General features: G+C 40.9%; 1 protein-coding gene across 1 annotated transcript; it reads left to right on the forward strand.

The window, feature by feature from the left end:
• Nucleotides 1–574: 574 nt before the first annotated feature.
• Nucleotides 575–37,666, forward strand: SUSD1 (sushi domain containing 1; the record flags this gene model as incomplete). The annotated part of the gene is made up of 16 exons (XM_079548146.1): nt 575–668; nt 1,867–1,980; nt 2,585–2,740; nt 3,365–3,517; nt 4,271–4,447; nt 6,037–6,216; nt 8,073–8,252; nt 17,701–17,795; nt 19,320–19,509; nt 20,236–20,330; nt 21,420–21,606; nt 30,701–30,794; nt 31,830–32,085; nt 33,902–33,941; nt 35,833–35,926; nt 37,537–37,666. 16 exons carry the CDS (start codon nt 575–577, stop codon nt 37,664–37,666), a joined length of 2,235 nt encoding a protein of 744 aa, XP_079404272.1.
• Between the last annotated feature and the right edge of the window lie 34,423 nt (nt 37,667–72,089).

Genomic DNA, 72,089 nt, shown 5'->3' on the forward strand with positions numbered 1-72,089 from the left:
AAGCACAGACACATAATTCACATGAATCTGTAGAGCTTAAGGTGCTCTTCTAGCAGTCCTAGGTACTAAGGGACACAAGGCCCTCCATATCCTGTGTGTGATCTCCCAGTGCAGCTTGCAGCAGGGGGAGAGGTTCCCCAGCAGGCACGGGGTGCCGGCAGGATGCATGTCGCGTGAGGGGCGATCTTCCCGCCGTCCTTCCCCGTTTCCCAGTACTCATAAATAATCTCCTCTGCGTGCCGCCCCTGCGCCGCAAGCCGGCCGCTGCATAGCGCGGCAGCCCTTATCAGCGCTGCCACCCGCCCCGGCTGGGGCAGAGGCGGTGTCCTGGGGGAAGGAAGGGGTTGTGCCAGGGAAGGGGGGGGAGGGGGAAGAAGAGGGTTTTGCGGGCAAGGGCTCTTCGTTGGAGGGACGAAAGGGGCTTGGCTAGGGGCAAGCGATAAGGGTCGGGGGCAGGCGCTCGGCACAGTGCGGCGTTCTCGGCCGGGAGCAGCCGCTCTCTCCCTCCGCGCCGCGGGGGGATGCGGAGGCGACGGGGCCGCGCGGCAGCGAGGGGCGTGAAGGCGGCGGGGACATGAGTGCGGGGCGCGGCCGGGCCCTGGGGCCGCCGCCGCTACTGCTGGTGCTGGTGCTGGTGCTGGTGCTACCGCCGGGTGCGGGGCTGGAGGGTGAGTGCGGCCCGGCTCCAGAGAGAGCGGGGGGCTACAGAGGGGAAGGGGAGCACGGCTGGTGGGCAACGGCGGTGGGAGCGCACCATTCTGAGGAGGGTGCTCCCATCTCTGATCGGAAGATAGAGGCGGCCTCAGAGAGCTCGCACCCGTGGCGGCTTCTAAGTTCGGTTTTGTAATCGGTGCTGAAAGAGTTTTGCACAAAAACGTGCAAGAAAGCGGTGGCGTTGGGGTGGGAGCCGTGGTGCTCCCCGCGATTTCCGTTCGCCGTGGGGAAATCTCCGGTGAGCACACCAGAGATTGGGGCACAGGGGCTAGCTGGCGTCGTCAGCTGCCTTCTGCCGTGCGGCATGTATTTGGAAACCGTGTAGAAACACACAGAATTTTGTAACGCGTGCGGTAAGATCTGCATTTTTTAAGTACCACAGCGTCCCTATCAGCCCTGCTCGCTGTAGGAAGGTGAGAAGGTGGCACCGCTGCGGCGGCGTCACGCTGCGCGCTGTGTGTGGCCAGGCTCTGCATTCAGCCGTCCGTTCTGGGACTGGTTGCTCGGAAGGCCCGTGTGTGCCTGAAGGTAGAGAGACTAAGTGGCAAGTAGGAGAGAGAAAGGCACAAAATGCCCCAAAAGCGTGACTGCAAGTGACTAGTTTTGTATGTTATTTTAGTTTATATATCCCTATCAAATGACACTATGTTAGGTTGTGTACAGTCGTTTTTATGAATGCCTTTCATGCCATGTATGTGTTGATAGTGTACGATACCACCAGTCTGACAGAGCCCAGGCACACTGAGGGACGGGGCTAGTGGGCATGGTGGGGTAGGCTGGTAATTGGGCTTAGTGATCTCAGTGGTCTTTTCCAACCCTAATATTCTATGATTCTGTTCCGTGCTTCTGTGAGTAAATAATAGAAACAAAATGAGTAGCTGGCATGGCCGCCATGGAAATACAGCAGGCTTGCTGTCCAGGAAGAGGTGGGTGAAGAAAACTGTTGCAGTTAGTTGTTTAATCCTTTTTTTCTATGGTTTTCCTTCAAGTATGAAAATGAATTAGGAGGATATGGGATTTTATTCTGTGTTCCAGAATCTGGATGGATTTTATTTACAGTTAAATAGTGTTCTAGTTACCCATTGCAGACCAGTTTTATAGCTGTTATTTTTGTTTTTAAAGTAATTTTTTTTTTCTTTTTGTTCTGGTCAGTTTCAAATGTCTGTGCAGCCTGCCATGTTCATGCTACGTGTCACCAAATTGAAGGAAAAAGTGCCTGTATCTGTAACTATGGATTTGTGGGCAATGGAAGAACCCACTGCCAAGGTAGGCTGTGTCAGTAAAATGACAAGAAACTATTTAAAGCCCTAAAATGCCCTTTTTGGATAATCTTACTGAATTCCTCAAAATATGGTAAGGCCTGTGTCATTTTGTGGAGTGGTTTACTTCATATTTTTTATCAGATCTCCAGCAAAAAAATAAAATAAAATAAAAAAGCATTCAGTTTGACTTCAGTATTCCTTTCAACATATGTATTCTTGAACTGAGAGCTAGACTATACAATAAAATCAGCATTCTTCACTGACTTTTTTCCTGTTGTCTCAGGATAGTGGGTAATTAAAACTAAGTTTTGTAAGCCAAAAGCCTATTCTTAATAACAGTGTGAAAAAAGACATAGATTTATTATGTGTCAATGTTTTCTATGAGAAATGTGCCATGGTTTTTATAAGTATGGTTGATAACGCCCTTCTGGTACAATCTCACACAACAAATCAATAGAGGGTGATGTCAAATCCTGTGTCTGAGTGGGTACAAGAGGTTACCACTGGTTAGAGGGAGGTCCTTCACCTCTGGTCTCCACTCCAGGAAGGAGGTGCAGGTGATATTCTAATTTCTAATCTCTCTCTGATGTTTGTAAACTTGCTTTTAGATAAAGACGAGTGCCAGATAGGAGCCAGCAAGATCTGTGGAAATCACACTCTGTGTCACAACACATATGGAAGTTTTTACTGCGTTTGCCTGGATGGATTCCGGGCCTCTAACAACAACAAGACATTTATTCCCAACGATGGCACCAACTGTACAGGTAGGCACAGGAATTTTATTGCAAAAGTCTTTCTTATCCCCATAGAGCTTACTACCTGAAGCTGTATCAGACCACTTTCTGCTGTGTCATGCACTTCTCTGACACATAAACTCTAATAGCTATAAATTAGTTCAATTTTTCATTTTTTACTCTGCTATTATAAATTGTTGCTGCAAAATCCCACTCAAGAAATGAGCACCCCAGAAAAGAACATACATAAATGTAAGAAAATATGATGCTTATCTTTCCCTCTGAAATGTCATATTTTTGTTTAATGTGGGATGTTATTCGGTTCCTTGTTGCGTGTATGAACTTGTTACTAAGGTATCTACTGAAATGGGATTTCTGTGGGATTGCTGTAGCAGGAAATGCATCAGAAACTATTTGTCAGGTGAAATCGATCAGAAATCAACTTAAGTTCAGCTAACCGTGGAATTCTGAGTCTCCTCCCAGATGCTTGGGTGCCAGGCGTGGTAAGGTCTTTTGTTTCCAAGAAGAGCCAACAAAAGATATGTAGAACCTTCCAGGGAAGTATGTGTTTGTTTTAAGCTCGATTCCTATGGTGATTCATTAAAAAAGAAAAATCTGATATGAAGTGCATGTATTTTTTCTCTGAATTTTTAGATATAGATGAATGTGAAGAGCCTGGGCTGTGTGGTTACAATGCAAGGTGCGTCAATACTGAAGGAAGCTATGAATGTTACTGCAATGATGGTTATAAATTAGAAAATGGAGAGCGTTCTTTTCATCCAAATGTGAGCAGCACTTTGTGTAAAGGTGAGAGCCTTTGGATGCTGTTTGTGTAAGCAAACAGCTTATAAATAAAATCAGACCTTTCCTGATGTAGTGTCACCTGCTGCAACCTGTGCTTCTCAGTCAGCAGACGGAAGCTCTCTCCATGGGCTCAATCTGCTGAGTGATGTTTTTTCCCCTTGGGTTCAACTTGTTCCTGTGATGCCTGGATGTTAGTGTCAGCATGGGATGTGATTGCTACAGACTCTCAGCAGCAGATCAGATGTGCAGCACCATAGAAGCTGTAGTAATGCTATAAAGATGATGTAGTTAGTTTCTAAATAGGGAAGAAATATGGCATAACCATTTGCCAGTGTGATCACACTGCTTGCAGAGAAGGGAAGAAGGGGTAAATGGCTGGTGGGAAAGGTCAAGTGAGTAAAACAAGCCTGGAGAGAGGAATGAAAAAGCAATTGTTTACTCGTCTGTTGCACACTATGCCACCTCTCAGATTGAACTGATCTGCTTATATTACTGGGAGGGGGAAGAGAGGAAACAGCCTTTCAATTTGAAACTGTTCCACCTCCTTTCTTCCCTGGGGTGGATTTAATAGATGCAAAGGGCTATAGCAGTGCTACAGGTAGGAGCTGCCTTGGCAACCTTTCCCTGTTGTTGCAAGAACCATTGGTGAAACTCTCAGCCTGGTTTGCCCAGTGTACCCAGATGAAGTGCTCCACTTTGTTTTGTTATGTGCTGTGTTTTTTGTGCTGTGAAAGCTTCTGTCCCAATCTTTTGCAGAAATTAGGTGTGGCTCTCCTCCCGAAATGAAGCATGGCTACATTGTGGGGAACTACAGCCTGGTACCAGGAAGCACGGTTCACTACGAATGTGAAGAAGGGTTTTACAGCAGTGAGGGAAAGTCCTCGTACTGCACTGCAGACAGAGCCTGGGAGCCTGCCACTTTGAGCTGTAAAGGTAGAGTGAGTTTTTGTAGTTCTATATGCTTCTTGAATTCTCTGCTAAGGATTTAAATGGATGGTGAAGTGTGTTGGGTGAAATGTAGTAGACTTAAAAGAAGAAAAAAAAAAAAAAGAGAAAAAAAGGACAGGCTATCGTAGCTGTTTTGGTGTTTGTGAATTTGAATCTACTTCAAAATCAGTATGCCATATGTAGCATGAATAGTAAATTCCTATTTCTGTCAGGATTCTTTATAAAGGTTTTTTGCAAGAGCAGCCTTATTTTTTAGTAATTATATAACAAAATTACATTACTTCTTGTTTTTATAATGACATCTTCAGTACTGGTCTTTACACTTTTAGAGATGCTGCAGTGTGTTCTTATGTCAGTGTCTGTCTAGAAAACCTCTACTTTGCTGTACTGGGAAAGGCCATGGAATTTGAAAAAAAAAAAAAAAAAAAAAAAAATACAAACAGTGACCTCATAAGCAAAGACCCAATTTCTCAGATAGCTTTTGAGACTTCGTCTGAAAGTTGCAAAAGAGACTTCATACCACCCCTTATCTCCAGATAGCCTTCATGATGCTGGGAGCTTTTGTGTTAGCCAACACTTCCAGATCTCTCAAATGTGAAGTTTTCCCTGAACTTCTTTAAGAGCTCAATTTACTTTAGTATTGTTATCAACCATCTTGTTGAAATGCCGCTGCGTACAGGTGTCTAGATTATTAGTAGCAGTTATTCCTGAGTAATAAAATACATGAACATTGAAAATAAAGGAATTTAAGTAATATTTTGGCCTTTTTTCCCCTGAAATAAGAACATGAATTAAAAAATTAAAAGGAAGTGCTTGATGTCATAGAAGCTTTCTGAAAGAAAACTTGTGGAGTGCAGCTCTTCTGAATTATTGATACTTTTTTTCAGTAGTACTTTTCAGTGATGTTTCTGTCACATGATGTTTTGAATTTCTGCAGTCAAACAGGAGATCAGGCTGAAGTTTCTGAGCACCTCCAATAGCTGGAGTAACACACATAAAGCCCATGAGTTGGAATGAAGTATTTCCCCTTTGCACTGCGAGGTCTTTTCCTGGATTTCAAGCAAGATTTCTCCTTTTCTGAATCCGACATGATTCTCTCATTTTTAATTGTCATTATTATTATTATTTTAATTATATATCTGTAAAAGCACCTTTAAATAATTATTAAGCTCTAGCAATTTCCTCGATGGGTTTTCATTATTGCTTACTGAAGACTTTCTCCTGGCCAGATGTAATGTCTTCTCAATCAGCAAAATCAACAAGTTTGTCTTTTATCTTCCTTCCTATGGTAATTTAGGCATTTATTTCATGTGACGATTACACTGGCCATTGGTACTGGCCATTGGTGCTGGCCAGATGAAGGTGAGGCAGACATAACTCGCTTTGTTTGGAAGGTCTGGAGTAGATACAGCTCTGTCAGTTTCAGGAGGATGTCAGTGGGGAACCGAGGGAGAGCTGGACAACTGCAGGAGAAGAGAGTTGATAGTGATGAAACAAACTGACAAATGGAATGCAGCCATCCTGACTTCTGCTGTTGACTAACAGTTGATTTTCCTCTTCCTTTCTATCAATAGGTGTGGATTGTGGAGTTCCACCTTCTATCTTAAATGCACGTCAAGCCTCTCTAAGCGGGACCACGTATGGAAGTGAAGTTACTTACAATTGTGTTCATGGTTACTTTATTGCAAGTGGCAATCAGACTGCAGCGTGCAATGCCAAAGGGCAGTGGGATGGTGCTGATTTGGTGTGCAAAGGTAAATCAAATCTGCCTCCAGGTCAATAAGAGTAGATACTGTTTCAGACAGCTCTATAAAGCAACCATGCAGTCATCAGTTAGAGACAGCTTCATGCGGGGATGTGGTTTACACAGTTTTCTGGAAGACGAAGTGCAATCACAGAACAACAGCCATAGTTAAAGCAGTTTCTTTTTCCTATGTTGCTAATGAAGTTGCAATACATTTTTAAAAATTACTCTTATAATGGAGGAAGGTATCTTCTCAGTATTTTTTGCATGTTAGACTTTGGGATCTCCATGAGATGATAATTCACCCAAAATTGCTGCTAGCTTAGAATCTAACCCACGGTTGAAGCCCCTACTCAGAAATTGAACCATCACTAGCTGTTTGCCTTCCCTTAGAATTCCATGTTCAGATACCTTCCAGTTGCTAGCTGTGATTGCTTAATCTTGCAGTGTTATTTGATCAGAATCATAAATCATTTTGTTATGGTTTGAAGAATGTAGTCTACCAAGTTCCTTGTTAAGAGGAAACATAAGGGTACACTAAAAAATGTGCTTTAACCCCCTGAAATGTGGGTAAGTACAGTCTTTAGTCAGTTTTTTCACTGGCACAATTTTACTCACTCATTTACAACCAATTAATGTCGCGTCAGCTCAATCCAGCAAAGCCAGGTTTTCTCTTCATTGCAATCGTAGTCTCCCTGCTATTAAAATCTTTCTTAATATTCTTGTCCAGGGTTACCAACCTTAACTGAAGGTGTTCCATCTTACACATGTGTGTATTTCTGCATCTCTGCCTTTCAATCTCATTACTGGATGGCTGTGTGCAGATAGCTGTAGTTATGGAGGGGTCCCATTTTTTGCCCCTCATCACATACTGCCCTTATGTAAGTTAAACATATTCTTTGCATGCAAACCAGCTATTCTAAATCTTCCAGTTGTTTTGTAACAGATGCATACGTTCATACATGTTGGCATATTAGAGGTGGATGTATTCCACACTGCAATTCATACAATTAACTGAGTAGAATTTTTGAATCACATAGGATTAAGCAGTTTAAAAGCACTTGTTTTCTGCATTTAAGTTATTGTGAAGGTAAGATCTTTAATTTTTTCACTGCTTGTGTTTCAAAAAGAAAATGCAAAAGTGGGGATTCATGTTTATTAGTCAGAAATGGAATTTTAACCCCAAATAATTGTATTCCATTGATTCGGTGCTCTTTGTTCTTGCAGCTCCCTATTTTAATTATGAAACTCCTGAAAACAGTCGAGTAGATGAATTAATTTTTAAGTTCACCACCATATATTTCCAGTTACCTCTTTAGAAGTCTGAATAATTCATTAATTTTCTCCCCAGTAAATAGTTTCTACTTGTCCTTGATTAAGGGCAGCTTCTGCCTTTCTACACAGTTCAAATTAAGTCCACTGGCAGGGGGCGTAACCCTGTTATTGCTATTAATTTTTTGGACCATCTGTAATTCTTCAGCTCTGTTGTTGCTAGTGATGGGTATGGTGAGAAATAAATAACTTGTGGTGGATAAGAGTTTCTAAAGTTTCTTAAGTGGTTAAGTTCTATAGAGTTTCTTAGTTACTAAAAATTTGCATTGTTCTCCATTTCTAAACAGGATGCTGTTTTATGTTATGATTCGTCTTGAAGAATAAATGTTTCATTCTTCTAGAAACTTCTCAGTCATGAAATTCCAGGTTCTAGAAATCTAACCTGACTAGTAGAAATCACTAGGAAATAATAAAAAAAAAAAGTGAAGTGTTATTTGCTGGGGTGATTCACATCTTTTGCTTAAACTCTTTGACACGCCTTGCCTGTTTCCATTTGTAGGCTTTGTTATCATGTGTTTTTTTTTTCTGTTCCAGAAATAGATTGTGGCAAACCTTTGCTTATTCCACACACAGAAATATTCTGGGACAATTCTACCACTCTACTGAGCAGAGTGTTCTATAAGTGTAAAGAAGGATATTATTTCAATGGAGAGAGGAATTTTTCAGAATGCACGCTGGACCAGAAGTGGGAGAGAATTACATACATATGCAAAAGTAAATATTACTGTAGGAAATTCCTGTGGGGTGTGCTATTTAAATAGTTCCTAATTCCTGTTCCTGAGGTAGGGTTGATGGAAGGCAAGAAATCCCTTTGTAATTTGCCATACATAGAACATGGTAGTACTCTCTGATGGAAGCCAAGAAAGACAATGTTAAACATACAGCAGTTTCTAGTGGAGTTTCATAGTTAGATCTTTATGTAGCTGCCTTGCTTTTTATTTCAAACAGGAAGGGACTAACACAACTAAGGTCCTCAGCATTAAAGACAGGAAACAGTAGAGAAGGTGGGATTTAATACTGCTCTGCTGTGGGCCTGATACTGTCGTTGCAGTGGACATTACAGTAGAGCTGGTGGAATTCAGAGGTCCTTTCTCTTCTTCCCCCCCTAGTACCCGGAATAAATTTGGTTTGGGGTTGTCTTTTCAGCCAGATCTGTTTCTCTGAATTTTAGTTGAAGAGGATTTTCTTTCAAAAGAATGAGTGCTGAGAAAGGAGATTTGTGAGGAAGGTGCTGTCTGTATTACACGGTCTTGGAAACAGGACGTAATGACATTTTAGTAACAGTTAAGAATTAGCAGGTGTTTGGCAGTTGTGCTCCTCAAGTGTTGCTCTCTGTGTGGAAAGCAGGGTCGTGTGGTATCTTTGTGACAGTCCAGCTCTTCTTTCTAAGTAGCAGTGCTGTCTTTTGCAGATGACAATGCTGCTCTAGCTTTATTTCCTCAACATGTTTTCCAGAAGGACTGGAAGTGTGCCTTCGACTGTTGCTACTTCACAGACCAAACCTTTACAAAGCACTGCCACTTGATACCTCTGTTGCCTCACCTGATGTCTTGGGCATTCACTGGGGATGTGAACCATGTGACATCACATAAAATCAGCACACAGAAAAACAGTTCCCTCACTTTTTATAGTGCCCTGGTGGAAAATGGAATGGCTATTGCTTAGAATTCACAGTTTGCATTTGATTTGGACAATTTGCATGGTTCTGGTTTATGGATTGGTTTTGAAGGGAGCACTGTGTGGACTGGGTAGGTTAATCAGGTGGATAAGATTCTGTGATGCCAAGAGGTACTTCCAGCACTGTGAAGCTTTGAAGGGCCCAAATCTGCAGTGCACTCTGAATTTCAGCAGGGGCTTTGTGGGAGCCAGTAGGGTGGACTCCAGCTCTAGCTGTTAGGTTAGACAGCAAAAAAAGGTTGTAGGTATGAACAAGCGGAATGGAAAGCCTTTGTTGTTTTTTTTTTAATAAAATAACTAGCCTAGGCTCATCTGAAACAGAAATTATGAATGAGAAATTAATACAAAGGTTTTCAACCACTGGTAGTATGTTTTTAATATTCATTAGCAGTAATGGGAGATAAAATTTCAATGATTGTGTCTCTCAGATGTGTATGACCTTGAAGGTGTGCTTGATTAATCGGTATTGTCTCATTATAATGAAAGAAAATCATGCAGCATTCCCAAATAAATTCTGTTATAACAATAAGAAAAACATTTCTCTTTTTCTACTTTCTAGAAAACCTCATTAGAAGTAAGGAAAAAGTTAAGGAATTCCCCCAAGCATTTTCCTATTGACCAATAATAATGTCTCAGTCAGCCACTGCGATGGAATGCCCTTTATTTGCATTCCTTTTTGACTGAAATCCTTGGAGTCTGTGTTTGTGAACACTTCATAGTATCTACTTTAAATATTTTTAAAATTGCTTTTAAAAATTAATTTTACTTAGAGATGCTGATTGGAATGAGCCATCAGCAATGAAATCTGGCAGTAGTCAGCTGAAGTACAGTCTTTCTTTTCTAACCCTTGATGTGAACTCAAGAGACTGAAGATCAGAGAACTTATCTGCAGTTAATTACTCACTGTCCAGCATGATGAATATATAAGTCTGGACATCCTGTACAGCTAGTTCTGGAAAAGGTTATTTTTCTTCTGTGGAGCAGGAATCTGTGGTTACATTTATTTTTGTTACAGGAAATTACTTGGCAAATTTGGGATCTTCTACTGAGAGGGAAAATAAGATACTCTTGTGGGAATAATATTTTAGTTTGTTTCAGGGAAGAGATGTAGGAGTAGCATGCTGTAGCATGCAGCAGTGGAATAGAAGGTAGTTTACAACAAGAAGCTTTGTTTTCTGCTTGTCATGAATTTTGGAGAAGAAATTGTCAAGCCTGAGCTGGTTTTGGTAGTAATGTTTATCTCATCTAGACCAATTGTTCTAGGCATGAGCACCAAGTGTTACATATAGTATGTTTGCATTCTTTATTAAATGGAAATTCATAAAATCAGTCCTTTCCACTCTTTTTTTCTTGTTGAGTGGGTTCACTGTAGCTGTGAGGATTGGTTATATCTGAGATGTTTTCTCCTGAATCTGCACTTGCAAAGGGCACAGTGTGCAGTGTGTGTCCCAAGACATTGCCAAGTTTCTAGGGGTAACTTTTATTTGATAAGGATGGGGAGAGGTGTTGGAGCATATTTGAAATGAAAGATTAAATTGAGTTGGTTCTGTCTTTTAGCAAGCTCGGATACAAGTGCTTCTTAATTAAATGTCAGGAAGGACTATGACAGTGATGTAAAAACTTTTCCCCTCCTTGTATGTGTGTGGATATGCTCATACGTACACCCACACATCCAACCTAACTTTTGAGACCTTGCCTCTTGAACACGCAGGGCAAATTAAAAGTAATTGCGGTGAACTGGGTTCATGTGCAGAAGAGAGAGTGTCTGCAGCACTTTTGTATGATAATTGGACAAAGTTTATGATATTTTTGAGGAAAATGGTCCCTTTGCTTATTGAAGCTGTCTTGATTCTGTTTGCAGAGTCCTCTCTTCCCCTTCTTCCTATTTCCTACCCCAAAAAGATATCCCTGTCATGGAGAGTTTTCCCATATTAGCTGATCTTCCTGTAAGAATTTGCCTTTGCTCTGGCTACAGCCACATATAGAATCATAGAATCACCAAATCACCAAGGCTGGGAAAGACCTCCAAGATCACCCAGTCCAACCATCCACTTACCACCAATATTTCTCCACTAAACCATGCCCCTTAGTACCACATCTAAGTGTTTCTTGCACACTTCCATGGACAGTGATTCCACCACATCCATGGGCAGTCCATTCCAGTGACTAACCACTCTTATGGAGAAGAAATTTTTCCTAATATCTAACCTGATCTTCCTCCTAGCTCAACTTGCAGCCGTTCCCTCTTGTTCCATTGCTGTTACCCAGGAGAAAAGGTTGACTCCCGCCTTGTCCATGTCCCTGTGTAGGGCCTTCCTACCCCCAGGCAGATCAACTCTTCCTCCCACCTTGCTGTCATCTGCAAACTGCTCCTCATTATTCTGGACCCAGAAGATTCCTTCTCTATGCTTGTCTTATGCTGTGTGTATCTCTATGTGAGTGTATTCTGAGTGTAACTCTATGCTTAGCGTCTGTTGATGTGGCTGGTGACAATAAGGGATCTAAGAAAGGAAGTCAGTTTACCCAATTTCCTTATTTTTATCCAGTGAAAAGAAAAGTTTGTATTAAATAATAGCTTCTCAGTATTTAAATAAGTTTCCAGTATCCCCATTCACTGTATTTTTAGAAATGCATTTACTAAAGCTTTTTTGGATGTGTTAAATGAAATATTGTCTCTGCAATGGAAGCAGCTGCTGGGCATGGGAAGGAAAAATAAACGAGCATGTAAGAAGAATGGATCTGACCTGTGTGGGAAGGTGGTGCACATTCCTTGCAGAGCATTCCAAAACTCAGGCAGTAGGAAATAGCTGCTGGTAGTCAAAAGGGAAATTTGACCCCTGTTTTCCCCATACTGCCAAGTCTGACAGCATAGATTTTTTTAATGATCGGTTGTGAGAACCTCCCAGAGTAGAGACAGGCTGTACAGGCTGTCAGTGGTTTGTAGGCTTTTGTGCTCAGGGGAAAAGGTGATTCAGTCCTAACGTACTGTGAACCTGGAACTTAAAATGGAGCTTCTCCTCTTTCATACCAGCATGCATTGTATCTGATCCTGATGTTGGTTTCTTTTGTGTCTTAACTTTACACGTACGTGCATACTCTTTTTTACAGTGCTTCCTACTCAATACGTTATGAATTCTCTCTTTGTCTAAAGATTAATTTTATGTTTCAGAACGTTTCGTTCTTCTGTGATGTGGCTCCCAATCTACAAATAGGGATTAGCTGCATATCTTGACTTCTGAAACTTGAATGTTATGAATATGGTTATGTCCCAAAAGTCTATTGCGTGCCAACACTGAAAATCTTATGGGATGGCATATATTTGCTGATTTCTTATAAATGCTTCTTTAGAGTTGTGAAGGCGTAGAAGGAAGAGCAGCTTAATGAAGCAGTCCAGAGAAGGCATGACAGATTTTCCATACCTGTGTATTTTAAACGCTCTCAGTTGCATGGATATTATCTTTATTTTACAGCTGAAAAGATGGTCCTGCCCTGTTTTTCCACATTTAGATTTTACTCCTGATTTCATAGAATTATAGAATCATTTGAGTTGGAGGGGACCCTTAAAGACCATCTGGTCCACCTCTCCTGCAGTGAACAGAGACGGCTACAGCTCCGTCAGGTGCTCAGAGCCCAGTCCAGCCTGACCTTGTTCCACACTTTTTTCCAAGGTTTTTTTTCAATATGGAAGTACTAATTTCCTTTTCTGTGATGTTTTAGTAGCTCACTTTTTCATTTGGAGTTGTTTTTTGTTTGCTTTCACTTTCCCTTTTTCTCCTGTGTTTTATCCTTATTCTCACTGGCTGATTTTCCCTCCAGCTAGATGTCAGTTCTTGCATTTTCAATTGTACAATAAAGAGATGATACAGAAAGACAGCTGGGATGTCTCTCTGTTGGTAGTGTCAGTAATTTCCGCACATCAGCGAATGGTTTAAATATCATTCTCCTCCTAATTTTTATTCCCAGCCATGTGCAAGTAATTCATGCCAGGAGATACAATCTTAATAGAAAAGGTGTCACTCACATCTGTAGGCACTGATTTGAAACACATGGTTCTGTAGGAGTAAGAACCCCATCAAACAATTAAAATAATTATAGTCATCAATGAACAGGACCTGATTGGCCAGAGTTCTTACAAAGGGCTAATTGGATATGTCAAATCCAGATGTGTGGCAATCAGATAATTTCTTTAACTGCCTAGAAAAACACAGGTGGAGTCTGTTTTGGGAGGTGCTGCTCCTTAGATCAAAGCGATGCACAGCCCAGCGGCCTGTAAATAAAGTAGAATATAAATGGACTATAGCTTTTTGCTCAGTAGAACTGTTTAGACTTTTGTTTGAAACCAGCTTTTGATGGCAAACAGTAGTCTACAGAACCTCTTTCACCTGTGGAGTAGATAATGTGAATTTCTAGTCCCAGTCCAGGTAATCCCATCTAATCTCACACTATTGAGTGATACATCTTTCGACTGTAAAAACACTTACAGCTGTATCTCTTTTATGTGTTTGTTAGTCTTGATCAGTACATGAAATACTCTGCATGTGATTGTTTTCTGGTAACATTTTTAGACCAAAGAAGCAGTAAATCATTAGCTATCTGTCTCTTTCTTATATGGCTGTCTCTGGCTACAGTCTTGCTGTTTTTTGTGGATTTTCTTTGTGTAAACTTCATGGCAGAAGGTGAAAACCTGCTAAAATTTGTAATCTTAATTAAACTGGATGCAAGAATGAGCAAACCTCTCAAAAACAACATGCTACCTTTCAAGATAGGTACAGATGCTGAGGGTATCTCTTTCTAGAATAAATTCTGTGTATATCTGCAAAAAGTACCATGGAAGATGAGTTTGCCTGTACACAGTGGAACAGGTGCCTTGAAGCAGATTGAGCAAAAGTCCCTTTTGAAGTGTTGTTTGTCTGAACATGTGTGTAATACATGTTAATAACAGGCAGCATCTGCAGCACCTTTCACAGGTTTCACACAGCTAAAAATGAAAAGTATCTGAAAAAAGGAAAACAACATTCAGAGTGAGTGTGAGAAACAACCTGTGCATCCACATGCCTATATGGATGTCCCTTTAGCTACCTGCAAAAGGCAGAATGCTAGGTTGGAGCTGGTTCTGATTGCATGCTGGTAAATGCCTTTTTTTTTATCAAGCAAGTTCAGGAGTACCTCTCTGGTAAAATGTATCTCAGGCTCACCTCAGTAGCAGTCAAGTGCTTTTTCAGCTGAGGACTAATGGAAGCTATATCTGAAAGACATCATGTGATTTTAATGGCTGTTCAGGCATACATTGTCTGCCTATTATGTTTCGCTCAGATTCTGCAAATAAAGTGGAGCGCTGGGACCTGAACTGATGGAGGTTGAGGACATCAGCACTGGGTTGCAGAAGGTCAGCGTGACAGAGCAGATGTTTACATACTGGCTGTGATTAATATGAAGGTTTTTTTCTGTGCACTCAAGCATAGAGATAAACTCTTCTTCCTAGCAGAGCTTTTTAAAATGGAATAAAGAAGGCACTGACCTTCACTTCTTTTTCTCAGAATCTGTTTCTGTAGTTTTCCTAGCTTGATTTCTCCCTCTGTGCGCTTGCTGCACTGCTGAATCACTCTGTTGCTTGCTTTTTGTGTTCTCCCACTTGTGTTCTGTTGACCAGCATCTGCCTTTCCTGGAAGCTGTCAGCCAGGTATTAGTTGTGTCTTTCAGCCCTATTCCAGGTTTACCTTTCAGTGTCTGACTTACCCAGGGTTTTTTTCCACACTCTTGCCCTGATGCCCAGCCACTTGTGTGCTGTTTTAGGACCCTTTCCTTTGGGATGGGATGGATGTTGTGGAGGTAAACTGGATGCCATTTGAGCAACAGTGGCATCCAATGGCCTAACTGGCCAATCACAAGTTGAAATTTTCAGTGCATGTGAAAAGTATGCCAGCTATACTATGGGCATATGATAAATGCATGGTGGCCTTGTCCTGTGGAAAAGTGCAGAACTCTTGACAGTACTGACAGATGTAGCTACAGAAAAGAAAAAAAAAAAAAAAAGTGCTACTAATGCTGTTTGCTTCCTTCCAAGGAGGCCACTGTACAAGGTAAGTTTCCTTGCCTGAATACCTTGCACTGTAAATTTTTTACTGTCTTGCTGAGTAATTTCAGAGATTGGTTTTTTTTAGTCCCTTCTTGTTTTGAATTTTCATTTGCATATATGTAGAATCGTAGAATCATAGAATTGCTCAGGTTGAAAAAGTCTTAAAGATCAAGTCCAACTGCAACCTTACCATAGTCCCCTAAAACCCTCCACTAAATCAGTGTTTTTCCTCCTGCTATACTCCCTAATGGGTGATCACTGCCACGCAGTTTTCAGTAGAAGTGATTTACTGAATTTAAGTGCTTCATTTAAAAAATGCTTGATTTAAAAAAAAAATAATACAATAACTGGACGTGTTCTTTTATTCTGTGTTAGGGCAGCAGCATTAATACCCTGAAATTTCTAGGCATTGCTGTGAAACAAATAATAGGAATAAACATTTAAATGCAATGAATCACACAGCCAACTGTAAGGAAATTGTTGTGGGGATGGCATGCATGTTTTCTTCTTCTTCTGTTCTGCAGGAGAGGAAATTTTCAACAGCAATTTGGTATTTAACGACAGCCTGGAATGGGGGTATTAAAAAGAGATAGTGGGTAGAAAAACTGATCTAATGAGTGAGGCATCTGTTTGCTAGATACTTGGAGATGTTCTTGGCATTATTTGAAAATAGTTTTATGGCAGCTTTAATTAAAAAAAAATTAAGAAATTAAAGGTTGTACTTAAGCGCTTAAACTGTTACACTTCAGTTATAAATAGCAGCTTCAGTACAGGAAATTGGGGAATTTATCTCTGTTTTCATTTATTTCAGTGACAGATTAATGTCTGTTTGCAATGAAGGACCCCCATGAAATGAAGTGGACGTACAGAGGAGTAGCCTGCCTTTACACCAGGGCATTACACCAACTTCTTCATGAATATTTCTGAAGAATCAACCAAGGCTATCAATAAATCCACTTTGTGCTTTCAGTAGCTAGTAAGGGCTTCTTAGCTTAGAATCAGCATGAGCTTAGATTTGTACAACCTTATTCATATAGTAGATCTGATAAGAAAATACGGCAGTATTTTGCAGTGACGTATTGGAAGGCTTGTGAAGGCAAGGAGAGGATCAAATACCTTCCCTGTCAATGCAAACTGTGTCCAGAAGGAGATGTATTCTTAGCTCTGGGAGGATATTTGATTATCTTGTCATGTGAAGGCAACTGCTCTGTGTCTGATGACAGCAGTGAGAGAACTGACTATAAAAAGAATGGATGAGTAGATCATTCTGGCCATGCTTTTTCTCTGAGACATGAACCAACTCTGAGTTTCCAAATGAACACAGGTGACACAGAGGACTCTACTGTTGGTTGTTACAGCTGTACTCGCTGCATATTTCATTATGTGCACTTTTTTCTTTTAACCTAATGAAAGTCTGAAAAGTTGCTAGTATGGCTGTGTCATTTAATTGTTTATTATAGCTTGTTAAAAAGAAAGCCCAAGCAAACAGTGAACAAAGACATTCATTCAGATAAAGAAACCTTTTCTCCAGAAGCTTTCTTAAAATTCATATTGTTGTATTCAGAGAAGTTGTTTTGTTTTCTAGAGTTTGTTTGTTTTTAAGTTGGCTTATCAGTACCCCTTTTACTTGTGAACAGATCTTTTAAGTCTTTACAGACTTTTTTGTTTGCTGTCTAATGCAATTTCTAATGCATGAGATTCAGTGGTCTACAAAGTCTTCAGGTTCATTTGTGAATGGCTCATGCATAAAAAGACAGATCACTGCATCTCATGAGATCCAGATGCTGGCAGCCAAGTTCGAGGAGAATATAGAACAGGTGGCATTAGTTGTGGAACTGGGGCATTGTTTCTTGCTCTTTGTTTCTACTAGTACAAGCACAAATTAATGAATGTTTCTGATGAGGAATTCATACAGATGGTATGAGTGTAATGTATTATGACTAGGAGGAGCAACCAAAGCAGGGCAGAATCTCTCTGATCAGTTGTTCTTTCATCTGGGTTGGTCACCCAGAGGTCAGATGGGTTGAATGACTTAGTTCTTTGCAGACAAGAAACTGTACCATTGCCTTAATCTGAAAAGCTGTTAGGATTAAAATTATTCTACATTAAAATGCAAACTTAATGAAGTATTTTTGTTCTCCTTATTCGTGGTACTTTACATGATGTTGTCTCTGTGTTTAAAGACTTTGCAGCCATTTAGATCAGAATGCGCTTTTTCTCTTAACCTTGTATTTTGATTCTAGGAGCTTCCACATTTAAGGCAGAGCTTGCCACCCAATTTCTGCCTGCTTTGTTTTATTTACCCTTTGTGAAAGGAACTGGGAAAGTGCAGAAATAAACTGCTGCTCCAAATGTATAAAGGTCTGTGTGAGAAATAATAATATTTCTGTTCTGTGTTTTTGCACACAGAGGAGGAATTGTTCAGTAATTTGACCGTATTCAATGAAACTTGTGTGAAATGGCAAATGAGAACTGGAAGACTGGGAGTGCAGAAAATTTACACAGTAAGTGGGGTGGTATTTGAGGCTGAGAGAAGCCTTGTTCTAGTTAATTTTTGTGAGTCATTACTGGAGATCACTTCAGTGGGTATTGTTTATATGCTGAGTTTTTGGCTCGCTCTTCCCAGTGAGCCACACAGAACCTTGAACGTGACTGGTCTAGGAAGGAAACATATACCTGTCCTAATGTTAGTTGAAAGACTTAAGAGCTGTTGGATCCAGATCCTGTAAAGCATCTTTATACCTGCTTAAAACTACAGGAACCATTTCAGCACAAGTTTGTGTTTTAGTGGAATTCCATTGCAGAGCATTGACATAGAAAACACTGCAGTTTGCTCTCTGTCCCTATCTGTGATGTAAACATTTCAAGCAAGCAGCATATCACTTGTAGATGTGGGATGTAACCTGTTTCAGAAACACAAGGTAGGTAGATATGCTGTACCTTGCTCAAAAGATTTGACCATGTTATCATTTGAATATTCTTAGAACTGTTTTCCTTGGAAATTGAAAATAACATTTATAATTACTATTGTTTGCCACCTGTAAACCTAAGAATAAAAGCTAAAATACAGATTCTTAAAAACAAGTCGTTCAATCAATAATTATTCAAATCCAAAATGATGCAACAAGAATTCTCATGTTTTGGGAATACAAACAAATCAGGAGAGGTCGTTTTTTGAAACGAATGAAAATATAAAAAATGAAAAAGGATGAGGAAATTAATGCAGAAAAGCATTTCAAGGTAGGGTGATAATTTTGGAAAACAGCCTTTCTCCTGCTGCATTATAAACCAGTGCTGTTTTAGTTTGAGTGCTTTCGTTGAGTACCGCTGAGATGGAAAAAAACAAGTTCCAAATTACCTTAATAGTTCAAAGCAAATGTTTTTCATTGTACCCTGTGGTACTGGCGAACTGTGGATCTCTGAGGTAATGTGATCTGTATATTTGCTGCTGCCTGAAATCTGCTCTCAGTGGGACATTTCAGAGTGGTAAAACTCGGGACAACACATAGATGCAGTAAAGTTCCAAACGCTGTCTGGACTGGACTGCCTAGATATGCTTTATCTATCCCTTCCCCTCAAACAAATACCAGATTTTACTTCACAGTGCTGGGAATGTCAGCAGAAATATTGTCTTTTACTGTTATGTAGCCTTAATGCTGCTTCTCTAGGGCAAGGATGAAAAAATACGGACAAAACAGAAAGTAGTGACTTGATTCATGCATGCTCTACATTTAGTTACAATTAACTTTTTGTGTTGGTTGTGGTTTTGGAATCTATGTTAAAGATTCCTTATATTTGTAGTAGAAATAAACAGGATGTATTTTTAACAGCCAGAAGAGATTAAAAGTCTAATTTAGTAACAGAACCATCTGATTGAATCAAAGTAGTTGGTTACAAGCTTCTTTTTCATTTGAGCTGATATTCTAAAATAGGTGACAGCTGGATTGTTTAGGCTTATTTGAATTGATGTTCTGAATTTTGAAGAGCCACAACCTTTTGCAAAACTATTTTTGTTAATCCTTCAACAGTTTCATATTCTTGGTCGAAGATGGGATGAAAAGACATTCTCAGAAGATGCGATACTTAACGTCACTACGAGTGAAGATAATCCAAAGGTGTGTTTAGACCTCAACTCTGGCAGTAACTACGTGGTGAATATTACTACCATCTCTTCCACAAACATACCTGTTTCAGTTACAGTAGCAGTTCAAACAAAGGGTAGGTTCTGTTTTGTATTCACTGTGCTTGTAGAAGAATTTATTCTGGTGCAGAGGTAACTGTTGGATCATTCTTGATGCTCACTACAGAAATGTAGCCACCGTCGCCACCATCTTTTTCTACAGGTGCTTTTCTTTGTGCTCACTTTAGTCACTGAATCTGTACTCACAGCTGTGACAGCAAGTGCCCTGCAGAAAAAATGGGAAGCGAGCTTTTTCAGAATTTGCCTTTAGCCTTTGGCAGGATTGATACAGTGGCACTGCTAGCTACATGCAAGGATATCAGACTATGGCACGGTGCTTACTGTTTTCCATTCCTTGTCTTTATAACCAGTTCTGTGGGAGAATTCCCTGTGGCAGAGCTGTGTGATGTTGATCTAAGTGACGTGAGCATTACAGATAACATCCTTATGCTTAGTGCTGATGAGAAATGTTCTGGCAGCTTTAACTGCTAAAGGCATGTTCTAACTGCAGGGTTCTGTTGGACATGGAAATGTGAAGCTTGCCTTCTGATATTTTAGTTGTAAGGGGACAGATGTTGAGAAGTGAATGTCTAGGGTTTTTGGCTCATTAAAAATAAAAATTAAAAAAAAAAAAGAGGTTCTGTCTCCTACTCAGAAGGATATTAGAAGTAGATCCTTCTTTATTTTCATCTACTTGCATTCAAATTGTTGAGGAACGTGAAGTCCCTGTGATAAGTTTATCTCTGTTATTATTATTTCTACAGTAAAGGAAGCTTTCAATAACGTGTTAATTTTTAATGATACCTGTTTGAAGTGGCGGAGAAATGTAAGGGGAGCTGATATGGAAGACAGATATTTAGTAAGTAATAATCTGTATTTTGAATTTAAGATGCTTTTCCCTCTCTAGGAAACAGTGTTAATCATATATGTGAATAACCTGCAGTTTTTCAGGTTCTTGTCACTTGTTCCTTGTTCTATTGCTGTCTCATAAAAAGCTTCATAGCAACCTTCAAAATAGAAATAAACCACTTTTTTCTTGCTTACTGTTTCCCCTGTTTTACAGTTCCTTATCTGTACCTCCCCTGTCTATGCCTTTTGCCTCAAGTGACTGTACCTTCAGCTTTGTCCACTCTGGCCCCAGACAAGGCTGTTCCCATTGTAGGCAGTACACTCTGCCTTGTGATGTCACTACAGGCTTCCTTTTGTCCAACAAGGCTTTTCTTTGTGAATTGTCTCTACCAGAACTCAGACCACCTGCTGTTGTCTCAAACCTCCATGCCTCCATGTTCTAAGTGGTACTCATTGATTATCCAAAGGCATAAGATGCATTTAAAGGACTATCAGCAGGAACAAAATACATCAAGCAGTTCAGAATGATCAGGAAAAGCCTTAAGTTAATAATTTCGTTATCATTTGGGATATCAACAAGAAAATAACCACTCCAAAAATCCAACTGAAATAAGAACAGTGGATCTGTAAGTTTTCCTGGAGCCACAGCTGTTTGTCAGAACATCCTGGAGGGCACTTGGCATTTTCACATAGGTCAGAGTTGCTTGATTTTCACTTTTTCCTCATTGTTAAACCATATGTGCAATGTGAGCTTACTTTTGTAATTCATCACTTTGCACTGTGAAAGTATAGTGGCATTGAAAGTGCACCATTACCAGAAGCCTGTATGTTAGGAAGCAAGAGAGACTTGTGGGAAGTTATGGACCTAGTAAAAAATAGGAAAGACAGACTAGGAGAAGAAGTGGAAACAATGTCAGAGATGACTGCAGAGGGACTGCACTTGTCAGATTTTCTACACGTACGAACTGCCAGCAATTTTGGCACTCTATTCAGTGATGTGTTTTTTGTGCTATTCCTTCTAAATTAAAGTGTGACATGAATAAATGTAAGTAATATATTAAAACATTACCATTTGCATGCTGTGATTGTTTGGTTACAGTTTCACGTGCAAGGCCAGCGTTGGTATCAGAAGGAGTTCTTGCATGAAATGACCTTCAACCTTACCACACGCGAGCAGGCTCCAGAAGTTTGTTTTGATTTGCAGCCAGGCACCAATTACTCCATTAATATTTCCATGGTAGCTTTGAATTTTTCACTGCTGGTTTCCATGACAACGCAAATCACAGGTAGGTCCTGCCATTTATTTTTTGTGTTTTCAACAGAACTTATTAGATATGAGAGATGCAGGTGAAATAGCCTGGTTCATCTCCGTGTTGAATGGTGGGCTATCAAAAGGGCTCTTTCCATGCTTAAAATTCTGCATTAATATTTGCTTTCACGTATTTAGTACTGTTGGCATTCCAGCAGGTGAAGAGGGGGAGAAGTGAAGTGTTTTGAAGTGTTGTTTTTCAAGGCAGGAAAAAGATAGATTCGTGGGCTACATGCAAGATTGGTACCTAGGGGAGAGAGGGACAGTTCCATGTGCTAGGTCACATTAGTTCCATGTGCTAGGTGCTAGGTCACTTACTCTTTCCATGCCAGTTCTCTCCACCATGGAGACTGTAGCACAGCAGGTATTACTAAAGTATGCATGGGTACAAAGTACAGAGAATCCTGCAAGTATCTGTAAGTACCTCAGAGAGATCCCTTTATCTATAATTAGTAGAATACAAAACATAAAAGGCATTTGAGCAAAAAAGTGCACTGTCTGAAGATACTCAACCTTAATATTTTTGCAAGTGTATGATACCAAATGTTATGCTAAAAAAATCTGTCTTTTCCTAACCCGTTTTTGGTCAGAACATTTTTCTACCAAACATATACTGTCAGAATTTCTCTATTACGTTATCATTATTACCCTGTGAAGCACAGTGCTTGGTGCTAGTGCCCGTTCTTTCCGTTTGGACCACAAGTTGGAAGAGGTGGGTGAGAATCCTTGAAACTCTGTGTGCACGTAGCTCCATTCAGCCACTAGATGGAACCGGTCCTCTTCTGACTGCAAATGAGGAACTGGAGATTGGTAGTTTTAGAAATTTATATTTCTACAAGGTTTTTAAAAGTAAATCTAACTTTTTTTAAGCTTCACAAAAGGCGAAACATCTCTTGTTTTCTGAAGGTACTGATTAGGGTATACAATGACCAGGATTGTTAACGTGTTTTGTGAGTTACTTTGCTTTGACTCAAAAGTAGCATCCATTAGTACATGTATCACAGAATCATAGAATCAGAATCATGTATCTTTGTGAAAACTAATTTCCTGTCTTACAGTCTGGTTGGCTGAGGAAATATGCACTTGGAGTAAAGGCAAAGTAAAGGTACTCTTTACTGTGTCATCATAGTTCCAAAACTCTGCTAGACCATGTTGACTCACTTACCCAGAAGAGCTCAAGAGAACACTTTGCAGTAAGTGTTGTATGACGTGGTATTTGTGACTTGTCAGTTGGCATGTTCCCTTCTCCATTGAGTCAGTGCTTAGCAAATGCACTTGTGTAGCCGTAGATAGAAGAGATCCTCTCATAAAAGTTAGGTCATTTCCATTTTGAAGGGAGATCTTGCCACACAAGATGTTTTATATCTGGTAGTTAACTTCTGTCAGTGAGCAATAAAGGATAGAAATTCCTCTGCGATTAGGAGAATCATATCAAAAATATATAAATGGGTATATCAAAAAATGGGTATATCAAAAATATGCCCCAAAAAATTACAGTGCCAAGAAGCATTTACATGCTGCAAAATTCACCAATTAAGGAGAACCTAAGTAAGATGTTATGTTTTATGCTATTTCAGCTAATCTAAGATGAAAAGAAAACAAATAAAATAATTATTCTGGCAGTATCCCTTTGACTTCTGTGCCTTCTATTTGGAGAATTGCATTAGCTTACAAACTTAATTTATATAATTATTTTTAATTTTAGAGTAGGTGTTTAATTTGCTTCTTCTTTTGTCCAGCTATTTTGTAATAATGCATGTTGTTAAACCAGATGGTTATGTTTCTGTGGTGGGTGGAATGATCTCAGTTTTTCTGCCAGCTTAACTTTGGAAAGTGTTGTCTGGCTCTGGTAATTTTCTGGCTAAACAGTACTGTATAAACATAAGATATGCCTTAAAAACAGAGACTCTAAAGGAGCTGAGACACACACAGATGTTTAACTGTTAATTTATTGGAAGCAACCTCATTTATTGTCTAAGATTTCATACAGCATCTGTTAACAAATGCACATTCAGTTGGTCTGTTTCCCAGATGGGGGCAAATCCACAAGCTGGGAGGTGTGGCATCTCCTTCCACATTTCACTTTTCACATTTTGGGAGTTTGGGAAATTGAACCTGTGGAGTTTCAAATACTGTCAAGAGCCATGTCCCAGATGGTTGGATAATCAGGTTCAATTTCCCAACAGTGTGTGTAAAGTCTTCAGAGTGTTGCAAAATACAGTAAGCATGTAAGTGCTTGCAAAAAGTTTTCTTCAAAAAGGAAGGCTAACAGATGCCTGTTGAGAAATGCGTTTCCAATTTATATATCCTGAATGAGTATATCTGGTATCCACAAGATTTGTAAAGAAATAAAAACACACACAAGAATTTGGGACTCAAAAGCCTGCTTCAATTCCTGGCAAGAAGCAACCTTTTAAAATAGTTCTGTGCTGAGCACATAGCTGTTTTTGCCTATCATCTTGTGGATGGTAAATATAGTCTACCAAATGTTTCACGGATCATTGAAGTCTTGCTCCTTTCCTACTTCCAGTAACCGGCATCTCGCACAGTCTTTTATGTCTAATTGTAGTTGAGCTCTCAACATTTGTCTACTCACGATAGGAAATTAAGTCAATTATGAAGTGGTTTGCCAGTGATTACATTGTAGGTGTGAAATGATGATAGCAAGACTGTCTTTCAGTGAAGGAGGGAGCTCTTGTCTTTTTCCAAGGAAGAGAAGGAATGTGTGTTTTGAGTGTATTCTGTATTTTATAATTTCTGTCAGACTTATTCTAATTACATGCGTTGTTTTTTTATTTTGTAGTGTATTTATGGAGGCATGCTCAGACAAGCCCTTGTTAATTTTGTTGCTTGCTTCACATTTGAATTTAAGAAGACAGTGTTTTATAACCACTTCCAAGAGTTTGAAAAACAGAACAATAAATTTGTTGTGTGTGCTTTCACTTCTAATATTCTACATAACAGCAATTAATTCATTTGTGACATGAAAATAATGCTGTTGTTTGTTTTGGGATAGATTCTTAAAGATCACATGTGACAAAATTTTGGTCTTCATGTTGTTAATACCTAATTATTTATAGTTTCTGTCTAGTTTTCTGTGGTTTAGACCTGATCACTGTGATCTAAGACTTCATGTAAGTCAAAATTTTCTGGAAATAGTCTGAGTTATATGACTATGTCTGAGTTGCTGAACAGGGAAGACGCACATTTCCTTCTTGTAAAATAACTTATAATAGGTCTCATTAGGTCTCATCTTCCTACCCTCCAAGTTTTGCACAGAATCAGTTATATTTTGAGTAGGTAGTATGCTTACTTTTCACACATCTTACTGTTTGCTGTGTATTTCTACATTGCACTTTCCAGTGGCTTTGGACAGGTTTCACTTACGGCCCGTGTATCTCAGACAACTGAAGTAGTTCTCGTGTTTCTCAAATGCTGTTGTTTTTGTTTTAATCCAGGATATACATGCAGTCTACAGACTCTTGATAATCCAGGATATACATGCAGTCTACAGACTCTTGAATGTGCGTCCCCTCACACTTCATGTGAATGTGTACATCAGAAAGTAGACTCACAAGCAGGGAGGAAGTGGTCAGAATTAAAAGAAAGAATTTCATCACAGGCTGAGTATAGCGTTCTAGAATCTTCTGCTTTGCACTTAGTAGGTGAAAGATGTTCTTCATTGGACTTGATAATTTTTAAAGGTCTTTTCCAAACTAAATGATTCTACAATTCTATTAGGCCACAGGTAGGGAAGTCTGATGTGTGTGTGTGCCAAGGAGATACACACACACATATATACATAAGATGCATTATTTTTCTGCTCCATCATATGATGAAAAATATTTACACTTTTTTTTTTCATAGATGAAGTTTTTTGACATCTGGAGAAGGAAAGGGAAAAAAACAAATCTGCTTTCACTGAGGAAATAGAAAGATTGTTGGAGCTGTAGTGATATGACAGTTCATACTCTCACAGCACATTAAAGACCTCCAGAGAAAAGGGGAGTGAATAAAACCTGAGTATAAAAATTGTTCTTTTGTAAGGAGGAAATTAGACACTAATCCTGTAAATGTTTCTATTTAAATTCCATGTGTGCACTTCATATTTACACAAAGATCATTCAAATGCATATTTAAGTTCAGATAAACCTTACTTCTCAATAATTTTTTTTATCTCCTTAATGAAAAAGATTTTCTTTCTCATAAAGATCCATGAAATTATGGTCATTCTCACCACCTCTATCGTTTTGTTTACAGGACACTTGATATCAATGTGCTTTACAGCCCGTGCTTTACATGCTCACCAAAACATTTATTTTAAGTATCTTCCATCTGGAAGATGGAAGGTCGTTAATATTGCTGTAGGTGCTCATTGTTCTTTGCAAATTTGTAGTGATACACCTGCATCAGCTGTTATTTTCCTGAAGCAGTTACCTTAATTTATACTGAGTATAATTAATGAGATGCAAAAAGGAAAGAAGCAACGCACGAATAGGCTACCCTGGGGAGGAAGGTAGATCTTAAGGCTTTTTCAGCTGTGAATTCATACACACATACACACATGCTGCTACTATTTCCATTGTTAAGAAACAGTATTTTAAAGGAGATTTAAGTCATCATTTTCTGTAGATATGATCTTGATTATTTCCCTTCCTTTTTTTCCTTTTCCTCTGCTAATAATGTTTTTCTCTAAAGTAAAAATCTTTCCTCTTTGTTAAAGCCATTTAACAGAAATGTGTAAACTTATTTACTCATTAGACAGTAATATAAATAGTAAAAAACCTTTTCTACTGAATGAATGCCTCTGCCTTATTTTTTGTGTATATTTTACAGCATTGTTTTTGACTACCTTGTTTTAAAATTCAGTGAAATACTTTACTGGGTATAAAACCTGGAATAACCATTAAAGAACAAACAAAACCTACACAAAATCACAACAAGAGAAGTCTTCAGTTTGATTTCTCAAAACTTGAGAAGAGTTACCAATTGCTTTTGGAATTTGTGATTTAGCTCTTTATTCTGAAAGCTGTATCGGTAGCACAAAATAAGAAAGGGAAGCATTAAAAGGGATATGCTGTCCCCAGACAAATTATACAAGTTTTAGTAGGTTTTATCTGTAATGCTGTATGAAGTGGGATAGAGATGGATCTGTGCATCTGTTTTTGACTTAATCTGTGTACCTGACAAACCTATGCTACAACTTTGCTTGCTAGCATTACATATCCTAAAGTAAGCAGCACAGTGTTGTCCTAGAATTACAGTTTCAGAGTTGCACATAAAATCAGGTGGCAGGAAAGGTATTAAATATTCATGTTACCACTCCTAGAAAATTTCATGAAATGCCTTCATACTACAGCAGTTTGCAATTGCAGTCTTGGGCTGTAGCAATAAACAGTGCTGACAAATTCATATCTGTCAAACAGTACATTTCCAAGACTAAAGAAAAAAATATGTGTTCCATTTTGAATTTTTTAATCATTATTAATGCTTACAGCATTTTCTGAAGAATATGATTACATTATGAAAGGTTTTCACTCCAGCTTTGAGGCATGTGCTGTTTTCCTGTACTTTTGCAGTGGTACTTGGAAAGCAGGTGCACTTCTTTCCTGGAGCCTGGCTTTGTGTTCAAAGGGACACTCAGCAGGTTGATTCTTATTGTGGAGAATGAGCATGACGATGAAATGTCATAGCAGTCCAGAGCTGCTAATGCTTGGACAAGCACTAGAATCGGACTGCCTCTGAGTATGCTTATATTTCTTGCTAGGTTCTATTAAATTTTCTTGATATTGCTATGGATATTAGTCTGTTTTGCTGGTGGAGAACTAAAACAAACTGAAAAGAACACATAGTAAATGCCTATACAAAAGTTAGGTGCCAACAGCACCTGAACACGTTGGAGAGTCTTGCTTTCTTCTCACAATCTATTATCAATATTCTTCCATCAGCAGTATTCCTCTTCTCCCTCTAGCTGTTCTAGTTGTTGTTCTTTCAGTATTTTTTCTGCAGATTCTTAAATCAGAACATTATGATGGCTTTGGAACAGATTATTTATGTATTTATTTTTGCAAATATTGAATTTCTGGAAAGATGCTTTGAATGATTCTCGTTGCTGAATACTGTATGTGGAATAAGTCCCTCAGAGTTTCTTTTCTGATTACTGAAGCAAAAATGAAATCCATTCCTTTCATATGCCCCTATTATCATTTCTTTGCATTGTTGCAAACTGTTTTCTATTCTTATAAAGGCAGGCAGGTTGTCTAGTGCTTCACAATTTGTATTTCTTGCCAGCAACTAAAAGAGGAAAAGATGCTGAGCTTTAAAGCTAGTGTGGTATCTACATTTTGTTCTCTTTTGCCCCTGTATTAGAGCTGCCAGGAGTGGGTGGCTGTTTGTTTACATATATTGCATTTTTCCTGGCAAATTCTGAAAAATATAATTGTTGTGAACTGAACCAGCAGTGGATTTTTGCCCTATGTTCCCCTTTCCTCTGCTTGTTTGAAAACAACACAAAACCGCTGCAAGAGCTGGGGCTCTTTTGCAGACAAGCTGTGCATTTGTTACTCTTCAGACAGATACCACATCAATGGCTTGATGGACCAGTTTTTAAACAGCCTAGTTGTATCTGTAAAAATCCAGCTGCAAGCCTGGAGAAGAGAAAGCTGCGAGGTGACCTGGTAGAGGCCTGTCAGTATCTAAAGGGGAAAGAAAGGGAAGACAGAAGGGAATTAATGGACTCTTTAGCAGGGTTTGTGGCAGTAGAACAAGGGGAAGTGGCTTTGAGCTTGGAGAAGGTAGATTTAGGTTGGATATAAGGAAAAAATCTTTTACAGTGAGCGTAGTAAGGCACTAGAAGATGTTGCCCAGTGATCACAGAATCACCAAGGTTGGAAAAGACCTACAAGATCATCCAGTCCAACCATCCCCCTATCACCAATAGTTCTCACTGAACCATATCCCTCAACACAAAATCCAAACATTCCTTGAACACCTGTAGGGTCAGTGACTCCACCACTTCCCTGGGCAGCCCATTCCAGTGCCTGACCACTCTTTCAAAGAAGCAGTATTTCCTGATGTCCAGCCTGAATTTCCCCTGGCGTAGCTTGAAGCCATTCCCTCTGGTCCTATCACTAATGACACGAGAGAAGAGGCCGACCCCCAGCTCACTACAACCTCCCATCAGGAAGTTATAGAGAGCAATGATGTCTCCCCTGAGCCTCCTCTTCTCCAGGCTGAACATTCCCAGCTCCTTCAGCCTCTCCTCATATGGCCTGTGTTCCAGACCCCTCACCAGCTTTGTTGCCCTCCTTTGAACACGTTCCAGGGCCTCAATATCTTTCTTGCAGTGAGGGGCCCAAAACTGGACACAGTACTGGAGGTGCAGCCTCACTAGTGCTGAATATAGGGGAACAATCACCTCTCTGCTCCTGCTTGCAACACTGTTTCTGATGCAAGCCAGGATGCCATTGGCCTTCTTGGCCACCTGGGCACACTGTGGGCTCATATTCAGCCGAGCATCCATCAATACCCCCAGGTCCGTTTCCTCTACGCAGTCCTCCAGCCACACCGCCCCAAGCCTGTAGTGTCGCCTGGGGTTGTTGTAGCCGAAGTGCAGGACCTGGCATTTGGCCTTGTTGAAACTCATCCCATTGGCTTCAGCCCAGCTATGCAACCTGTCCAGTGTAATTGATATCCCATCTCTGAAGACTTTCAAGGTGAGGCTGGATCAGGCCCTAGACAACCTGGTGTAACTGTGGTGTCCCTGTTCATTGCAGGAGAGTTGGACTAGATGGTTTCAGAGATTCCTTCCAACTTCAGTTTTACACTATCTAGCATTTGTTGAGCCTCAAATTCATCCAAATAAGTTCAACTGAACCTGGATTTTGCACCACTATAGTTAACAGTATGACTGTCTTAGTACTTAATTTCTTTAATCTTGGAAGAAATGTAATGACCTTTCTGAATGCAAGTGCTTGTGCTTTCAACATGTTGCATTTTGCTAGCTCCCTGTTTACCAGTTCTTAACTCACTTTACACTTTTTCTACCAGTCCTCATTTTCTCCAGTTATACTGAAGATTCACTTGTATGTTAACATATATGTGCACATACCTCTATTCCAGCTGCTTGAAAAGTCCACACATCTCAGTAAGGATTTGCCTGAATTGAAACCCTTTGTAAATCTGCAGTGATTTTCTTGTTTGTCTCCATGATGTTGACTATTGTTTCCAATATTTCAATATTGTTTTTCTGCAGATAAGCTCTGCATTTGTTACTCTTTGGTCAGACACCACATCAGAGGCTTGATGGACCAGTTTTCAAACAGCCTAGCTGTACCTGTAAATATCCATGCTAATTCTTTCGGACTTCTGGGATAGGTAGTACACAAGCTTTGCACTGTTCTCTGAGCTGCATGCACTGAAGATCTTTTCATTTCCGCTTGTAGGCTGACATTGGCAATTTCCATTTCCATAGCATCAGTCTCTGTCAGAGTGCAGCTGTCATCATTGCCACTGTAATTGGCAGCAGGAGTGTTTGTTCAGTTTTGGCCTAGATGCACGTTCCCAGAAGTACAAATCAGAGCACTGTACTCGTATCGAAATCCTATTTAAGGGACGTGGTATTGCTTGCTGACTGTGTGCAGTAACTAAGGAAGTTGCCTTCTCGAAAGTGCTCTTGGCTCAGATTGATTCTCCTTTATTCATACAGACTGATTTCTTATAATGAGCTGTGTGCCCAGAGATTTATGTTTTTCTTCTCTTTGGTGATTTCATTTAGTCTAATAAATAATACTTCTTCTTCCTGCCAGTCTTTCCTCTCTTACCTCAGGGCAGGCTATCATTTTTCTTTGATTTCTGTGTTTTTCCAAATAGCACATATACCTTACTGCAGGCAGTCTAGTCAGGATTGCCATGCTATGGTGCTCATATTTGCCCAGTGTTTATTTGATTAGGTTCTTTCTATTGTCTGCAGACTTAACCCTTTGAGGTTTGAAGTTCTGGGGAAAAATTATCTAGGAATCCTCATGCCTACAGTGTCGCTAAAACCTCTCTGGCATTTGCTTGCCTTTTAGATCCCCCCTTCCCAGATATAGAATTTGTTGCAGCAAAAGGTTCTGCACCGTTGCTCAGACTCCGGAAAGCAGAAGATCGAAATGGACCCATCAGGTTTGTCTCTGCACTTTTTACCTTCTCAAACAACATTCTGTAGATTTGCGGTGTACGTACTGGAGCTTTCTGTTTTGATTATATTATTTTTTTTAGCAGTAGGTAAACAGTTAAGCTGTAACTCCCAGTGCAAAATAATATTTAGCTTCAGACTCTTCCTTGATTTCTGGACCAAAATTTTGTTTTTGAGAATTCTGAATTGTTTTTTCCCCCCTTTACACAGTGAAATCGCACTTGATGTTTATTGATGCATTCAAAGCAATACTACCCCTGTTGTTTTTGTTTTCCAAGCAACTTAATGGTACCACCATTCTTTTTTCTAGGAGTGAGAGGAAATTGAGAGCAAAGTCTGTGTTTGTACATGTTCTGAAGTAGTGTTTCCATTGCTACCAAAATATGTTTCTAGAGAAAAAGGGTCGCATCTCCCTAACTGCTGTTTGTGAAAGAAGAAAGTAATTGTAACTCATGTTACACTAAAGCAGAAAACATTTCAAAGTTCATAGTATGGGAAATAGTGACGGTAGCTGCTGTAAGAATTACTCTTCCTATGATTGGATACTATAAACTAAACATTGTTTTCAGATAACACAGACAGATATAATCAATTTCCTAGAAATAGTATTTGTCCTTTAAACAGAAAAAGTCTAGTTGTAGGGAAATTAGGAATTGTTTTTAGATCCCCATGATGTGTGCTATTTCGTACGTGAAATTGCACAAAAGGTGGGAGGAGCAAATGGCCACGTGCAATAACTCAGTTTGGTGGTCTTCTGAGCATGAATGAACGTGTAATGTTACTGTGCACGTCATGAAGACTCCTAGCTTTAAATTTGTCTATATTGCTTTTTGTTCAAAATGCAAGGGTAAACACAGACAGAGAAGTATTTCAGTACAGGAAGAGTTCATACTGGGCATTGATGATTAAAAGCAGTTAATGGGCTCAAAGTAGAAACGATAATATAAAAATGGAGTGAAAGTCTGATTTGTTATGCACTGAACTGAAAGCTAATGTTTACTTTTTTCTTTTCACCACTCTAGTCTTTATCAGGTGATTGTGCTTCCACTTGGTTTGCAAAGTACTTTTGTTTGTGACTCCTTTGCCACTGCCACTTTCTTCAGCAACACCACTGACACTAAGGGATATGTGGCAGCTGAATTTCGGGCAAAGGATGTTGCTGATAACATGCCAGTTGCTCTTGGAGACAGACATTACTACGGAAAGTTTTATAATGCTCCTTTGAAGCTGGGAAAAGAATACTGTGTTTTTTTGAGAATAATAAGCGAGTGGAATAAGGTAATGGGTGTAATGTAAACTTTTCTTTATACTGATTAAATGACATGTTGATGGAGAAAAAAGGAAAATGTTACTTTCCTCTTAAATTTTTATGATTCTACTTGACAGAATTAGTTTAAATCTGATGCTTCTTTAAATAACTCTTCTAACTCCTTACAGATATTTATGTAATTGTATTTCTGGAGCAACTCTGGATGCCAAAAGGCAAACAATAGAAAGAATTTAAAGCAGAGGTCCATCTCTGCCCTCAGTATCTGGAGGCATCTGTTGGGCTAAACTTAGTGGAAGAAATTAGTTTAAGAATCTGAAAACCACTCCTAAGCAATGAAAAATTCTCACAGTATTGAATTGTAAGTTATATAGTTCTCCAAGAGATAAGGGAAAAATATGTTTTATAATGCATATTGACTTCCAAACAGCCAGTTCCCTTGAGGAAGCCTTGCTGGAATAAGGATTGCTACTAGCATTTTTTTTGATTGTCTATTTTAAGGTAAATACAGATTTTATTTAGAAACAAGATGTCGCTAAGCTATGTTCAATGTTCCAGCGTCTTGCCTCCCATGATGTCATGCCACTAGTTTTCCAGTCACGACCTGTCGTGGTGATCAAGAGCTTATCATTTTTTCCTAATACAGGTAGTTTTTCTCTGTAGGTAGTTTTTCTCACGTGCCATATTTTCCACGTGCATACAGTTCCCAAATGTCAAAAGTAAAAATAAAACACCTACTAAAGAAAAAAACACCTAATTGAATCTTGGCCTATAGCTCATTCTGTGAAAACAGAGTTCAGAAGTCTTGTGAATGCAGCATGAAGTAAGGAAGGAAGTAGGCAAAAGCTCATCTGTTAATCAACTGTAAATAATTCCCCGTAATTCTGGAAATCTGCGCCCAAAACTGAGTAATTGAATACTACTTCCAGTAATAAATGTGACTGCCTCTGTCCAAACAGTGAAATAAAACAAGTGAATGTAAGAGCTGTTACTGATACCTGTTAATCTGTGTAATCTTTATCCTGTGTACCATCCAAAACGTTTGGTTCACAATAACAAGTTAGCCCAAAATATTCTGGAATTTGGATGTTGGACTGTTTTTTTTTTCCCCAGAATTCACTCTGTGAAGCAGATTGATAGTGAGTCAAATATGTACAATTTTAGCCTATCTAAGTAAGTCTCTGAATTCAGTTTTTTCTGTCCTACAGTTTTATGCGTTGGTATCCCTAGTTCTTTCCCTTTATTACTTTTCTGATACTGAGGAAGTTTTTCTATTATTACTTGTGTTGAGCCTTTTCCTGCACTGAGCAGCACAGATTGCTTAAATATCTCTGCAACCTGTCTGTTGAGCTGCTTGTAAGTTATATTCCTTTTCTCTTTGGTATAGATTATTTTCTGTTTTGTTTTTTTGTTTGTTTTTTTTCTTTAAATCTCTGGCATTGCCAGATGTGTTTCCTAGGCCACTGGTTTAATGGAACATAATTTCTGTTATCTGTATTTTTGGCTTCCTTCCATCTAGAATGCATCAGTCCCTTAATATGCAGTTTTCTATATGACTTTTCGGATTTAATGAAGCACATGAGGTTACATTCGACACTTTTAAACCATCATTGGGATTGCAAACACCAGCCAGCTTTGGTTCTCATCTCTTCTTTGAAATGAAACTCATACCTGTGTCTCTCAGGGCTGCTACCAGGGGAAAAAACGTCATCTCAATTTCCCAAAGTAAAAACATTCAGTATGTTGAGGATGACTGCCCTTGCAGAGAGTGTAAGTGATGATAAATTTCTCTCTTGAGAAACAGTGACTTTTATGCTTTCATTTCAGGTCAGAACACAGTCCTGTGCTGTATGGGCACAAATTAAAAGTAAGTGAATTTTAACTTCAGTGATAAAGCAGCAGGTGTAACGTCTGTGCTTGGCAGCATAATTACAAATAATTGTTGTGGCTATTCTTTCATTTGCCATTTAGAATCTGTTGAATTTTGATGATTGGGAAGGTTAGAGTCAGAAAATTTGCTTTGCACTTGATAACTAGAGGACAGTGTTCTAAAATGGGTTCTATTTTTTTAAATGTATCTTTGTAGACATCCCATCCAAATGTTACATAAATCTTTGTGCACAATAGACTTGAAGAACAGAAGTGAAGTGTTAGTAATTACCCTTAAGATAGTTCTGTGTTGGCTTAGAGATTTATTTCATTTTGTTAAACATCTTCTAGCTATTAGTAGCCGCTAAAGACCCCTACAGACTCTAAATTCTGCTCTGGAGTTAAAAGACTTAGGAATGCAGTGACATTGGAGAGTGACAGTGCTTCAAAATGGTGCATGGCTCTTGGTGTACCTGCTCCCTGTTCAGCAGAAGACACACCTGGCGGCTGTTACTACTAGCCTTGAGAAGTGCATATTTATTTCTAGGCTGCTTGTTGTTGTTCACTCTCAAGACCTGGTTTGCTTAGTGCCACAAAGAAAATGTCGCTTAGACAGCCTGTATTTATGAGAAATTCTGCTAAGCTCAGGAATTCAGTAGGGTTGAGAGCTCTGTTGCTTGTCTAAAAAGGCAAGAGCTGTCAATTAACTCTGGAAAGATTAAAAAAACTGTCCTCTCTGAACTTGTTCTTTATCAGTTTCTACAGTGCTGTCAAACACTGCTATGTATAGGTGAATTTTATTTTGGAAAAAGAATGAGAATAGCACTGAAAAGGTCCTCGGTTTCTTACTGGTGCATTCCCATTTTACTGGGTAGACTTCTAGCCAAACAGTGTCCTTGGCCTAGTGTACTTCTACAGTTGGAGAGGCTGAGGGTGTTATTGGTTCACTGAATCCTTTGAGGGACATTGCTTACTGTGTGTGAAGAGCAGATCTGTAAATTAAATTTTAACCAAACTGCATGGTTTCAAGTCCCATATAGACATGCCTACACATTGTTGAATAAATCATCATAAAAAGTGGTAGAATGCTGTTGTAACTATACTTCCTTCAGTTACAAATTGTTGTCTGAATAAAGCAGATCATGAGTTATCTCGCAAAACAGACTCTGCCATGTATAGGCAAAGCATTTCTTTCATTTTCATGGAAGACTAATGTCTGTTCTGTGCAATTAACATATGGAAATTGGCATCACAGTGAAGTAAGGACAAGTATTACCTGTACCAAAAGTGAAAGTGCTTGAGGATTAAACAGATGTTCCTTGCAAGGTCTCTGTCTGAAATCTTTATTTTCTATTTTTCCAGACTCACAGTAGGCTAGCAGGTGAGAGTTGAGTTTCTCTTTTGTCAGGGTACCCTCACAGGTAGTTCTTAGTAATTCTGGTTTTGAATCACTATAGGCCTTTTATTCTATCCTTTGGTTGCTTACGGTATGATGGACTTGGGTAACGTTATCATTGCCCAGGGAAGAAAATAGGATGGGGAAGGGAAATTATGCCTGAATTCCAATAATTACAAAAGAATGCATCAAGCCATTTAATAAAGCATTAGAACTGTCTGGCACAAGAGACAACCTTGGCATATGATGTAGACTGAGTTGTTCATGAAACTGGGGAGTGGAGAAAGGTAATAATTTTTGAGAACTGTGTCTTACTTCCTCCTCAGCCCTGTAGAGCTGAACAGTCAGCTCTAGGACTGCTTGGTGGAGCAGCAAGTCCATCCAGCACAGGAGTTTTGCTATATTACCTCAGCTTTGAGCAGACTCAGTCCATCACCAGACTGAAGCTACATTATTTGATATTTGCTCATTCGATCTGGTGTTTTTCTTTCAGATTCATCACCTACCCTTTGGTACATGACTGCAGTTGTGTTAGGGTCAGTTGCTGCTGTCTGCCTTATACTGTTCTTGTCATTCTTGGCAGCACGGTACGTATTGTTTTTATCTTCACCTTCCCAGTCTTCCTGCACAAAGTTTACATATTTTGCTTTTCAGTTAGTCTTTTTTGCCAGTCTGCTTGATTAAGGCCTCTTGGGTGGATTATAAACTTTATCAAGAATTATCTCAGTGGCCACTTAGTCTGACCGCTGCTGGAACTGATGTCCTTTATATCTTTCTAGTCACCAGGGAAACATCTGAAAAGTATGGGGCTCATCTTAATAAAAGGAGGATTCAGAAACTGAATAGCATGAGGAATTTCATCCAGATATGTTTTGATTTTATGATTATTAAAGGTTTTTGGGGTGTGCTACTCCAAAAGTGAAGTCATTACCAATGGAAATGTTGCTGTATGTTTCCGATTTAAGTATCCATTTTCCAGTATTACCAACTTCACTCAAAGTGCCTGCAAAGTTACTTTTTCAATAGTGGTTGATATTTAGCTAAGGCCTACAATAAAAATGTTATTGAAATTTTTAAGAAGTTGATTCTTATTTTGTGATCTTTCATATAGGGACAATAACTTTGTAAATGTCCTTTCAAAACTGAAATAAACATGTGCCTTTCATCAGTTGTGTGTGTCTAGGTGACTAAAATGGGACAAAGGGACACAAGTACTTTTCAAAATTGTGTCCAGTCAGTTAGCATCAATGTTAGAAGTGAGCTGTTTAAATAATAGACTGCTGCAAGCACTCAAAAAGCAATTACGGAATGACCAACCTACTCCTGCCCATAGTGCACATAGATACTCCTGTGCATCTCTGAATGATAAGAGAAGGAGCTGTGAGAGAAAACTGCTGTGGATGCTGGGAAGCTGGCTTCTGTGTGGTCTGTAAGAGCAGATTAAACAAGGATTTTTTAGGAGTGACACAGCTACAGCTGGTCTTGCCATTGATGTCAGGTGGATGGTCTCAGATTATTTCCTAGGATCCTTGTGAGCTTGAATTTTCTTTGATGTCTGTCACAAAGATCCACGGAATTCAAGTATTCAGCAGCTTGTTGTGTCTTCTGTCTCAGGAGCTATATTAGTCCAGTGGCACAGATTATGAACTCCTCGTGTCATGGTTGCTGAAAGACATTCAACTGTCCCTCAGTGGGTTTGCCTGGCACTGGGTTGACAAAGCGTACAGCCTGACTGCTGTATGCCCTTTAATATTAATTATACTTCCTTCATTTAAAAAAAATGTATTAGCACGTAGTTGTTGTTACTGAGATACCTTGTCATAAATTTCACCTTGCTTCATTCCTATGCTTCCTTCAGTACGTGGTGCCTTTTCAGATGTAAAACAACAGTGCCAAAACTTCAGCTCTGTAAAAATTTGCACAGGGCCTGAGTGTTGTCATTATCAAGGTTAACCCAGGTCAGGCATCTGACAGAATAGGAATGCTTCCTACTTATATAACTTGTTAACTCTAATGTTCAGAATTTATACTAGCATCTCAGTTCTTAAAACAAAAAAACATCTTTATAAACCGTCTTTTATCTCATCAGTATGAGCAAGGCACTGCCTGTCAGATCTGTACTTCAGTCTTCAATGATTTTGACAGTTTGTTGGTTATTTTGGTTTTTTTTTGACTGAAATGTCTTCTCTTTCTTCAGCTCTTATCTCTACAGGACAGTGCACTCCCCACCTGCTGCTTTAGCCTGCGAGGGTGTACGTTTATCTGCTACCATGGACACTGCACGAGCATCATCATTACTAGAGACTGAAAATGTCTCTCTTCTCTAAGGCGATATCCCTTGAAGTCAGCATAGAGAAAATGCAGTCTCCTTACCAAAGCCAACATCTGCCAGGATGTATCTGTAAGGCACATCTGTACTATAGCACTGACATTTGAAATCTGTTTTTTATTGAGTTGTTTATTGCATCCCCTTGTTTTCAGACAGTGTGGTGTATAAAGAACCTCCCAGCACAGATGCGTTCTGTCAGAGACATTAGCATGCATCCCGTGTGTTTGGCCACACATTTAGCTATTCCAGCCACATGGGCGCCTGGAAGTAAACGTGTTTATCATACCTGATTACACAAATAATCCCCTGATCCAACAGAGACTATCTGAAGATCAACTCCTACTTTCAGTGCCAGAGGGAACAAACTGACCCACTATGAGAGAAAATGCAGATCAATCCTAATGACAGATGAAGTGCCTATTGTGTTTCCCAGTAAAAAGATAGATTTTATCAGTTACTTATGGATAATGCAACTCCAATAACAAGTACAGAGCTTTTAGAGACTTGAAATAAAGTCATCAGGAAGTGTGTTCCAGAGATACTGCAATTGTTGCTGTTAGCGATTAGCAATAATTGCAAATAGTAAAAAAGAATAGCTTTAGTGGCATGTGAAACTGTTCTAAAGCAAGAGCTACCTGTCTTAGATACAGTTTTACTTTTTTAATCTCTGTTTTATAATTGCAACTGAATAAAAACTTTAATATTACTGTCTGGCTGGTGAGCTGGTATGTAACATCGGGTTAGTGTCAATCAGTAAAATGTAGTTCAGTAATTTCTTATGACATACTCACAGGAAAGAATCAAGAAAGAATCAAGTGCCTGACCTTATTTCCACTCCTGTTCAGAAGTTGCTTTGAAATACATTACAAAGTCATTCTGTTAACTAGTGAAATAAATAAGAAAGAGTTTTGGTTTTCTAGCCATTTTGTTGCTTTTCCAAGTAATGCTTTGTATTTCACATTTCAAATATATGATAGCTCTTTTTGGAATTCTAAGCATTTCTGATTCCAGTTGACTTTTGTATTCCAGAGACACTGTCTCTCCAGGTTATATAATTCTTTTTCTTTTTGGTGTTCAAAAAGGATGTTTTCAAGTGTAACAGTAGACTCTGTAGTTGGTAAAGCAGAGAGGGGTTACAGTTAAATTGCATACAGCCAGGGTTATTTATTTTTAAATTTTATTTTATGTTTTTATTTTGTTTTGAAGTGTGGGTAATAGCAGTGCTCAGATGTTACATCTGTTATCCACAATGTTTTTCCACTGATTCCCACATCTGCTCATCACATTAGTAAGTCTTGAGTAGTTGGCAACTGAGTAAAAATGCCTTTCTGTACATTAGTGATTGTGAGTTGGTAGCATTTTCCTTCACTGATTAAGAAAGAATAACTGAACTGTTCTTTGTTGGCTTACTGTTACTTGATTTTGCAGTTTGAATTCCTCTGGAATTCATTCTCACACATTCTGTTCTTAATTCCATTTCTTGGTAGCATACATGGCCATGGTTTGGTGTAGCTGTACAGAGTGCACCACCCTGTTGTGGTTCATTTTCTTCAAGCCTATGTCCTCAGAGAGTTCATGAGCAGCTGTTCCTGAATAAGACAGAATTGGCGAGTCAGGAAGTAATTAAGAGACATGCCATCCTCTGCAAAAAAAAGACTTTCTGCACCTGTGCTGCACTTGCATTATGTTACATTGGACCGCGAATGTGAAGTTTCATCTCTCTGGTGGCTGGAAAGTTTGAAATCTCCCTGTAACCTTGAGCAGCTCATTCCTTCTCTGTAGGCCTCTTTTCTACCGAGATTGTCTTTTCATAATGTAAACTTTTTCAGAGTAAGTCTTTCTTACTAAACCTCCTTCTGCTGTCAATTACATAATGACTCATATGAACTTCTCTGCACAGCAGAGTGGTGCAGCATATGTAAGGTCCAGGAGTGGGCTGACCAAGGAGAAGCAGTGAGGCAGGAGTCCCTGCCAACAAGTTATCCAAAACAGCTATGGTCTTTGCAAGATTCCTTCTTTCTTCCTCCTTTGTCACTTGGCAGACCTACCTCTGGCCGTGAGCCTTTTTTCGTCTGTTGTGTACATATTTTTTTTTCCATGTACATCTGTTCCAGTTTAATGTGGGAAGCATAGAGAAGAAACGATTTTGCATTGCCCTCTTCAGATCATTTTGCAAATGTTAACACTTCTCTTTTTAGATATTCTGTTGCTACCAACCTTTTCCAATGCTTTTTAGTATATTTCAGGAACAGGAAAAAGGGTTTAATAGCGGTTAGAAGGAAGCAGATTCTTTAAAGTTGTACTCAGAATAGCTATTACTGGACTGGACAGAAAAGATGATATGAGATTATGCTGTCCATCTTTTATAAAAGCATGTTTGCACAATGCAATGAATCTGATTTAAGAGCATTTCTATTTTAGGCCAATTCTCTGAGATTTCCATAGGAGAGAGTACATCTTTATGCTAGAACTGATCTCACTGCAACTTCTGGACTTCTGGACAGATAGCTCCTTTATAAAAATACTTGCTACAAGATGCAGGAATCCTAAAAGAAAGGCACCTCGAATGGGGCCTTTTGAGTTAAGAATGTGTATCTTCAGGGGTACTTCTGTTACCAAGGTTTGTAATCTTTACAGTCAAGTTTATGGGACGATACAGCTGCTTTGATTTTTTTTATAGCAACATTAATATATTTCTGCCCTCATGGTTTGAGAGGTTCTAGAGAAATTTCTAATGATTCTTCTCTGCTGTTCCTTCTACCTAAATACTTTCTACCTACCGAAATTCTCCTTGATTGTGTTCCACACCCAAGCCAATTACAGTTACAATAAAGTAAAGCCAGCTGAAGCTGCCCTGGTTTTACTTCTAATCTGTAGATGTTTGTGGTGCTATACTGAGAAGGTGCTGTACTGAGGAACTGTTTGGTTTATAAACATATGCATGTCTGCATGATCTCAGAAGTCTTTTTCCTCTACAGATGAAAGAGGAAATTATTAGCTCTCTGTGACAGTTAAGCAATCTTATAAATCTTTTCTTGTATAAATTAGTATGCTGGTTACTGTAAAGATTCAGCATTTATATGGGTAGTCATGATGGTGGGTTCAATGAAATAGTTATTGTAAGAAGCATTTTAGAGTCACTTTCAGTATTTTGATTGGGATTTCTCTATCCTGGGCATGATAGACACAACAAACCAAATAAGCATTTTTGTTTGTTTTGTGCGTTTCAATATTGCTAATCTCAATTAATTGTATTTTAGGAAATGGATATTAAATGTGGTTTATTAAATAATCTTTGAACACTTGTGCTCCTCATAAAAATAAGTTTAGATTGAAAGAAAGTTTTCAGGAGACTCAGAAGTCAGCATGCAAATATCTTCTCCATGTACCTACAGGGCCAGGTGTGGGAGGTAGTATGCTTGTTATACCTGCATGTGATTTCAGATGTAGCTGTGTTCAGTCACTATTCTCATTTTGTAGGTCTTCTGCTGTTCTGCAGAACTGTATCTTCTTTAGCAGAATTCAGCCGGAGTCCAGCATGAGCTGATGGACCAATGGTCATCAGCTCAGATGAAGGCATTGCTATTCTAGCAATAGCATTGCTAGGAAATTGTGCAAGTCTCTGCAACTGGACACAGAAGAAACTAACAGTTGCATTGATTTTAAGATGACGTCCTGAGGACTCCGTGAAATTAGCCGGTGATCTCAGTGCAGAGCTGTAGTGGAAAGGAACAGATGTCAGAATTGCAAAATCAACTCCACAACTGCAGATCCTGTCAGCAGGAAAAGTGGCTCTGTGGACATGCAAACACTTGTTCCTTCTGGCTCTGTCAGAGGTGAGGTCTGAGAAGACAGATGGCCGTGACGGTATTTGTGGCGTTACTGTTATAAAGCTATTTCCATTTTGAGGTTAACAAAAGTGTCACCTTCACAGTCGGGAGAAAGGAGAACTTGCTCCAAAGTTCTGTTTCATCTCCTCTCCCCACCTCGTCATTTGTGTTTGTTTTTCCAGAAGTACTACTTTTGTTCTTGGAGTCCTGTAGCTGAACAAGGAAGAATGACTTTATTGGTGTTCTAGCGTCTCGAGGAAGCACAGTTGGTGTTTTTCAGTTGCAGTGTCTTATGCTTATTGTTGTCTTTCATTGGATGATCTGCAGTGATCTACAGTGAAAAACTGTATATATTATACATGTGTATACTGTGTATATGTATGCATGTACAGTTTTTTCTGTTTCATCCATTTTATTTTAGAATTTACTTATTCTAAATTTACTTAGAATTACCCAAAGACATAATCAGAATTTCAAAGCATAGGTGAGAAAGTTCCATTTCAGCCCCAGTGAAGTGTTCAAAAAAAAAAATAACAGCCTGGGGAGCAACAGAGAAAGGGTGATAGCAATTAAGCAGTTCACAGTAGAAGGTAATTTCCAAAGGCTGTGATTTTACTGAGCAGCATTTAGACCCAAATGTTTTGGTTTAATGATAGTTCATGTAAAAGCGTGTCCTGTCATCCTGGAAGTGAAAAGATCACTGATTGAAGCAGTTTAGTAACAATCATTCAGGCTTGTGAGCACAGGTCAGCTGTGCCAATATGCTGGATAAAGGCTGACATAGCAATAAAGTGAAAGTAGTATAAGCCAGTTCTCAGCTTTCTATTTTAACTGTGAAATGACCTATTCATTTTGGCTCTTGGCTGATGAAGATCTTAGGAAGTTCTGCTTTGGTTTGTTGTCCTGTGACTTCTGACTCACTCTGAATGTTGTATTTCCATATGTACAATTTGCCAGTCCTTTTCCATCAGCTGGAACATTAATCTGGGCTCACAAAACCTGAGCCTGGTGAACATTAAATGTCAAATGAGCAGCAGTTATGGATTCCTGCTGAGAGTCAGGGACATAGCTGTTTAGTAGCAGTTCTGCCTTTTTGCAACCATTTACTGGCAAATGAATAAAATGATACTTAGGTAATGATGCAGCATGTTTTGGAGTGGTGACATAAGTGCTGTGTAGCTAAGTGAAATTTGTCTTCATCCAGTTCTCTTAAACAATGCCTCACTCACACTTTATTCTTCATGGCTGTAGTCTGTCAGATATTCATTTTATTTATTGTGGTAAAGCAGGCGCTAATTGGACATACATCCAGATATTCTGAGAAATTCATCTTTCTGCCCCATATTTTTATTAAATTCCCTTGAAATCATGGTGTCATCCATATTCTCACAGTTTCTTTTAACACAGTTCTTTCTAAATTCAGAGCAGTGATATGTACCTGCGTTAGTTTAGAATCTGCTCTTCGGTTTTAACTTAGGACAGAGAGAAGAGCCCAGACAGATGAACACGTTGTGCATTTTCATGAGGATGAAAGCAGGAACTGTAAGGGTGTTCCCTAGTATGGCCACAACAGGACCCAGAGATTCTCTAGCAGCACTTATTTATCTTATTTATCTAGCAGCAGTTATTTATCCAGTTTGTCTACACAGGAGGTCGCTGTGAAGAAGGTGAAAGGGAAGTTGTAGCTGTGCATTGTCTGTGTGGTGATTCCTTGTCTTGTTCAAATATTTCATCCTATTTTTGCTTCCTTATAAGATTATTCTGTTGGTCAGTCCAGCAGCGTTTGAGATTAAACAGTACTGTTTGAGTTAGCTGGTGTAGGATCCTGTTGGGCTGTTGCATTTTCTGGTAGGTTTGCTGGGAATTAATTTTTTCATCCCACATTCCTGACAGTAATTATTAGGCAGGACTGATAGATATTTTTCTATCAGTCCGGGCTGTCTGAACATATTTTCATGCATTTGAGCATTTTGCTATAAAAAGTGATGCCATCTTTGACGAGGTGTAACAAGTAATTCTTATAAAACAATAGGACTTAATATTTAGGTTCACCTTCAAAACAAAAGCCAGTTTGCATATTTAAAAGGGATTGTATTTAGAGTGATAAAATAGGGCTTGAATGACCGTGATTTCATAGTCACAGGGATGATGAACCTAGAACACCTAGTAGAGAGCCCATCAACAAGCTACAATGCTACTAGAATATGAGCAATGATCCAATTTAATCCTACTTAGATGTTGAATGTTACTGCATTTATCCATAAATATGTGCCAGCAGATAACTGTAAATCAGTATGATAGTGAAATACTCTTGCCTTTAGATTTTTATTTGGTACATGGAATTTCCATTCCCAGATACTTTCCTTGTGTGTCTTCCTATGGTTAGTCATATCGTAAAACGCCCTTTCTGAATGAGTACAGTCCTCTGCAAGATAGTGGCCACCTAAGAGTTGTTAGAAGTGGCTAGGTACTGTGTGCTGAAAAAGATCTCCCAAAAAAAGACTTTATTTCAAACACTGATCCTCTGCACTTTTGCAGTTGTTTTTGTGTTTGTTTGTTTGTTTGTTTGTTTTCTAAAGAAACAAATCTAGTACAGTAAATATCAGACTGTTTCCTCCCATAATGCTGTCTTTACCTATAGACAAATTCAGGAGTAACAGGAATCACAAAGTAGGCATGTTGTGAGTTTAGTGAAAAGCAGGAAATTGAGAAGGGCAACAGTCCAATCTCTACTCTTGTCAGATACCAAAGAATTCACGTAAGTAAATGATGTTGGGAATGCTCTGCCAATGTATTTGGAAGCTGTGCAGTATGATAGAATCCTCTGCACAGTCAGTTGTCTGTCTCTTTCTTGCAAAAAGCAATGGAAGCCTTTTATTGCCTGATGTGTTGTTGCTGTTTTCTGTATGCTAGAAGATGTGTTCATTTAAAAGCAACGCTCCAGGAAATGTGGAACGTGCAAGATTTGCAAGCCCGATCCTTTGGCATTCACAGGAGCAGAGGAAGCAGACAGGTGTATGCAGTAACACTGTATAGAACATTTCAATGTAAAGCAAGGTGATGATTAGATTCATTAAATTGACAATGCTTTTGTGTCTCACACTTTGACAGCTGGCTTTTAAAGGTGACTTCTAAAACCCTTCTCTTCACCCAGACCCAGCTCACATCTTTCCAGGAACAGCTCTGGGTTGGCAGGTACCATGTCAGAATCTCCATACCAGAGGCACCGCTTAGAGGTCCTTTTTGTTTAGCTTCAATACATGGTTGCTTTTGCAGTTTAAAGTTAATTCTCCTGTTATGTAGATCAAGCAAACATGTGCTGTTTTTCATGACAGATTAGTGATCTGGGTATCAGACTTTTTCAGAGTAGGTTCCTGTTGCAGCTGTAGAAGTCTGTTTACTGGCTGTTAGGAAATGACAGGCTACAGATTACAGGTCTTGAAACTGCAGAAGCAGCATGTTTCTTTTCAGCATCTCGAAGGGCAAATCACTATAATCAGTTTTTGTTTTTCCAAATAAGAGCTTTAAAAAAGAATATAAATCTTTTCCTGTCTTTGACATCCATATGCAAACACACTGTTTTTGACTTTCACTTTGTTACTTTTTTATCTTGCATTTGTTTTCTTTTATGTTCTACATTTATTTCACTCTGTCTTTTTCTCAGTGGAGTCAGCATGCAGTGGGAACATACAATAGCATTTTTTTCTGTTCGTTGTGAGGAGGGAACAATGACTGTTCTGTTGTAAAGACAGATTTTCTTCAATTGAAGCCCTAGGAAGCTAGGAAATACATAGTATTCAACAGATCTTCTGGGCAGGAGGAGAGACCAGAAGTTGAAATGCTTTTGCTCTAACATTTTCTGTTTCACTGTGTTCCTCTCAGCTTTCAAATCAAGGCAAAAAGATGCATGGTGTACTTTGGAACTTCCTGTGCAGCAGCAGGAAAGACACAGGGAGATATAAAAGTGCTTGCTATCCTCATCTCCCAGGAATCCTTATCTTGCAATCTGATACCAATAAAACTTTTAGCTGATTCTTCTATGTGAATGATTTATCTAAGAAAAATAATAGAAGTTTGTATTTTAGAAATACAGTGAAGAAGCAAGTTGTCCCACGCTGGGAGCACCTTCCCAAAAGGAATGGCCTCTTTTCTTTATCCTGTGCTGAAAGTCTTTGATCTGCATTCATTGTGGCTTCCTACAGGGATGTTTGGCCATTGCTTATAAAAATACATTTTATGAAATCAATAGTGCTATCCCCAGGCTTTGCATTTCTCCATGGCACTTGAGACTGTAGCTCAATACTATTAGTCTTTTCAACCTGTTTGCAGGAGGTTCTACCTTCACCAACAGGTTTTTAATCAAGGGACAAGAAAGGGACATAGAGTAAATGGCAGAATCTCTCTGTTCATTCTAGCTTCAGGCTGCAAAAAACTACTTTGCAGATGGCTGCTGTAATATGTATCTGTAGGAAGGCATCACCTTAGTCAGAATTAGAGATCCAGCCCTAGAGAAGGTCTTGTGTTGTTTTGAAGCTACTGTAGCTTCAAACCTAAAAGCACTGTGGCTGGCTCAGAGAGAGACTTTTCATTGAAATTATTTAGATTTCTTTTCAAAATTCTTTATCTTCCCTCTTAACTATCCCTGGGCAGGGCGATGGAACTTCATTAAGAAGAAGAATAAGGTAGACAAGATCTTAACACATTCCTTAAGTAAGTTAGTTTGCTATGGGGCAATGCTAGTAAGTTCTGCCTGTAAGGTTAGTATGAAGAACACAACTTTAGAAAAAGGAGAGCTACTTCTGATGTGGGACTTGGATGTATGTCTGTGGGCAGGATTTGCTCGTTTGCTTATGCTGTTCCACATGATGGAAGCATCTGAATCATTCACAGATTCACATTTTTGAAAAATATGGAGAAGAAATGTGTCTTGTTTCTAAAAATACAAGAAATCTGAAGCTTTATTTAAAAAGCAGAATTAAATCAGTCCGTTGTGCAAAAAAAAAAGACATAGATGATACAGAAAAACTGCACTGTTAAGAGTTTTCTGCTGCATGCTTTTCTTCATTTCTTTTTAAACAGCTTCTTCTTTGTGCTTGGAAAGAATCTTGTCAGTACCCGATACTCTTTCTAACCTTTGTACAGTAGAAGTCTTTTTACAGTGTTTGGTGTTTGCTTTTGGGCTAGGGTTAATCATCTCCATCTCACTGATAAGAAGAGCCATATGCTGTGATTCTGAATGTGGATAATCACCATACTCCCACATCTGTCAGTCCATCCCTGCTCTCATTCATTGCCTGTTCTTCACAGAACAACTTTTCCCGAAGAACTTAAAATAATGTACCATAAAAAGTGTGAGTAACTGTGCTGGCTGTCACAGAGTGAATCAGTAAAAACATTAAACTAAAACAGTTATAGTTTGACTGCCAGTTTTATGTCGTGAGCACTGATTAAACAATGCTATCTCTTTGTCTTCTGGTAATTGTCTTTTATGGCCCAGAATGTGTGTCTGCCACCTACCTTTCTGTGATAAAGATCTGGTTTTCAGTAGTATAATACAGACTTTCACATTACTTTGGTGAATGAGAAGTTGTGTAAGGTGCTTGCTATTTTGGCGCTATCACTCCTGGATTTTTAGTCACCTTTGTGTGGTGAAAGTATCTTAGTTACAAAAATCATTATTTAAATATTTTGTATTCTGTAGCTGTATGCCTGAAATAGTTTCTAAGAGGAGGCAAAAGGCATGTAACAGACCAGTTAGGTTGCTTACGTAAAGAAGCTACCAGTAGATGCATTCTGTAAAGTTGGTGTCAACACCATGCCATGCTAATGGTGCAGATCCTATCAATATAGAGTCATCTAGGCTGGAAAAGTTCATCAGTATTATCAAGTCCAACAGTTAACCGGACCTGCCAACTCCCATCACCAACATGATGATATTGCTCAGTGCCCCATCCACACATTTGCCTGTGGGGATGGGAACTCACTCCACCTCCTTTCTGGGCAGCCCCTTCCAACACTTGGCTGGCCTCCCTGAACAAATTCTTCCCGATACCCACTATAAGCCTGCCCTGCAACTTGATCCTCAGGTCCTGTCATCATCGCCTGAGAAAAGAGAATGATACATCCTTTCTGCAATCTCCTTTCAGGTAGCTGTAGAGAGCTACAAATCTCCCATCACTCTTCTGTTTTCCAGACTGAACAACTTGAGTTCACTTAGCTGCTTCTCTTAAAACCCATTTTCTAGTTCCCTCACGAGATGTTTTCTTCTCTGCACACATTTGAGCAACTCACCTTCCTTCTTTGTTCCTGTGGTGGAGTGAGAACAACAAATTGAGTCGTCTTTCTTGAAACTAATTTTCCTTTTCTCCTCTTAAGTGAGAAACAAACCTTACTAACAATTGCAAAACAATGCTAAGCTGTAGTTGACAGTCATTTCTTTTGTCCACAGTGAAGTCACATGTGGAAATGTTCTAGGACAAAGGACAATTGCCATTAAAGGAAGCCTTGGGGAGAGGCTAAGGAAGAGAAGCTCTATCATAAGAGCGTGAGTAAGGAGGGGAATGATGTGTACAAGAAGTAGCAAAAGCAGACAGAATCTGGGAAGATATGCATGTACCACTTCTGCTTTTTGTGATGGTTATGTAATATCCTTGTTCCTTGTAGTCTACCACAGCCAGCTATGTTCATGTTAGGGAGAGGCCAGACTGATGATTTCCAAGTCAACTATACGTGCGCAGCAATTTCAACATGGTGGGTGCTCCAGGTGTGCTGGTGTGGGAGCAGAAGGGATTGTGTTTCCCCAACAAAAGAAAGGAAAACAAGGACAGTGGAAGGAGCAGGAAGTGCGGGCTGAAGCATCTCTTGGGGTAAAAATTATATCATAGACATGGCTGAAACCACTATGATTTTTTGTAATTCCATATGGAAGATGGGAAGTTTGTTCCTGACATTAATTTTGCAAAGCCCAGGGTGGAAGCAGACACCAGTAAACATCTTTCTAGCCTAATTGTTAGAGCACTAATCAAAAGACAGGTCTTTTCTTTGTCCAGTGCATTGCAGGAGCAAAAAGCTCTGAACACCATAATCCTAAGGACCTCCATAACTACTATAGAAAATGCATCTCCTTCCCCCCAGCAAATCATACTCCAGTTGGTGCTTTCCACGCTAAAATCCCTGTGATCCCGTTGAAGAAACAAGGAAACAAGGCCTTCTGCTGCTTTTTTTTTTTTTTTTTAATCCTGCAAGTAGCGTTTTTGTATTGTTTTTACACCAATACATTGTAAGTTGAAATAAAGTGTCTTCCATGTTATGTCTGTGAGTTTTCCTGAGGCAGGAGCTGTCTGTAACTGTCCCTAGATGAAGAGCTGCTTGGTCAGACAGTAGCTGCTTGCCCTTATGGTGAGCTGTGGATGAGATACTGGTCCTTTTGAAGAGAGACGGCATGTAGGCACCAATGGGCCTCTGCAGGAGCCCAAGGGGCCACAGGGAATGGCCGAGTTCCAGCACTCGTAAAGCTGTTATGACAGCAATTGGAGTTGCACTCATATGCCAGCGCTCACATCAAACAAATACTCCTCTCACTCATACCTGTGCTGCCGGATGCCTGCCTTGCCCCCAGGAGCCACAGTTGTATCTGTACAGCTCTGGATTCTCACAGTCTTTCAGGCTGATGGCAAGTGAGCAGATCTGATGTCCCTTGAGGCTGCCGTGGGGCATACATCATGTTTTGTCTTGCACGTGTTTGTCAAAGGGGAATTGATGGTCTTGCCATAAAATGGCTGTACCCCTGTGGATTCAGTGCCCTTCTTTGACACTCTGCTTCTGAGGAAACACGATTTTCTCTTCCCTGTTCGTTACGGCACAGCTTTGCTTTGGTCACCTCTTGACCACTTTGCTTTTCTTGAGGCAGATCTGAGAATCTCACCAATGTGCCTGGACAACTGAAAGTCCTACAGGAACCAAACGCAGCAGAAATCAGTATGGCACCCAGGCCAGAAAACTTCACTGTGAGTGAAAAATAGCCTCTTACTGTCCAACAGAGAAGAATTGAACAAACAGTAATGAGCCACCACAAATGGTAAAACAAATGGTTCCCTTTAGCTGCAATGGGAGATTGCCTAAACCACAGAAATGTTTGCTTAGGAATGATTACTGTTTGAATTAATTTCTTAATCATTGGGCTTGCAGTATCCCTTTAATAAACATGCATCTGCATGGTGAAAATATGAATGCTGGATGCAATCCTGGACCTGGATCATGTATAGCTTTGCATAGCATGTATTCACAGGTAAGCCTATGTCATATACTGATTGCACAGCACTTGTAGTATGTGTTTGCTTGCAACACTTTTACATTTAATAATCCTCTATCACAAGAGGAAGGTGGTACGAAGTGAAAAAGGAGTTTAGTTGCAAAGCTACTTGGCTACTCTCTGATAAATAATATCTGAAAAAGGTGAGAGGGAACACATATACTAATAAAACATTGAAAAGAGCCCACAGTGTCCACTGCCAGCTGCTGAAAGTCCCCAGCTCTCACCTTGGTGTGAACATGTCAGCCCTCACTGCCTCCACTCCCACTCTGCCATGTGGGTGCTGTGCCACACTGACAACTTGGCAGGACTGGAGCATTCCTTTGCATGCTGTGTTTGACAGTCGGGGAGCATTACCAGCACGTTCATTGTTTCAGTGCCATAGGATCCAACTCCAAATATGGAAATACCCATGAGGACCAGCAGAACCTCAGCACTTGTTCAGCCTGGCGGACACACATCCCTGCAGGAAGAGCATTGTCCTTCCAGGCAGCCCTCATGCCTTGCACCCAGGCTGCTTATCCCTCGGTCCTTCAGGTTCTGCCTTAGTTTTTTTGGAAATTGGGGTCAAATATCATGTGGAATTTGATTCTGGAAATAACTTGGTCCTCTTCAGACTGCACCCAGTCTGTACAGTGTTGAGATGAAAAGCACATACATATCTTCATCATTCCATCCAGCACCACACAGAAGTCACTACCATTTTTCCAGTGGTGTGAAACCAAAACCCAGTGAGGATTTGGTTTGTGTGGATGTGGGGGTTTTTTATGATCTTTTTGGAGCCCAACTGCTATTCAATTATAACTGGCACCAGAACTGCTCATCTCGAGAGACTCCAGCCATGTGACTCCCTGCTGACAACACCCATAGTTCTCCTGATCCGTGGCCAAGCATCACACTAGCCCCTTCATTACACTGAAAGCAGGAATCAAACAAAGCACAGTAAAAATGGGAAAGGTCCGAGGCTCTGCTGGCCGTGGTGTGCTTGGCCTCCTGCTGGTTTGGCTACTGCACTGTGCGGGGTTGGACCCTTTCTCTGTAAGAGCTTCCTCTGCTCCAGGACATCTTCGAAGAAAAAGTATTCCTAGAGAAAAAAAAAGAAAGACGAAAGCAGGGAGATATTCATCGGAGAGGTCTCAGTCTCAAGGATACATCAGGTGACCTGCCAGCACGCCCACGTTACTGTAGATCACAGCTGTCACATGTTCTCTGCGTCAGAGCAAAGAATTGAGCCTAAATTCATTCTTCAGAGCAAAGAGTCAAGCAGAAACAGGGAGGGATAAAATGCAGAGATGAGCTTTGAGAAGGGCTTTGTGGGCTTCTTGAGCTGCAAGCCCGAGGTTGTGCTGGCTCATCGTTTTGCAGTGCAAGGGGGTTCCCATATAGTGTCATGAGTGTCAAGACAAAGTTCATTCTGGGGCACTATGTCTCCCTTTCTCAGATTGTGAGGACTGATAAACCTTCTGAAGCAGAAAACCAAGCTATGGATGGTGAGGGCAAACAGCAGGAGTGCTCAGCTTATTTGCACAACAATTTCTCTTTCTGTCTGAGCACCTTTCAGGCATTCCAAGCCCATCCTCCAGCCTTTAGCAGTATACAACAGCTCTGTGAGGACTTCCTCAAATATTCTGTGTGACATTTGCAAAACTGCTGCTATTCTGCTGTTGTGAGATGGTGCTCAGCACGTGAGGATGAGAAGCTGGGTGCTCTCCGGTTGGCTGCCCTGGCTGCAGCTGCATGATTTCTGATATATACTTATCTGAAACATGTTTTATTTTCAGGTTCCTCTGGGAATATATAGCCCTCACAATGAACAGATGGAGCTATAATTCCTGCATATTATTATTATTATATATTTTGTTGTGAGGCCCTGGCACAGCTGCCCAGAGAAACTGTGGGTGCCCCATCCCTGCTGGCACTCCAAGCCAGGATGGATGGGCCCTGTTCTATCCTGACCTGCTGAGTGACTACCCTGCCCATGGCAGGCATTGCAGCCCACTGCCCTGGAGAGCTGTTCCATGCCCACTGCCATCTGGTGCAGAACCTCTCCTTTCAATGGCAGCAAGAATATATAAACAGAAATATTAGCAGTATTCACTATGAAGTTAATCCATCTCAAGGATTATTAAAAAACAAAGGACACTGAGTCATCCTCTTAAATGATAGGAGGTTGCTCCTAAAGATGCCATGTAGTTCAAAAATGTGAAGTGTCTATTCAAGAGACACAGCAATGCAGCTGAAAGTAGGATGGTCATTCTTACATCATAAAGCAGGCCACATGCCTTCTGAGTTTCAGATCTTGTTTTGTTTCTGTTGTGATGCTGGCTCTAGTGGTATTTTACATAGCCTGACCATCTCACTAGCAGGAACACTTTTCTTTGAGTTCCCACACACAGAGTTTCTGCTTCTGCATTTCTTCTTCTTACTTCCTTCAGTTTTCAGCCATCCTCCTGCCACAGCTTGTTGCTGGAAAAAGGCACGTGCACAGGGAGATGAAATCCCTGGAGAAGAAAAGATCAGGATGATGTTGCTGTGCATTGGTGGCACCAGTGGGGACAGTAACATGTTTCCTCCACACATAGAAATTAGCAAGTGCTCTTAACAGCTGCACCTCATTCCTTAGTGCTTCATCTTACATGGGCAAAGATGGTAAACTAAGAATGTACAAGCTTGGGAGGGCAAATTTATTGTTTTCTGTTATTAGAAAACAATTTTCTATTATATATAAAGAAATTTCTATTATATTTAGAGTAAGTGGGGACACAACTTCTGTCTATGATCCACATCCTGAGATGAAATTTGCTATGTGAGTAAGAGCCTCTCCTACGAGGACAGGCTGAGAGCTGGGGCTGTCAGCCTGGAGAAGAGAAGGCTGCAAGGTGACCTGATAACAGCCTGTCAGTATCTGAATGGGAGATACAGGAAAGAAGGGGACAGCAGGGTCTGTGGTGACAGAACAAGGGGAAATGATTTCAAGCTTAAAAAGGGTAGATTTAGGTTGGATATAAGGAAAAAGTCTTTTACAGTGATGGTGGTGAGACACTGGAACAGGTTGCCCAGACATGTGGTTGATGCCCCGTCCTTGGAGACATCCAAGGTGAGCAGGATCAGAGTCTGAACAAGCTGACCTAGCTGTGCATGTGCCTGTTCATAGCAGTGGAGCTGGACTAGATGACCTTTAAAGGTCCCTTCCAACTATGAGGATTTTATGTGATTCTATGATTCTAGACAGGACAGTACAAGGGGAAATGGCTGGAAACTGCAGCATAGGAAGTTCCGCACAAACATGCGCAAGAACTTCTTTACAGTGAGGTGACGGAGCACTGGAACAGGCTGCCCAGGGAGGTGGGGGAGTCTCCTGCTCTGGAGATGTTCAAGACCTGCCTGGATGCCGACCTGTGCGACCTGCTGTAGGGAACCTGCTTTGGCAGGGGGGTTGGACTCGATGATCTCTGGAGGTCCCTTCCAACCCCTACAATTCTGTGATTCTGTGTGATTCTGTGATTCTGTGATTCTAGGTCATAATTCATCTTTGGAGATTTGCATGTATTTTAGAAGATATAGATTATAAGCACAATTGGCTCTTCCACAAGGCCATCAGAGTGCATTAGGTACAGTCACAGAATCACAACATATCATTGCACCACTCTACAACTAATATTTAATATCAACTTCTGTGATGTTGTTGTCCATGATCTGGCTGTAGCTGTGATGCCTTATTAATTGCTAGATGAAAGCCAAGATGTGAAGTGATGTAGCTCTAGAAAGTGCTTTCTGAGGCACCTGAGAAAACTTGCTATGAATTTTCACCCATCAGATCAAGCTGCACAGAGCCCTATCCTATCTGGCCTTGAATGTCTCTGAGGATGGAGCATCCACAGCTTCTCTGGGGATGGAGTGCCTGGAGTGCCAGGGCCTCACCCCTCTCTGAGTAAAGAATTTCTTCCCAACATCTAACCTAAGTCCTCATTTAGATTTAAACCATTCCCCTTGTCTATCTGCTGTGTATAACTCAGGCTGCCTCTTGTTTATAACCTTTATATTGGAAGGCCACAATAAGGTCTCCCTGAACCCTTCCCTTCTCCAGGATGAGCAAGCCCAGCTCCCTCAGCCTGTCTTTGTAGGAGAGGTGCTTCAGTCCTCTGATCGTCTCCTTGACCCTCTTCTGCACCTGTTCTGCATTTCGCTTGTGCTTGGGGACCAGACCTTGTTGTAGTTTTCCTAACAGAGCCTCACGCTACGTCACACACAGTCTTGATGATCCTTGCCTCTCTCATTTGGTATATACTTAATGCACATTGGTGTGAGCTGATTGCCTACTTTTGAGAATAAAGATAAGTAGATGTTCAGCACCAAACTGTGACATTGGATTGCATCTTTAATGAAGACAGCCTAAAGCAAAACATCTATGATAGAAACTGCACTTCTGGTTGGTGGCATCCCCTCATCAATACAGTACTGAGAGTACTAATCTACCAAAACTAAATTAAAAAAAAAACACCTTTTTTTCTTCCTACCCACCAGATCTTCTCTCTTATGCAAATATATGGTAAAATGATAGAATGTGCAAATATCATGCTATCAAATTGACCAAAAGTTGTCTAAGGATATTCTTAAAATGGAAGATATAGTGGTAAATGACATACTGTTGGAATTCAAAATGGAGAGAAAAAGCCCTTCTCCCTCTTCCCCCCTCAAAACAAACAAACGAAAAAAAAGGAACAAATCTGTAGAGTACAGGGATAAATATTATCCTTTAGAGCAGTGGAGAAGCCATGTAGCTTTTATACAGATTGCAAGAGAACCATTTTAAAAGCTATCCATGATTACAGCGTCTCTCATTAAACTACAGACCAGAGATCTTGTTACAGAAAACTGTTGAAAAAGGCAAGGGAAAAGGAAGTACTGAAGCAGAACTTGTGAGACCAAGATAAGAAAAGGGATCACGTAACCACTTCTAATAAGAAATAGCCTTTGGAATATGGTATGTGGAATATGGTATGGAATATGGCAGTGTGAATCCTCTATTTAATTTAAACTCAATAGTCAGCTGCGCATTACAAAATGAAATGTGAAACAGTATCACTGGTATTTTCTGTATAGAATAATGATTCTGAAACCAAGTGTAACACATCTGTGAAATGTGAAGCATTCTCAGGCTCACATTAAAGTTCAGGTCATGTCCAAAATCATTCAAGGGAGCCAGCACTTGGTGGTCCAGCCCTGGGAAAAACAGACAGAAGATTTTGCTCCAAAAATATACTACGAGCATCATTGCTAGAGTCCAGGCAATGTGAAGGGTCACTTCAACATTGCATTAACTCTTGTTAATCTTGTGATGAAAAAGATCATCCTCTTTTGCAGACAAATTTCTTCTGAAGTCTCCACCAGACCTCAGTGCTGGGGCTACAGTGCTTGGCCACCTATGAGCTAGGAATGGCCAGTGCACTTTTGCCTGGTAGTCATCAATCTCAAAAAGATCCTGCACCTAATAGGTCAAAGAAAAGTCTTCCATTCAGAAATCTAAGTAGTTTGTTCAGACTGGAGGGATAGGAGGGGGCTCATGGTGCACTGCAGCTCTCACAAGAGCAGTGCCAGGGGATGGTCAGACAGTCAGGGAAAGGCTGTGCCCCAGAGGGGGGGGGTATGGCACAGCTCCCCAGGGCTGCAGGCACGGCCCCGAGCTGCTGGAGCTCAGAGAGCATTTGGGCACTGCTCTCACACACAGGGTTTGGTTTGTGTGGTGCTGTGTGGAGCTGGGGGTTGGACCCTGTGGTCCTTATGGGTCCCTTCCAACTCTGGATATTCTGTTTACTGTGATTATTTGAAACGCACTGAAAGGAATAATGCTGTCAGTAAAATGTGTCCAAAAGATATTTTGCAGAAACCATCCACATTTATGCCTGTAGATTGTTTCTCTATGAGAGGATACTGTAACTGCTGCCTGCACTAATGAGAGGAACATCTAAAGGAGCTTTGATTCTGTGGAAGTCATCTCTTAGATTTTCTCAATGTGAAACAGACCAGCTTCACGGCCCAAACTTCAGTTAAATATACTTTTGCTAGTCTGGAATTCTGGGCTGCTTTGAAGACTTCAAAAATATCAGATTTTTTCAGGAAGTTGAACATGTCAGGAGTAAGAATACATATTCTTGTTCCATTTCAGACACACGATGGACCAACTCATGAAAAGAAGTATGAAATCCAAAGGCGGGAGAGGTTAATTAGCTGGTCTGATGTTATGTCCACCCTCTTTTTAAAGAGATTTTAAAGGAAAAGGGTAATTCTACCTTGCTTTCCAGGAAAATAGAAATAGTGAATTATTGCTGTGGTTTAACACTGATGGACAGCTTATCAAACAAGAGATGCTGGGAAAAATCTTGTGCAGAACCAGAATTATTCCAGCTATTTCAGACCAAAAGCATCTTCATCATTTTAAACAAGAAGGCGTAAATCTCCCGATCAACAAGGAAGAGCAAAATAGCAGTTCTCAGGTTTCATGCATAGGAATATCATCTCAAGAAATGTATTCTGAATCTGATATCCAGGAGGCCGAATTGAGCGTAAGGGAGTGCAGCAGTAATTAATTTGTCGGCTCTGTGAGCTGCCAGCCACATAGGCGGCAGCAGCCCCTGTTCTGAAGCCCTGCTGCCTTTGCTGTCGCTTCCACCAGAGGAAGGCCCCAGGGCAGTGGTTTGCTGGCTGGAGTCATGTCCTTGCGGTTTGTGGAGTCAAGTGACTCCCCACATATCAGCTGAGGATGACGAGAGAATCATGCCCTGCAAAAGAAAAACCTGCCTGTGCTCCCGGCAGCTTGAAATGTGGTTGCTAATTGGAAAGCAGCTCCTTGCTCTAGGACAAGCTAAGAGCCCCAAAAGGAATTTGTGATGAAAGACCCAGCAAAACACAAGCGAACTTCTCCCAGCCTCAGAGCTGCTATAAGTAAGACTCAAAACAGCAAAATCTAATAAGCAGGATAAAAAACATCCTTTTATAAAAACTGAAACTCCATAGTAATTGAAGAGATGAGGTGAAACTTAAGGCAGCTACCGTGTGGGTGCCTTTTAATTTCTCCTCTGCTTGCTGCAACATCAGCAGGGTGAGGCTCATCATGGCAGCATTATTTCCAGTGCACAGAAATAACTTCACTCAGTATTTCATGAAATGGGCCCAAGTCTGCCAGCATTGGTAGCCTGTGGAACTTTTTGCTCACTTCTTGGATAGGGAGGGAATTCAATATGTATATCTCTTCCAGAAGCTTCCAGGTATCCAGAGAACCAGCAGCACTGTATTATGACAGTGACAACCAAAAGCAAACCCAAGCACAAATGGAGAAGGACACTGCATTGTGGATGCACTGCATCCAGTTTGTTTTCTCAGTTTGTAGTTCATTGCAAGTACCTGGCAAAGCACTGGTAAGAACAAGGTTTTGAAAAGGATAAAAGTCTACCGCCAGCCTCGACATAAAGCTTAAATATCTTCTGTATCTATATAATGTTCTTCTTTGGAGACATACCAGGAAAACAAAGAAAAACAAAAAAGAGAGAGGGGAAGGAGCCCTGGGAGTATTTCCTGCTAGGTACAGGGTCAGATGTGAGATCAGATGGGATTGCTCTGGAATCATCAAGCAGGTGCTTGGAAGCTGTAAGATCAGGCCAGCACATCCACAGATCATCCTTCTGGGGGAAAGATTTTCCCTTCATTCAAGCCTTTCTGACCCTGCTCATCTCAGGGACCCAGGACCTTCTCTCCAGAGCATCCCAAGCCTCAAGGCAGCAAGTGTCATTGGTGTACTAACAGTTGAGACTAAGATACTTCTTCAGAAATCTGGGGGATGGGGGAGGGGGGAAGAGGAATGTGGAGCTCCAAGAATCCAGACGTCTAGACACAATAATGTGAAGACCACTAGAGTATGCTGAGTTTGTATGCATTATGGAAGAGTCCCCGGGAATTTGGGGAAATTTTCTTCCTGCTCATAAACAAATGTATCTTCTGCTAGCCGACATTTCCAGTTTAAAATCAGCATTCCTAGCAGGCCTACCTTGCTGTCTGAGAGATCTTGTGAGAGGAATTATTTCAGCTATTCAGAATTTGAGGGGGAAACAAACAAACAAAAAAAAAAACAAACCAGTCTGAATGGAAAGAAATTGCTGGAAATGTCTGGTCCAGCTTCCTGTGTAAAGCTGTGCCAGCTTTAGTGCTAGGTCAGATTGATGAGGGCATTATTCATTCCATTTTGAAATCTTTTCCAAGGGAAATTATACTCCTCTCTCAGCATTGTTTCCTATGCATGCCCTCCTCACAGTGAATTGTTTTGTTCTTCACAAAAATGTCCTTTATTGTGACATTTTACAGGTATCTTCTGTCCCTTTTACTTAAATCTTCCTCTGTAATCTTCCTTTAGGTTTTGGAGTGAAGGAAATAATCACCAACATCAACCTCCTTCCTTCATTGTTGCCTCAAAGCTCTGCTTGCAGCTATAAAACTCTTGAAGGTGGTCACGGAAATTCAACAGAAAGTGCAGCTAACAACTTCACACCACCTTGGGTAGAAGCATCTCTCTGCCTGCACTCTTACTTAGTACTCTGTTTTCAGAGAGGTAAAGTAAGTGCCTCCAAAAAAAGGCAGAGCTGTTCCTTGCTGTGAGCAAAGGCAGTCCACCTCTCTCTGACCTGTTCTGCCAGTGCCATACTGCCCAGGATATGTAGGAAACTTGAAGTTTTTCTCACAGCCAGAAACAGAGACAACACCGAAAAGTCATATCTTGCACTTTTTTTCCATGAGTGTTCTTCTGACTGCAGACAAACCTGCAAGCACACAGTTGGACTTGAGCAGCCTAGAACTGATATGCTTCATTTCTGCTGTGTGCTGTCCCTAACAAACTATGCCCCTCAAGGAGGACATTCCATCTGTTGTTAATCCAGGGTATGAATCAGAGAATCAGAGAACCATAGAGTGTTTTGGCTTGGAAGGGGCATTTAAGATCACCTAGTTCCAACCCCCCCTGCTATAGGCAGGGACACCTCCCTCTAGACCAGGTTGCTCACAGCCCCATCCAGCCTGGCCTTGAACGCTTCCAGGGAGGGGGCATCTGCAACCTCACTGGGCAACCTGTTGCAGTGTCTCACCACCCTCACAGTAGAGAATTTCTTCCTAATACTAGTCTAAATTGACCCTCTTCCAGTTTAAAGCCATTTCCCCTCATCCTGTCACTACATGCATTTCTAAAAAATCCTTCCCCAGCCTTCCTGTGAGCCCCTTCAGGTACTGGAAGGCCATTATAAGGTCTCCTTGGAACCTTCTCTTCTCCAGGCTGAAGAATTCCAGTTCTCTCAGCCTGTCCTCATAGGGGAGCTGCTCCAGCCCTCTGATCTTTGTGGCCCTCCTCTGGACCCACTCCAACAGCTTCATGTCCTTCTTGTGAGAATTGGTTGCAGTACATCAGGTGGGATTTCACGAGAGCAGAGTAGAGGGGCAGAATCACCTCCCTTGATCTGCTGGTGATGCTTCTCTTGATTCATCTCAAGATTTGATTGGTCTTCTGGGCTGCAAGTGCATGTTGCAAGTTCATATCTTTCATCAGCCAAATCCTTCTGCTCAGGGCTGCTCTCAAGCCATTCTCCACTTGATTTGTATCTGTGCTTGGGACTGCCCTGACCCAGGTGCAGGACCTTGCACGTGGCCTTGTTGAACTTCATCAGGTTAGCGTGGGCCCACCTCTCGGGCCTGTCCAGGTCCCTCTGGATAGCAACCCTTCCCTCCAGTGTGTCAACTGCACCACTCAACTTGGTGTCATCTGCAAAATTCCTGAGCATGCACTCAATCCCAGTGCCCATGTTGCCTACAAAGATTTTAAATAACACCAGCCCCAGCACTATTATCTGAGGAATGCCAGTCATCACTGGTCTCCACTTGGACCCTGAGCCATTGACTGCAACTCTCTGAGTGCAACCATCCAATCAATTCCTTATTCAGCAAGAGGTCCATTAATCACAAGTCCCAGTATAATAACATTTGTTGCACTTTCTTCATCCACTGATGCTGTAATTCTATCATAAAAGGCCACCAGGTTTGTCAGGCATGACTTGTCCCTTGGTGAAGCCATGTTGGTTACTACCAATCAACCATCTTTATTTTCCATGTGCCTTGGTAGGATCTCCAGGAGGATCTGCTCCATGATCTTGCCAGGCATAGAGGTGGAATTGACTGGCTTGTAGTTCTTCATCAGCGACACTGACAGTGGGGTTGAGTGCGCTCTCAGCAAGTAAATGGATGACACCAAGCTGTGTGGTGTGGTCAACAAGCCTGAAGCATAAAAACCATCCAGAGAGACCAAGATAAGGATATGGTAAGGGTGCTGAGGCACAGGTTGTCCAGAGAGCTGGTGGATATCATCCTTGGAGACATTTAGGGTCAGGCTGGATTGGGTTCTGAGCACCTGATCTTACTGTAGGCATCCCTGTTTGTTGCAGTGGACTTGGACTAGATGACTGTTAATGATTTCTTCATCTCACATAGTTCTATGATTCTATGATAACGATTATGGTCAGGTCCTAGTCATATCAAAACGAAGATCTTAGCTCCCTAGGCACAACCCTGTGTGATACTGCTACATTGCAGAGATTTCCTAGTTACAGACAGCTTTAAACAGGAGGCTACCTTTTTTCTCCTTACTTTGTGTTTGGAAAAGGGGGACCCATGGGGACCACAAGAAGTTCACAAGCACAAACAGCAGCCTGCTGAAGAGCTGAGCTCCTGCCTTACATTTGCTGCCAGTCTTACATCTTAACTGTGTCTCTGGTATAAACATAACTTTTCAGATCCTGCAGGCTGATTTCTTCAGCAAATCTGAGTTTCTTCACTAATGAACTCTCCGTGGGCTTGTAAACATTTCTGCTCCTCATTATTTGCTGCTTCTGTATAGAAGCCTTCTTGGAACTTCATTAACAAAGATTATCATTGTGAACCATGACTAAGTCCTCCCAAAGCACTTCTCTCTCATGATCATTTTTAAGTTTAAAAATAAATCCCAGCTGTCCCTCTTTGATGTAAGTTGTGTCAAGTACAATGGCTGCCTGATAAGATTATTTCTGCACTGATCACATGCTGGTCTCCATCATAGGCAACAGAAAGGGCATATTTTGTTATTTTGATCAGAGAAGAATTTCTGTAAACTTCAAGGGAAATTAAAAAAACTGTCAACCTTACACTGCCATACTGCCGTGTTTCAGGAATGAACCTCATAAACTTGTAAAAACAGAGGGACTAGAAGACAAAAAATTATTCACTTGAAATAAGGCAGGAGAAGATGTGACTAGAACCATTGACAATGACCTAGCAGCAACAACTATGCTTTAAGGAAGAAACAAAGAAAACAGTGCTTCTCTTCAGAGCATGAATTATCTCTGAATGTGTTTGGTTGTGATGGAAGAGCATGGAGACATTGGATATGGTTGTTATCGATTGTTCTCTTAGGCTAATGAAAAAAGTAGGTATAATAAAGGCCTTCTTCTGTGCCAAGGCTGGCTGCACATTTACATGAGTTCTCATATCTGGAAGTTCCATAGTGAAACAAGGAAGAACTTTTTTGCTGTGGGAATGGCAGAGCACTGAAGCAGGGTACCCAAACAGTCTCCTCTGGAGATATTCAAAAACTGCCTGGATGATTTACTGTGCAACCTTTGTAGGGAATCTGCTTTAGCAGAGGTTGGACTAGAAAATCTCCAGTGGTCCCTTCCAAACTCCATGATCCTGCGATTCTTGGTCTTTCCACAGCAGCCTGAGCAATAGTGTAGGTAGGGGAACAAGTCTCCTAAAGACAAGCCTTTTACACAATTAGTTCTCCTAGTGTATATCAACATATATTTGATGATTTCAGAGCAGTGAACAAAAAGTATGTATTTGCCTAGCTTTGGTATTGCTTTTTTTAAAACACTTCTAGCATGCTGCTGTTATGCAAAAGGGCATCAGGTATCTGATTGACTGCAGCAAGATAGCAGTATGAATTAGCATGATTTACACAAACTTGAGAAGTCTTTGTAATGAATGTTAAAACTGGAAAATATACTTGCTGTTTCCTAGGGGAATGGATTCACTGTTCCTCTCCCCCTCCATCCTTAGCTGCCATCTCCTTCCGTGTCCTGGTGATGCAGAGATGAGCATGCCATTTTGGTGACTGGTTTGGTGCAGGTAGGCCTGATGATAAGGGCTCATTTCAGAAAGTCTGAGCTTGAACATCTCTCCCTAAACCTGGGCTTTTTTATCTAAACTTTCTGGTGTTCCAGAGGGCTGCCACCCTCCCAAAGCAACAAACATATGCTTTCAGGATTTAAAATTTCTGTGGGCCTGGCTGTGCTGGATGGGTGTAGACATGCAGCTCACTCCTCCTTTCTGCCTCTTCCTCGCCTTCACACCGCACTGGTAACCCAGCAAGTAAGCCTCACCTGCAGCCAAAGAGATTTTATTGTCTGCTCTCAGCGGAAGGCAAGTATTGTTACAAACAGTGCAATCTCTCTAGTTTCAAGAGGCTCTTAGACATCTTCTGCTCTTTCTCTTGTACCTTACAAATGGCCCTTCATCAAGCTCCCCTGACATTTTTTAGCTTTCTTTCAGTTGGTTCATTTGTTCACTTTTTATGGGGTTGGCCTTTCTGCTGTAGTGTGAAAAAGAGTCAATGACAGTTAAGGAGATATTCAAGCACATTCACAAGGTAGGCTGGCTTCTTGCGCAAGAACTTCTTTACAGTGAGGGTGACGGAGCACTGGAACAGGCTGCCCAGGGAGGTGGTGGAGTCTCCTTCTCTGGAGATGTTCAAGACCTGCCTGGATGCCTACCTGTGCGACCTGCTGTAGGGAACCTGCTTTGGCAGGGGGGTTGGACTCGATGATCTCTGGAGGTCCCTTCCAACCCCTACAGTTCTGTGATTCTGTGATTCTGTGATTCTTGTGAATGGATAGACTTCTGCTCCTGCTTCAACTGCAGACTGCTCTCAGTTCTATGCCCTGGCTCCTTTTGGACAAAAATAACTAAAAGAAAATTGTTTTCAGCCCAGTTCCTTCTGTTCATCTCCAGTCTTTCTGTCAGATTCAACTGTTCTTTGCATTTCTTCCGTCACAAAAAATATTTTCCCTACAGTGAGGGCAGCTGGGAGGAGATGCTTGCCTTTCAGACTTTGGCCATCAGTCTTGATTTTCCATCTTGAAAAACTTAGAGATGGGCAGGTATCTCAGTGGAGGCTGTTTGCACTGACAGACCAGTCCCTCCAGACTAGTCACACTCAAGTTTCTTCATGGTGCATGATGCTTCTTCAAGGGGACATGTGGGATCTGGGGACAATCCCTTTTTTCCTTTTGGCACAGCCAGCAAGCAAAAGAATGGGCTGAAAAGGTGTCTTTATGTGTGCTTCAGAAAGCATCAGCAAACCTTGGGTAAAGATCCAGCTCCATGTTAGTTCAGACCTCCACATATCCCTTGGCGGGTACATTAGTAGCAGGTCTGAACATTGTAGTTCTTTGGTCCTCCTTCCAGCACTTCTGGATAAGAAAACAGGCATAGTTTCTCCTTCCAGAAGAAAACCTTTCCACCCATTCCAGGGTTTGGACTTCTTAGAAGGATACCAAACTCATAAGCTTTTAAAGAGACACCTGCAGAACTGGTCTTGATTCAAACCCTCGTAAAATCCAGCCTCCAGAAAGAAGGGAGATCAAGCAAGCATGTGAGAAAGTCAGATGTCTTATTCTCTTTCAGCCATGTTATTTGGTCTTGGGAAAGGATATCTCACCACCATTATGGTGAGTTGACCATGGTGAGTCTATAGGGTCTTTGGGACGGAAACGGAAGTGCATCCGTAGAAGAAAAAGCGGTGGCAGAGCCATTGCCCTCCCTCAGCATGCAGTGGCATGCTGAGATCAAGCTGACAATCTGGCATGACAAACTCCTCACCACAGAGGATTGCCAAGGGTTTTTAGTCTTATGCAGCAGATTCACAATACGCTCTTGCATTATACTCTCTAGAAAATCTACCCTAAAGAGTATATGGTACTAGGTACAGACATTATAGCATCCTGTGCTCCTGGCAGCTTTTCTGTTCCTGTTTTTCTTACTGTGATCTGAACCTGTGCAGCCTCCCACTGAAGTAGGATAGCATGATTATCCTGCTGATATACTGTCTGATTTTTCATTTTGCTTTCCATGGGAAAATTCCACTGCCACAAAACATCTGCTTTAGAAGAGAGTCTTCCCCTCTCAGATACACATTTTTGGCATGTAGGGAAGATGCTAAGCTTGTTCTCTTGCTAAGAGATGCCAAAGTGGTTCCAGACATGTGGCTTTAGGATCAAACACCAGGAAGCTGTTCTTTCCTCTGCAACTGGCTGACTTAACCTCGCATAAGCAAATTGCTCTGCGGCAGGATCAGGTTTGTAGATCCATTCTGCTTTCTGCATCAGTCAGCAACAGAGAGACAATGAAGTCACTGCCACAGTGATGCTTTGCATTTCAGTGTTTGAAGCTAACCAAAATCATTAGTGTGGACTTTGGTCCCAACACTTTGGTTTCCTATCTCCATTTGGGTCCATAAACGGTTGTCCAGAGAGCCATAAATGGGTATCTAGGAAGCAGCAGTAGTTCTGCTACAAGAAGTTATGCTATCCTTCCCCTGAGCTGTTTCCCAGACTCAAACATTTTGGGTTCAAGCTTTGCTATAATAGCTGTAATTTCTCTCTCTTTTGTAACCACCAAGTATTTTATTTCCTAGTCTTGACACATCTGCCTTTGTTATAAGATGACTTTTGGTGGATCTTTGAAGAAACATCACAGTGATTCTGTTGCCCGGGGTCACTGTCAAATGCAAGATAAGTAAGTGATGGTTGAGCCTGACATGCTTTTGTAGAATCATCAGGATCATGAAGCTCAGCCATTGGCCTGACCTACTGAGTCCCAGCACTAAGCCACGTCTCTTAGTACAACACTACACACCTACTAAAAGACCACCAGGGATGGAGTCTCATAACTTATTTGGGCAGCCCATTCCAGTACTTGCCCATATTTTCCATGAAGAAATTCTTCAAAACATCCAATTTGAACCTCTCCTGGCAGAACTTGAGATCATTTCCTTTCTTTATCATAGCCAGAGACTCTGTAGTGTGGTCCACATTCAAGTTCATTGTATGAAGAATGAGATGGTGTTAGGTTGATAGATGTTTTCTTTTCTTCCATCTCTAAGTTCTTCAAGTACACCTCCACTGCCCCTGTACTCATCCTTGAAAGTCATGCCCCTGACAGCCTGTGGGGAAGAATTCTTGTCCTGCAAGTTGCCATCTCTCCTGCTTTGCACTGGGCCTGGCTGCCACTGACTGTCAGACAACCTAGGACACCTTCTGCACAGTGGCAAGTAAGTTTGCCAGAAGGATAAAGGGCAATTATGGCAGTCTGAAGATGGCCACAGATTAACTGGCAGAAAGAATAGATGTCACTGTCTTATAAACCCCACACAACATCATTCCATTCACTGCTTGATATCACCCAACCAGATTACACATCTCTTTATGGTGCATTCTTGTGATTAGCAATGTATGTTTTCTGAAGTTTTGCTGAAATTTTGCTGGAAATTACCAAAGGATCTACCCACTGTGAAACTGCCCTGTTTCAAGGACAGCAGAACATGTAGTTTCCTGGAAAGTGATGCTCTTCATCTCAGTTGATGCCACTGTCAGAGTGCATTGCTGGGTTGCTGGAGAGGGGAGGAAAACATTAATCTCTGTTTGTACACAAGGATTTGAAGACTTCAAGGTACCAGCATTGGCGAGTCATCCCATCTTGAACTAGATGAATGTCTGCCTGAGGGTAAGCAGGCACACTCTGCACATGTGAGGCATGGGGGTGAAAACAATGCCTTGGGCTGCAAAGATTTGCTCTGCTTCCATTGATGCAGATCTTCAGAGGCAGGTTTTAGCTGTGAGACTGCAAACATCTCTGGAGGGAGAACCAAAAGCACACTGATATCCCTTTCCAAAAAAAAAGAAAACAGCCTATTTTTATATTTGTGATAAAATGCCTAGGCTATAAAAAAAAACCCTCTTTCCCGAAAATGCTTATTAGTATTTGTAAATAAACCAAATCTTCCCACAGGATATTTTCTTATGTTTTTTCCACCCCAGGTCAGATTTCTGCAAGTTTCTCTGGCTCCACATTTCTCTGGATGAATTCCCGTTGTTTCTTATCCAATTGTTGCTGAATGTGGAATGCCTTCCCTTGCACTCAGTCACAGCACTGTTGTTCTCTTGTTATAATTGCCACAAGCATAATGAGGAGCAGCAGAGTAACCTGGGCCAGAGTGCTGAGGTCTGCAAGCTCTTGCTGAACTGAATGAGGACACTGGTGTGTCTCCAAGGGCACACACAGGTAAAGCACACATACCAGCAATCCTTCCAGGGTGTCCAACAATGCAGAAAAGGAGGAGGAATATGGATTTTTTTTTCACTTGTCTCCTCATCTTTATCTTTTCCTCTGTTACCCTTTCTTACCAAAGATCCACCCACCAGCTAAGCTGTGGTGTTTTCTGTCTGTAAGCAGCAAGGATGCTTATAGAAGACATAAACAAAAACTTGGATTTTTGTACTTGTGCTCCGGGTTACCCCCAGCCCTATCCCCACCTTGTTTTCTAAACTGATCAATACATTTGTGTTTTGCATATGGTCTTGTCAACCCTTGGTGTCTGGACATAGCCAGCAAAAATAACCCTAACCATAATCCTAACTCTAACCCTGCTGCTTACATACCAGTGACAGCAGTTATTTTCAGTGGGCAGTGCTTTTGCATTTGATGTTAATTCCACAGGAAATATATAATACTTCTTTGCAGTTTAACATTGCTCGTGCTTGGTGCAAAAAATTACACTTGGAACAGATCGAGCAACCATTGCTTGTGAACTTCTTGTGCATTTACCAGATTTGACCAGTGCAACCATTATCCTATCTGTGCGAGGCATATGACCTTTTTTTTCAGACCAATATGAGCAGTTTTATGAAGAACTAAACTGCGTTAAGTGAAAAAATATGCAAGCAGAGCAATATTCAAGACCTACTTTCTTTGATTCTATTTTCAGTGTGTTAAATAATACATATTGTTTATCCCTTTCTGGTTCCCAAAGCATTTCAGACATTCAGCTGTCTCCTAGTGGGAGGTCCAGATGTGGAGAACTGCAGAAGAAATGCCTCTTGCAGTGTAAGTGGTTTGCCCTGTGAACAGATTTTACCTAAGGCACATTTCCTCCAAAAAGGCAGCCTGTTCCGACTGATCAGTAGTGCTGCAGTGAATTGCTTGGTGTGGGAGACGTTACAGGTGTATTTTATGCTAAATTACTCAAGATCCCATCTGAACAGATACTCCACGCCTGGGCAAGATGCTATACCTGTGGTTTCTGTGTAGAAGAGCCAGGTCAGGAATATCTGAGCCCTGATGGCACAGCATCACATTTTTCTATTTATGTGAAGTCACTGCTTCTGCAGCAGAAAGGGTATTTGACCAGCAAAATGCCTACAGCAGACCACCCATGAAGAAGTACTGTCCATTTCTGCAGATCTGGTGGTGATGGTGCCATATCCATCCATAGCTCGCTGCTCCACACAATCCAGGGACACACAGAGCAGAACATGTAGGGACTCTTTGGTGTGGAAAGGCCTGGATAAATAGATCATAAATAATAATATTGAAGGTGATGATAATGATGAGCAATTGGAACTGTCCACAAAAATAATCTTTTCTTGCATTAAGGTGAACTCTGCTCTTGGTTCCAGTGGAAACAGGATCTTGCAGTCAACTAAGTGAAGACTGAACTCACACCTGCAGGTCATTCTGCTTTCACTGCCGTGCTAGGGCCAAAACCTTCGTGTGGACAAAAGGGAAAACAGTTAACATTCTGGGTACTTTCTAGCCTTACCACCTAATTCAGTTTCACTTCTCAAATGGCAAGGCTTTTACTCATTCCCACACTGTGTTTGCTAAGTGGGTCAGTAGTTACAATTCATACTCAGAGGGAAACTCTGACTCAAGACCTTTCTGCTTTAATTAAATGAGAGTGAAGTGTCAATGCACCGTTTATTTAAATACCAGACACTGGCGATTTTCCTAGCAAGACAGAAGAGGGGCTTCCCACTTCCCCTGCACAGCCAGCACCATCATCCCTGTTGCAGACGGCAGATGTGCAAGTACACCTCCAAGTACAGCTGCACTGCAGTTCTCCCTAATAAGAGGTCAACTATCCGATGCTTCGTTCTCTCACCTTCATCCCAAGAGTCCAGCTCCAGTGGCCAGAGCTCCTATGCTCTGATAACACTTCAGGAAACGACCGCCCGTGGGCCCTGGCTTTGTGTTCCCCTGGGGTGCTCACCAAGCAGAAACAAATCACTTCCCTGGCAAGACTGCCTGTGGGGAAAGTGGGGATGGCTCTTTAGAAACATGCAGTTTCTTTTTGTTGGAATAACAGATTTTACTTTTATTAGAAAAGTGCTTCTTCCCTTTTATTTTCATTTCTTTAACTTTATGAATGTAACATTTTGAAGTTGTGAGAAGAATGCACTCTTTGTGTCCCACAGCAATTTCAAGAGCTTTCCTACCCCATAGAGAACATGCAGGCAGGATCTGGTGCCTTCATGGGATGTGGGATAGTCTGCACTTCCTTCACTACCACACTGGACCTTTGGAGAACTAGTAAACCATTAGACAGTCAACAGATTTTGAATGATTTTTTGCTTTGGGAACTGATTTTTATCAAGTTGCTCAGGAGAGTACATATTGCAAAAGCACCTTGCATGTGTCTATATCAAGAAAAGGCAAGGGAGCACAGGCTGAAGGAGAAAGACCAAGAACATGCTCACTGTAGTGGTAACACACACGAGTGCCAGCATGTATTGTCAGTGCAGATAGGGCCTTCACCAATGATGAATCCTGTGAGTCTATCACATTTCTGTCCCCACCATGGGGTCCCCATGCCAGCTCATGTCAGTGAGAGGTGCTGAGCAGTGGCCATGGACTCCTCTGCACCTGTCCCCACACTCATCATCCTTTCCTTTGCAGCACTGTGCATGGTTTGTGAACAGCCTTGCTGCAACTTAATGTGCAGCCTAGGACAGTTCCAATTATGTTGTTATTTTCCTCTGTTTCCTACATTTGATTTCTGAAAGGCCCACATAACTGAAACCAGAATGCAGCTGGCAGACATGTCCCTGGCTTCAGAGCAATTAGTAAGCCCAATCTATGAAACCTGGCTTTTCTCATGGCTCTGTCTAGTGGCTATACTATCCTATGAGTGCTGTGACAGTCAGCTAACATGGGCTGAAATCATAATTGAGCTGGGAAAATGCAGAGAAGGACCCTAATAAAGTGCTTATTTTCATGAAAAGGGCAAGAACTCACACTGTGACCTCAGCCCGTCTCCTTGCCCAGAGGTACTGACCTCCCTGCTGGCCTGTCAGTTATCCATGTGTGACTCTCCTTTCTTCTCTGCCTTGCTGTTAATTACATAATGAAGAAATGTATGTAATGAAATAGCCTTTGGCTTCTCACCCAATAGATGTATTCGGTTATTTTTCCCAGAAGCTGCACAACCAAAAAGAGAAACACAATCAGTGTGACAATGCAAGCCTAAATATAGCCGAGTTCAGGGAGGGAACAGGCTTTCTGGAAGATGTTTGCACTCCATGGAAGCTCCATGTCCTAGGCACTGGGGGCAGCTTGTCTACCCCAGAGCTTCCCACAGGGCCCCTGAGCATGTGCTATTTGTGTTTGGGCCTCTTCAGCATCAGGCCAACCCTTCTAAGATCTGCCTCTGGAGCCAGTGTACCCAGGAGACCAATCCTTTCTGGTCCCTTGTCATAGGAAAGCATCAAATGTGGCTGCTGTTTCTTCTTTTCCCACATTTCCCCCACTTTTACTTGTTTTCCAAGGGATGTGGTGCTCTTCTTTAGGTGAGTCTGACCACTGCTTGGTACAGTTCAGATGTATTCCTTGCTATAGACTCTAGCCATCTCCACAAGCCTGTTTGACCTTTGTCATCCATTCTCTAACCTCCAATGTCATGAGCAGAGGCAAATAGAGGGCTGTTCCTGGCTGTTTAAACCCTTCTGGGGACACTGGGCATCCATCTAAGGGGGATAAGAATGAAAAAGAAAGGGAGGGTCTTGCAGGGACTTGAAAATGGAGAAAAAGCTGGGCTGCAAAAAGGTCAATGTAATCACCGACTGAGCAGCTTGTCTTCATGTGGGCACATGACACCAACGGCTGAGCTTAGGCCACAGCCACAGTTGGCTGGATCAGAAGAAGCAAAACTGCATGTTATCTGGATGAGCAGAGTCAGAGAGCAGCACAGGAGAAATGGGCAGAAATAAAGCACTAAATGTCAGAGATGTAAGCAAGGTGATACTACTGGAAGTAAGTAAAGAGCGTTGTGGGACTGATGGTATAAGTCCCAGTCAAGGAAGGCCATCTTCACTTCAGCACTGAGAGGTCCAGCTGCAGTGGTATGCAGATATGAGGCAGGAAGCAATGAAAATTATACATAAACTTTAGATATGTTCTAGTGGCAGTGAAAACACTTACTGAGGAAGGAGACAGCAGACATCATCTTTGCTTGTTTTTTCAGGAATATATGAGGGCACAGATCAGTCCTCACGTCCTGCCGGAAGTTTAGCAGGCAGTCAGCCTCGCCTGCTACAAGTGTGATCTGACCTGGCAAGTGGAAAGATGCTTTCTGCAAGGGCAGGGCAGAGAAATACTGCCTAGAACTACATAAGCTACTGAGAAACCTCCTTCCCTTCTTGGGTGTGTTTAGATTAAAGTCCTTCAAGTGACTTCCAGGGTTGTTGTATTTCTGCTCAATGTAGTTTTATTCAATAGAAGTTCTTTCCAGGCTCATGTTCCTATGACTGCAGGAACCCAGCAGCTGAAGCTGCAGCTACCCCCAGGAGGTTGGGAGGAAGCCACAAAAGAGAGCACCTCAAAGGTGGCTGCTGGATCACTGCTTCCACCTGAGCTGCAAAGAGGCTTTGCTTGTCATGGCCACAGTCCCCTATGTCATCTGTGCCATGCATCCCAAGCTTGTCTGCTCACTGTTGTGTTTAGGTTGCTGCTGAAATCATTGTTTTTGTTTGCCTTCATCTGTAATTGCAGCCACTAGGAGCTGCAGCATCAAGTGTGCACTGAATCTGAGCAAAACAGGCTCTACATAAAATGAAATCCAGCCAAACTGACAATTATCTTAAGGTACAGAAATAGTGATCAGGGAAAAAAGAGAAATTGCATGCATTCAAATCAGTGTTTCATAGTCAAAATGATATATAGAAGTTGAGATCTGTTTACATTTTAACAAAATCCTGTTTTCCTTTCCTTAACTCCTACCTGAAATTAGACATTATGTATAATGATGACATTTCCAATTGGATAGGACTTTTTCCCTAGCCCACGTAAGGAAATACCTGCTGGGCTACCCAGCCTGAGGTCCCAGACTTTACATCTTCAGCAGAAGACCCTCGTTTTCCCCTTGTGATGGAGGTCTTCTGCAGGTGGAAAGGGCAGAGCTTGTGCACAAACAGCCCTGGCTGTGCTCTCTGTATATGGAGCCCAAGAGCACAAATTGCTCCAGCTTTCCTTCTGATTGCTGATTATTTCCACTTATCCCTGCACAGTAGCTGGAATTTTCTTTTTGTTAAATTGTTGTTCTGGCTGTTGGGGTCACTTTAACATATATTGAGAGTACAAAATGCCAACATCATAAGCTGAAATGAATCAATCCCTTGAATTGTTCAAGTGTTCTTTTAATGACATTTAGAAAGCGATTTCCTTTTTGAAAAGTCTGGTCCAGTACACAACCAAAAGGTGACAAATCACAAATGTTCTCAGGACCAACAATTCACTAAGAAAACAGAATGTACAATCACTTTAATATTCATCTTTCTGTCAGCATGCAAGTATTATGCCTTTGGCTTTATGCAAAAGAAATATACAAATGCATATACAAGTCCAAGTTCCAACGTGCCTTTTCTTTTGCAAAGAAATGTTGCTATTTGCAGGATACTAGCTGGGGAGCTGCTTGGTTTTACTGTCTGTACCTGCTGCCATTTTGAGGAGCTGCTAGCTGTAGCCATTTCGGAGGAGAGATTAAGATGGGGGGAAAAAATGTGTTCTCTGCTCTTTCAAGAGGGACAGACATAATTTTGTTTTTCCATTTGCTTCCTGTCTCTCAACCCAAATCAGAAACTCTTCAGCTTGAGAGTCCTGCTAATTAC

This window comes from Tetrao urogallus (assembly GCF_951394365.1).
Source record: "Tetrao urogallus genome assembly, chromosome: Z".
NCBI lineage: Eukaryota > Metazoa > Chordata > Aves > Galliformes > Phasianidae > Tetrao > Tetrao urogallus.